Source organism: Perca flavescens, chromosome 3 (assembly GCF_004354835.1).
Source record: "Perca flavescens isolate YP-PL-M2 chromosome 3, PFLA_1.0, whole genome shotgun sequence".
Lineage (NCBI taxonomy): Eukaryota > Metazoa > Chordata > Actinopteri > Perciformes > Percidae > Perca > Perca flavescens.
This window is the reverse complement of record NC_041333.1, coordinates 13,020,476-13,073,096: the sequence shown is the minus strand read 5'-3', so window position 1 is coordinate 13,073,096 and position 52,621 is coordinate 13,020,476. Positions and strand designations below refer to the sequence as shown.

General features: G+C 39.8%; 6 protein-coding genes and 1 pseudogene across 6 annotated transcripts in view; 3 read left to right on the top strand and 4 right to left on the bottom strand.

Annotated features, from left to right (window-relative positions):
• LOC114553378 (extracellular calcium-sensing receptor) overlaps positions 1 to 1,134 on the top strand; it is a 6,184-nt gene extending 5,050 nt beyond the window's left edge. Inside the window, exon 9 of the mRNA XM_028574653.1 lies at positions 221 to 1,134. Coding sequence (XP_028430454.1) covers positions 221 to 1,134 — 914 coding nt within the window. The remainder of the gene's footprint in view (positions 1 to 220) is intronic.
• Positions 1,135 to 4,093: 2,959 nt separating this feature from the next.
• LOC114553377 (extracellular calcium-sensing receptor) lies at positions 4,094 to 8,169 on the top strand. The gene is made up of 9 exons (XM_028574652.1): positions 4,094 to 4,218; positions 4,514 to 4,808; positions 4,962 to 5,048; positions 5,293 to 5,562; positions 5,779 to 5,985; positions 6,077 to 6,352; positions 6,723 to 6,947; positions 7,053 to 7,176; positions 7,256 to 8,169. Exons 1-9 carry the CDS (start codon positions 4,109 to 4,111, stop codon positions 8,167 to 8,169), a joined length of 2,508 nt encoding a protein of 835 aa, XP_028430453.1. The 5' UTR covers positions 4,094 to 4,108.
• A 2,186-nt stretch (positions 8,170 to 10,355) lies between these two features.
• Positions 10,356 to 14,478, top strand: LOC114552258 (extracellular calcium-sensing receptor). The gene is made up of 9 exons (XM_028572924.1): positions 10,356 to 10,480; positions 10,690 to 10,984; positions 11,146 to 11,232; positions 11,480 to 11,749; positions 12,057 to 12,263; positions 12,366 to 12,641; positions 13,040 to 13,264; positions 13,364 to 13,487; positions 13,568 to 14,478. Exons 1-9 carry the CDS (start codon positions 10,371 to 10,373, stop codon positions 14,476 to 14,478), a joined length of 2,505 nt encoding a protein of 834 aa, XP_028428725.1. The 5' UTR covers positions 10,356 to 10,370.
• A 2,367-nt stretch (positions 14,479 to 16,845) lies between these two features.
• Positions 16,846 to 21,086, bottom strand: LOC114552257 (extracellular calcium-sensing receptor-like). The gene is given in 12 exon segments (XM_028572922.1): positions 16,846 to 17,268; positions 17,360 to 17,489; positions 17,491 to 17,597; positions 17,817 to 18,010; positions 18,136 to 18,259; positions 18,381 to 18,590; positions 18,730 to 19,284; positions 19,415 to 19,603; positions 19,736 to 19,915; positions 20,207 to 20,289; positions 20,434 to 20,675; positions 20,821 to 21,086. Coding segments are annotated over 12 exon segments (2,703 nt in total).
• Positions 21,087 to 23,131: 2,045 nt separating this feature from the next.
• On the bottom strand, positions 23,132 to 28,393 carry LOC114552256 (extracellular calcium-sensing receptor-like). The gene is given in 13 exon segments (XM_028572921.1): positions 23,132 to 23,178; positions 23,181 to 23,553; positions 23,640 to 23,927; positions 24,140 to 24,333; positions 24,443 to 24,566; positions 24,670 to 24,879; positions 25,024 to 25,524; positions 25,648 to 25,836; positions 25,948 to 26,127; positions 26,509 to 26,591; positions 26,737 to 26,978; positions 27,253 to 27,475; positions 28,363 to 28,393. Coding segments are annotated over 13 exon segments (2,685 nt in total).
• A 4,011-nt stretch (positions 28,394 to 32,404) lies between these two features.
• LOC114552255 (extracellular calcium-sensing receptor-like) lies at positions 32,405 to 44,352 on the bottom strand (annotated as a pseudogene).
• Positions 44,353 to 46,071: 1,719 nt separating this feature from the next.
• LOC114552253 (extracellular calcium-sensing receptor-like) lies at positions 46,072 to 52,418 on the bottom strand. The gene is made up of 12 exons (XM_028572920.1): positions 52,165 to 52,418; positions 51,496 to 51,698; positions 51,260 to 51,351; positions 50,934 to 51,113; positions 50,625 to 50,813; positions 50,300 to 50,516; positions 49,980 to 50,194; positions 47,604 to 47,813; positions 47,373 to 47,496; positions 47,093 to 47,286; positions 46,657 to 46,938; positions 46,072 to 46,494 (listed from the first exon to the last, which is right to left on the bottom strand). Exons 1-12 carry the CDS (start codon positions 52,416 to 52,418, stop codon positions 46,072 to 46,074), a joined length of 2,583 nt encoding a protein of 860 aa, XP_028428721.1.
• Positions 52,419 to 52,621: the final 203 nt, after the last annotated feature.

Sequence of the window (52,621 nt, the reverse complement as noted above, 5' to 3'; positions counted from 1 at the left end):
TGCCTAATTTAGTTTAAATAATTCTTGCACACTTTCCATAAATCATATAAACTTTATTTCACTTCTCAAATATCACTGTGTTTGTCTCCTATATGATAAATTTAACTGAAATTTCTTATCCATACAACCAATGATTTATAAAGGAAAATCATGAAACTTTACAGGGGTGCCCAAACTTTTGCATACCACTGTATGTACCTCACCTTTCCCTTTTTGTCAGACTCCATGGAGTGCATCAGTTGCCCAGAGGACTTCTGGTCCAGCCCCCAGCGTGACCACTGTGTTCCTAAGAAAACTGAGTTCCTTTCCTACTATGAGCCTCTCGGTATCTTTTTGACAACCACCTCATTGCTAGGCACATTTATCTGTGCTGTTGTCCTTGTAATCTTCACCTATCATCGTAGTACACCCATGGTACGCGCCAACAATTCAGAGCTGAGTTTCCTTCTCTTGGTGTCGCTTAAACTATGTTTCCTATGTTCACTGCTGTTTATGGGACGTCCAAGTCTGTGGACATGCCAGTTAAGACATGCAGCATTTGGGATCAGCTTTGTGCTTTGTGTCTCATGTATTTTGGTGAAAACCATGGTGGTTCTGGCTGTGTTCAAGGCCTCCAAGCCAGGAGGAAGAGCCAGTCTCAAGTGGTTTGGTGCTGTGCAGCAGAGAGGAACAGTTTTAGTTCTTACCTGCATTCAGGCAGCAATCTGCACTGCTTGGATTGTCTCTGCCTCACCAGCTCCTCATAAAAACACTCAATACCACAATGACAAGATAGTTTATGAGTGTGTAGTTGGCTCCACAGTTGGTTTTGCAGTGTTAATGGGTTATATTGGATTACTGGCTATCATTAGCTTCCTGTTAGCATTTCTGGCGAGAAATCTTCCAGATAATTTCAATGAGGCAAAACTCATCACTTTCAGCATGCTGATCTTCTGTGCTGTGTGGGTTGCCTTTGTCCCTGCTTATATCAACTCCCCAGGCAAATATGCAGATGCAGTTGAGGTATTTGCCATCCTAGCCTCCAGTTTTGGCCTCTTGGTGGCACTGTTTGGACCCAAATGTTACACAATCCTGCTGAGACCAGAGAAAAACACAAAGAAAGCAATCATGGGCCGAGGAACCACCAAGTCATAAAAAACAGCACTCAGAGTAAATGTACCAATTTTTCTGATTCACTCTGTATTTTGCTTTCAATAAATCAAAAAAGAAGCAATGAAAAAATGTTAATAAAAATGAGTCTTACAATATTATTGCAGTTTTTGCCTGATCTTTTATTTAAAAAAGTGTTTCCTTCCTCTGCTCTTTACCAACTGCATTTTCATCACATCCCTTCTTCTTTCTTGGTCCCAAAAGGTCATCCTTACCCTTACTAAAAAAAAAAAAAAACGTGAAATGAAATCTTCCACATGTGAAAAGCTTAATTTTATATGTGAAGTGAAACATTTTACATGTGAAAGAAAATGTCACCTTTGGAAATTACATGTTTATCTTAAAAAACACATGTAAAAAGAGACTGCACATTTTTAACTTTACATGTGAACGCAAGGCTTAAAGAACTCCGGGCAATTTTTACGGTAATCTTGATAACTATAAATATGCGAGACCTGTCAATAGAAAACAAAAACAAGCCGAATCGGTATACAAATAGACAAGGAACTGCTGCGTGATGATTATTACTGAAGCCTGGCTGAAGATACTCACTCATCCCAGACAGTCTAGCAGCTAACAGGGTAGGTGAATTTAAACAATGTCTGAGTTGAAAATGCATCTTGTTGTCATGGCATAAAGGGCATAAAGGCACTCTTTATCTTATGCCCCCATAACTGCCGTTTTAGCTAAGTGGGAGCTCTGGGCATTAGCTGCAGCAGCTCTGTGTTGCTAGCACCGATTTGGCTCATTTTTTGTTTTATATTGACAGGTCTCGCATATTTATAGTTATCAAGATTACCGTAAAAATTGCCCAGAGTTCTCCTTTAAAGAGCCCCTATTATACTCATTTTCAGCGTCATACTCGTCTAGAATAGGTTTACATGCTTTGATCTTCAAAAAAAATTATTATGTTTCTCATACTGCCCATTGCTGCAGCTCCTTTATCTGAAACACTCTGTCTGAGCTCTTGGCCCACCTTCCTGAAAAGCCCAGTATGCTCTGATGAGTCAACACCCTGAGTCTGTTGTGATTGGTCAACCAAATTCAAACAAGTCACTGCTTTGTCAGGCAGCACCAATGGGCAGGACATTTGAAAAACCAAGCTGGCTTTTGACAATGACATCATTAATTGAGGAATTTCAAACAGTAATGTGGGCAAGCCATTTTACAGCAGTTAAGAATAAGTGCTGTCTGTGGGAGAGAAAGCTCCATTTGGAGTGTGTTTTTTTCACATGTGAAACTAAATTTCACATTTGGAAATGATGTGTTTCTAACTAACTAACTATTAACAAACTAGTAACTATTAAACTATTAACTGACAAACTATTAACTAAGTTTTAACTAACTATTGACTATCTTTAATTTAAGTTACTATTAACTAATATCTACTTATAGAGATGCTTTGCTGATTTCAATCCAGCTCTGTGTCATGCCAGTGTGTTTAGATAAACGATATATGACACAATTGTAATGGTCTCATGAAAGCTAATGTAAAAACCAACTACATATAACATTTTAATCTAGTGTTAACAAATTAAGCTTTATGCTTTTTAAGTTTGATAATTAGTCCTGTGATGACAATATTATGTCTAGGTTAATGTCAAGTTGTCATAACAAAAGCATTGACAGATTATATTGTCTTACTCAATGTGAAGTTGTCATGACCCAGACATGTTTCTCTTAGTTAACGTAAAGTTGTCTTAATAAAAACATCTCAAACAATGCTAACTTTGCATCAAAAGTGTCATCATTTACAAAATGACATCAAATGACAACAGTCATAAGCATTCTTAAAGACTATCATATTCATTATATGTTTCATGTCATTGTTATGATGGTGCCATCTACACCCCTTCAAGTAAAGTGCTACTAATGCTTTTTTGGGTTTGGGTCTGACAGTGCCTTTGTTTGAACAGATGCAATATGTATTATGTTTTAAGAGATGCAATATTTGTGCTACATTTAAGGTAAGGGGGAATAGAACTGAGTAAATTAATCCTGCCTGGAAAATTAAGTGCATGCACTCACTATTAATGCGTTTATAAATAAGTAAATAAAGCACCATTACAGGTTTCTGCCTGTAATCATAAAAATACAGTTACCAAATCTATAACAATGAAAATGGGACAGACAAAGGTCTAACAGGGAAACCTGTCTTACACACATGTTTCTGCAGAACTGATCATATCTAATAGCTGTCAAGTTATTGTAGGTGCCAACCAGATACAATAGCCCTCCATCAAACAGACTCAATGCAAGGGAAGATGCATTATTTCTCTGTATGTCTTGGTATGCTGCCACCATCTAGTGGACATTCTCACTGTTGATTTGAGCATTTGGTGAGTTTGATTTAGTAGGATTGGCACATTCAAATTTTGGATTATACTTAGACTATGAAGTGGCTCTTTTGGTTAAATTGCAGAGTAATTTGGAAGATCACTATTTAAAAATAAGGCAAGTAGATGTTTTACTGGAAGGTTAAAGAGTCTTTATCGACAACTTAATATTAAAGTCCATTTTATGACATAAAAAAAAAAGATATAATACAATGTGACTATATGACTTATTTAAATTTCAGTAGACATCAGTCATAGTGCTTATCCTTAAATTTGGTTTGGAAAGGCTGCTTAAATGGCTTTGGTGAGATATTATTAAAAGTGCACAAATTAATAAAGTCTAAAATAAAAATCTATCTCAAATGAAATGCATATTCAGCCCTGCCCCTGCTTTTGCTTGTGCACTCATGGGTGGAGTACAAGAATAAACAATACTGTAAGTCAATAAAAGGGGTTGACACTGGGTACGAAAAGGGGTAAGCAGGAGTAAAGTCATGTGGGCATTTTTTTATGTCAACTTGCTCATGTATTTCATGTTGTTGTATTCCTACTTTTCTTCTGCTGTGCCCTCCCCTCTTTATTCCACCTCCTGCCAGTTACAGGGACAGTTTCACCTAAATGGGATGCACAAGGCTGGAGATGTGGTTCTGGGTGGGGTGTTTCAGATCCACTTCTTTTCTGTCTTTCCTGACCAGACTTTTATCTCAGAGCCACAGCAGCCTACCTGCAATGGGTGAGTATGTCAGGGAAAAAGCAAAAATCAGGAACTAAGGGAAATCAATCACATTAGTACACTGTATGTTAATATAATAGGATATTACTTTGACAGAATTACAATGGGCATTTATGCCATTTTAGACATATCACTTTTTCAGTATCCTTTATCTTTAATTCAAATAGACTATTGTAATAATTGTTGCTATTCAACTGGCTTAATTGTTTGCAAAATCAGTAACTGTGCAACATGTATATATCAGCACAGTTACTGTATCATGTTGTATTTTCCAACAGTGGTATTTTTGTGTTAGTTTTGATGTTCTAGGATTCAGGCAGGCTCAGACCATGGCCTTTGCTATTGATGAGATCAACAGAAACTCCAACCTGCTACCTAATGTGACTCTTGGATACAGTCTTTATGATAACTGCCTCAAACTAGGAATCGGATTACGTGCAGCGTTGTCATTAGCCAGTGGTCAAGAAGAGAAGGTTGTATTAGACGAGACCTGTGTAGGAACCCCTCCAATCCTAGGGATTGTGGGTGATTCTTCCTCTACGAGTTCTATTGCCATCTCCACTGTCTATGGTTTGTACAGAGTACCTCTGGTAAGTTTTCTGCCATCATTCTTTTGGATCATGTTCATTTATTTTAAAAATGTAATTTCACTTGCAAACATGGACTAATCAATCTTAAAATTTTGAAAAAGCTGATAAAAGGCTTTGAATGTTTTTAGGATGTGCAGTCTGTGTCTTTCACAGGTGAGTTATTTTGCCACATGTTCGTGCATGAGTGACCGGCAAAAGTTTCCATCCTTCTTTAGGACCATTCCAAGTGATGCTTTCCAGGTGACCATCAATCAGCAAAATAAAAAGCATGTGAACTCAAACATACCCTAGAAAGAACATAGGCTATTGCAATGAAAAAAATGCCTGTCACATTCTGTGTGCCATTGATTGATCTGTTTGTTCTCAGCTAACAAAGCTGAAATGCAATAATTAAACATGGTTGAGTATGGAACTTGTTTAGCATGTTCCCAATGAAAGACTATTCCAGCCTGTGCACTAATTCCTTTACTCTGTATTTACTTAGGTGCGTGCTATGATTCAGATTCTCATTCTCTTTGGCTGGACTTGGACAGGTCTGCTGGTCAGTGACGATGACTATGGACTCCACGCTGCCCAATCCTTCCAATCTGACCTGGTTCAGACTGGTGGAGGTTGTCTGGCCTACTTAGAGGTTTTGCCATGGGGCAACGACCAAGCTGAACTAAGGAGGATTGTGGATGTGATGAGGAAATCTACAGCTCGTGTGGTCATTGTGTTTGCACATGAGAGTCACATGATTAACCTCATGGAAGAGGTTAGGTTTGGAATACAACTTCATTAAAACTTCTTATAATTATACAACTTAATGTTTTAATTGTCAAACTGAAATATTTAAGTTATAATAATAAAATGTTGTCTTATAACAAATATATTTAATTGAATAATTACTCCTCATGACAGTATGAATTTATATATTTCATATACATTTTGCTTTAAAAAATATATATAATTTGGATAACGCAATGCACAGGTGGTGAAGCAGAATGTGACAGGCCTGCAGTGGATGGCTAGTGAAGCCTGGACATCAGCTGCTGTGCTGCAGACCCCCCAGCTAATGCCATACTTGGGTGGCACTCTGGGCATTGCCATCCGTCGAGGAGAAATACCAGGGTTCAGGGACTTCCTGTTACAAATACGTCCTGACCTACAACACAACAACAGCTATGGAAATAGCATTGTGAGTTAAACCTTGCAATCTGATCTGTTATTGGTAAGAATAATACAATATATTGTCATTATTTATAACACACCATTTGAATACATTTCAGGTAAATCAGTTTTGGGAAGACACATTTCAGTGTAGATTTGCACCACCTCCAACAGGTTGGGTGGAAGCTGGGGGAGCACTATGCACTGGAAATGAAGATCTAGAGAATGTGGAGACTGACTTGTTGGACATTTCAAATCTCAGGTCAGAGTATAACGTGTACAAGGCTGTGTATGCCCTGGCATATGCTGTTGATGACATGCTGCAGTGTGAGCCTGGGAGAGGGCCTTTCAGCGGACACAGCTGTGGCAATTTGCAAAGACTGGAGCCATGGCAGGTGTGATATCAGTTTATACTCCACCTGTTTATGTGAATATATCATATTATTTACTATTTATTGAACAGTAGCATTAAGGATATAGGATTTTAAAGCTATGGGATTACTAATCTTAAAGTGCACAGTAGAGAGCTAAAAGGATGTTTCAGCAGTGGATAGTATTATCAGTTCAGAGACAATGTCTTGTCACTGGGTATACAGTATTATCAGTGATTTGACTTTACTTTTTACTATGCTTTGTTGGAATTGTTAATATTTTCACATGTTCATACAGTAAGTGTAGTATGCAGTTTGGTTAATGAATATTAGGTGCCACTGTGTTCACCATGGTCATATAATATTTTTTGGTCTCTTATTCTGATATTCACAGCTTGTGTATTACTTGGAAAAAGTCAACTTCACGACACCATTTGGTGATCAAGTGTCATTTGACGAGAATGGTGATGCCTTACCAATATATGATATCATGAACTGGCTGTGGCTCCCTGATGGAACAACTAAAGTACAGAATGTGGGTGCAGTTAAAGAGTCATTCAAAGGTGAAGAACTCATACTTGATGAAGACAAAATCTTCTGGAACTTTGAATCCAAACAGGTTACTTCTGATTTTTCAGACACCTTTTTTTGTGTCCCAACAATAAGTCATTTTAGCAGTGGGAAGTAGTGTAAAATAAAAGATATTTGTTTTTTCTCCCTACAGCCACCCCAGTCAGTTTGCAGCAAGAGCTGTCCTCCAGGTACTCGCATGGCCAGAAAGAAGGGGGAACCAGAGTGCTGTTTCGACTGCATCCCTTGTTCTGAGGGAGAGATCAGCAATAAGACCGGTTGGTATTTATTTTTAAACATTGTACTTTGGAGACATAAAATTAAGATGTATCTCACCATCTTCCCCTTTTTTGTCAGACTCCATGGAGTGCACCAGTTGCCCAGAGGATTTCTGGTCCAGCCTCCAGCGTGACCATTGTATTCCTAAGAAAACTGAGTTCCTTTCCTACTATGAGCCTCTCGGTATCTTTTTGACAACCACCTCATTGCTAGGCACAATTATCTGTGCTGTTGTCCTGGTAATCTTTACCTATCATCGCAGTACACCTATGGTACGCGCCAACAATTCAGAGCTGAGTTTCCTGCTCTTGGTGTCACTAAAACTATGTTTCCTATGTTCACTGCTGTTTATGGGACGTCCAAGTCTGTGGACATGTCAACTAAGACATGCAGCATTTGGGATCAGCTTTGTGCTTTGTGTTTCATGTATTTTGGTGAAAACCATGGTGGTTCTGGCTGTGTTCAAGGCCTCCAAACCAGGAGGAGGAGCCAGTCTCAAGTGGTTTGGTGCTGTGCAGCAGAGAGGAACAGTTTTAGTTCTTACCTGCATTCAGGCAGCAATCTGCACTGCTTGGATTGTCTCTGCCTCACCAGCTCCTCATAAAAACACTCAATACTACAATGACAAAATATTTTATGAGTGTGTAGTTGGGTCAACAGTTGGTTTTGCAGTATTACTTGGCTATATTGGCTTGCTGGCTATCCTCAGCTTCCTGTTAGCATTTCTGGCGAGGAATCTTCCAGATAACTTCAATGAGGCCAAACTCATCACTTTCAGCATGCTGATCTTCTGTGCTGTGTGGGTTGCCTTTGTCCCTGCTTATATCAACTCCCCAGGCAAATATGCAGATGCAGTGGAGGTATTTGCCATCCTAGCCTCCAGTTTTGGCCTCTTGGTGGCACTGTTTGGACCCAAATGTTACACAATCCTGCTGAGACCAGAGAGAAACACAAAGAAAGCAATCATGGGCCGAGGAACCACCAAGTCATAAAACCAGCACTCAAAGTAAATGTAACAATTTATCTGATCCACTCTGTATTTTTCTTTCAATAATTCAAAGAAGAAGCAATGAAGAAATGTTAACAAAAAATGAGTCTTACAATATTATTGCAGTTTTTGCCTGATCTTTTATTTAAAATTCCCTATAAATTGAGAAATGAAAAAACATGTGTTTCCTTCCTCCGCTCTTTACGAATTGCATTTTCATCACATCCCTTCTTCTTTCTTCTACATGGTCCCAAAAGGTCATCCTTACCCTTACAAAAAAATGTGAAATGAAATCTTCCACATGTGAAAAGCTTAATTTTATATGTGAAGTGAAACATTTAACATGTGAAACAAAATGTCACATTTGGAAATTACATGTTTATCTTAAAATATACATGTAAAAAAAGACTGCACATTTTTAACTTTACATGTGACTGCAAAGCTTAAAGAGCCCCTATTATACTCATTGTCAGCGTTATACACAAATGAAACAAAATTTCACATTTGGAAATGATGTGTTTTTAACTAACTATTAACAAACTAGTAACTGTTAAACTATTAACTGACCAACTATTAACTAAGTTTTAACTAACTATTGACTATCTTTAATTTAAGTTACTATTAACTAATATCTACTTATAGAGATGCTTTGCTGATTTCAATCCAGCTCTGTGTCATGCCAGTGTGTTTAGATAAACGATATATGACACAATTGTAATGCTCTCATGAAAGCCAATGTAAAAACCAACTACATATAACATTTTAATGTAATGTTAACAAATAAAGCATTATGTTTTTTTTAAGTTTGATAATTAGGCCTGCGATGACATATTTATGACAGGTTATGTTGTCTAGGTTAATGTCATGTTGTCATAACAAAAGCATTGACAGATTACATTGTCTTGCTCAATGTCAAGTTGTCATGACCCAGACATGGTTCTCTTGGTTAACGTAAAGTTGTCTTAATAGAAACATCTCAAACAATGCTAACTTTGCATCAAAAGTGTCATCATTTACAAAATTACACCAAATGACAACAGTCATAAGCATTCATAAAGACTCTATCATGTTCATTATCTGTTTCATGTCATTGTTACAATGGTGCCATCTACAAACCTTCAATTAAAGTGTTACTAATGCTTTTTTGGGTTTGGGTCTGAAAGTGCCTATGTTTTAACAGATGCAATATGTATTATGTTTTAAGAGATGCAATATTTGTGCTACATTTAAGGTAAGGGGGAATAGAGCTGAGTAAATTAATCCTGCCTGGAAAATGAAGTGCATGTACTCACTATTAGTGTGTTTATAAATAAGTAAATAAAGCACCATTACAGGTTTCTGCCTGTAATCATTAAAATACAGTTACCAAATCTATAACAATGCAAATGGGACAGACTAAGGTTTAATGGGGAAACCCGTCTTACACACAAGTTGTCAAGTTACTGTAGGGGCCAGCCAGATACAATAGCCCTCCATCAAACAGACTCAATGCAAGGGAAGATGTATTATTTCTCCAAATGTCTTGGTATGCTGCCACCATCTAGTGGACATTCTCAGGGTTGATTTGAGCATTTGGTGAGTTTGATTTAGTAGGATTGGCACATACAAATTGTGGATTATACTTAGACTATGAAGTGGCTCTTTTGATTAAATTACAGAGTAATTCGGAAGAACACTTGTATTTTACAAAAAGGCAAGTAGATGTTTACTGGAAGGTAAAACAGTCTTTTTTGATAACTTAATATTAAATTCCATTTAATGACATAAAAATAAATAATAAAGATATAACACAATGTGACTATTTAAGTTATTTAAATTTCAGTAGACATCAATCATAGTGGTTATATGCAACTTAAATTTGGTTTGGAAAGGCTGCTAAAATGGCTTTGGTGAGATATTATTAAAATTGCACAAATTAATAAAGCCTCAAAAAATCAATCTCAAATGAAATGCATATTCAGCCCTGCCCCTGCTTTTGCTTGTGAACTCCTGGGTGGAGTACAAGATTAAACAATACTGCAAGTCAATAAAAGGGGTTGACACTGAGTCAGAAAAAGGGTAAGCAGGAGGAAAGTCATGTGGTCATTTTGTAATATCAACTTGCTCGTGTACTTCATGTTGTTGTATTCCTACTTTTCTTCTGCTGTGTCCTCCCCTCTTTATTCCACCTCCTGCCAGTTACAGGGACAGTTTCACCTAAATGGGATGCACAAGGCTGGAGATGTGGTTCTGGGTGGGGTGTTTGAGATCCACTTCTTTGCTGTCTTTCCTGACCAGTCTTTTATCTCAGAGCCACAAGAGCCTACCTGCCATGGGTGAGTATTTCAGGGAAACAGCAAAAAGCAGGAACTAGGGGAAATCAATCCCATTAGTACACTGTATTAATATAATAGGATATTACTCTGACAGAATTACATATAATAATAATTGTTTAAAATAAAAAATCAGTAACTGTGCAACATGTATATATCAGCACAGTTACTGTATCATGTTGTATTTTCCAACAGTGGTATTTTTGTGTTAGTTTTGATGTTCTAGGATTCAGGCAGGCTCAGACCATGGCCTTTGCTATTGATGAGATCAACAGAAACTCCAACCTGCTACCTAATGTGACTCTTGGATACAGTCTTTACGATAACTGCGTCCAACTAGGAATTGGGTTCCGTGCAGCGTTGTCATTAGCCAGTGGTCAAGAGGAGAAGGTTGTATTAGACAAGACCTGTGTAGGAACCCCTCCAATTCTAGGGATTGTGGGTGATTCTTCCTCTACCCGTTCTATTGCCATCTCCACTGTCTATGGTTTGTATAGAGTACCTCTGGTAAGTTTTCTGCCATGATTCTTTTGAATCATTTTTGATTTAAATGTCACTTGTAAATTTAAATGTCACTTGTAAACATGAACTTATCACCCTTGAAAAGTTGAAAAAACTGGAAAAAGGTTTTGAATGCTTTTAAAATGTGCAGTCTATGTTTGTTACAGGTGAGTTATTTTGCCACATGTTCGTGCCTGAGTGACCGGCATAAATTTCCATCCTTCTTTAGGACCATTCCAAGTGATGCTTTCCAGGTGACTATCAATCAGCAAAATAAAAATGGATAAAAAGCATCTGCACTCAAACATTTCTAAGAAAGAACATACTGCAATAAAAATTTTTTGTGTAATATCTGTCACATTCTGTGTGCCGTTGATGGAGCTGTTTGGCAAGCCGAAATGCAATAATTAAACATGGTCGATTGTGGAACTTGTTTAGCATGTTCCCAATGAAAGAGTATTAAAGCCTTTGCACTAATTCCTTTACTCTGTATTTACTTAGGTGCGTGCTATGATTCAGATTCTCAGCCACTTTGGCTGGACTTGGACAGGTCTGCTGGTCAGTGACGATGACTATGGACTCCACGCTGCCCGAACCTTCCAATCTGACCTGGTTCAGACTGGTGGAGGTTGTCTGGCCTACTTAGAGGTTTTGCCATGGGGCAACGACCAAGCTGAACTAAGGAGGATTGTGGATGTGATGAGGAAATCTACAGCTCGTGTGGTCATTGTGTTTGCACATGAGAGTCACATGATTAACCTCATGGAAGAGGTTGTGCTTGAAATACAACTTTATATAATCTTACAACTTAATGTTTAAGTTTCAAACTGAAAGTTAAGATATAATATTGTCCTGTAACAAATAGATTTAATTAAATAATCACACCTCTTATTTGTTAAAGGCGCTGTTAGCAGGGTTTTAGAGTGAGATTGCGAACTTAGACAAATTACACTGACCTCCAGTTATGATGACATGAATTTCTTTGTTCATAATACTGTGTAGAACACAGAAATAAGAGACGACATCAACCATGTCATGACATTACGAATTCATATTTTTTATATAATGCAATGCACAGGTGGTGAGGCAGAATGTGACAGGCCTGCAGTGGATAGCCAGTGAAGCCTGGACATCAGCTGCTGTGCTGCAGACCCCCCACCTAATGCCATACTTGGGTGGCACTCTGGGCATTGCCATCCGTCGAGGAGAAATACCAGGGTTCAGGGACTTCCTGTTACAAATACGTCCTGACCTACAACACAACAACAGCTATGGAAATAGCATTGTGAGTTAAACCTTGCAATCCAATCTGTTATTTGTAAGAGACATGAAAAATAAAACAGTATATTGTCATTATTTATAACACATCATTTTGAATACATTTCAGGTAAATCAGTTTTGGGAAGACACATTTCAGTGTAGATTTGCACCACCTCCAACAGGTTGGGTGGAAGCTGGAGGAGCACTATGCACTGGAAATGAAGATCTAGAGAATGTGGAGACTGAGTTCTTGGACATTTCCAACCTCAGGCCAGAGTATAACGTGTACAAGGCTGTGTATGCCTTGGCGTTTGCTCTTGATGACATGCTGCAGTGTGAGCCTGGGAGAGGGCCTTTCAGCGGACACAGCTGTGGCAATTTGCAAAGACTGGAGCCATGGCAGGTGTGATATCAGTTTACACTCCACCTGTTTATGTGACTATATCATATTCTCTAATATGTTTTGCAGAGTAGCATTTAGGGTATAGGATTACAAAGCTTTGTGATTACTAATCTTAATGCATAGCAGACAGCTGGAAGGATTTTCCCCAACCGCTAGGTGACCGCAGTGGATAGTATTCAGGTCAGAGACAACAATGTCTTGTCACTGGGTATACAGTATTATCAGTGATTTGACTTCACTAAAAATGCTTTGTTGGAATTGTTAATATTTTCATGCGTTTATAATTGCAGTATGCAGTCTGATTATTGAATGTGCCGCTGTGCTCACCATGGTCATGTCGATTTCTTTTTTCTCTGTCCTTATTGGTTTTCCTCTATCTCTTATTCTGATATTCACAGCTTGTGTATTACTTGGAAAAAGTCAACTTCACGACACCATTTGGTGATCAAGTGTCATTTGATGAGAATGGTGATGCCTTACCAATATATGATATTATGAACTGGCTGTGGCTCCCTGATGGAACAACTAAAGTACAGAATGTGGGTGCAGTTAAAGAGTCGGTCAAAGATGAAGAACTCATACTTGATGAAGACAAAATCTTCTGGAACTTTGAATCTAAACAGGTTACTTCTGATTTTTCAGACATTTTGTGTGCCAACGATATGTCAATATATCGGTGTAAAGTTATGTGAACTAAAAGATATTAGTTTTTCTCCCTTCAGCCACCCCAGTCAGTTTGCAGCGAGAGCTGTCTTCCAGGTACCCGCATGGCCAGAAAGAAGGGGGAACCAGAGTGCTGTTTTGAATGCATCCCTTGTTCTGAGGGAAAGATCAGCAACAGCACTGGTAGGTATTCAGTTTTAAACATTGCAGTTTGGAGATAAAATACAAGCATTAATGATAAAACATATGGCCTATTTTCATAGACTCCATGGAGTGCACCAGTTGTCCAGAGGATTTCTGGTCCAATGCCCAACGTGATCACTGTGTTCCTAAGAAAACTGAGTTCCTCTCCTATCAAGAGCCTCTGGGTATCTGCTTGACAACGATATCATTGCTGGGCACATTTATCTGTACTGTTGTCCTGGGGATCTTTATCTATTATCGCAGTACACCTATTGTACGCGCCAACAATTCAGAGTTAAGTTTCCATCTATTGTTGTCACTTAAACTATGTTTCCTGTGTTCCCTGCTGTTTATTGGCCGTCCCAGGCTGTGGACATGCCAGCTGAGACATGCAGCATTTGGGATCAGCTTTGTACTTTGTGTCTCATGCATCCTGGTAAAAACTATGGTGGTTTTGGCGGTGTTTAGGGCCTCTAAGCCAGAAGGTGGAGACAGTCTGAAGTGGTTTGGTGTTTTGCAGCAGAGAGGGACAGTTCTGGTTCTTACTTCTATTCAGGCAGCAATCTGCACTGCCTGGCTTGTCTCTGCCTCACCAGCTCCTCATAAAAACACTCAATACCACAATGACAAGATAGTTTATGAGTGTGTAGTTGGGTCCACAGTGGGGTTTGTTGTGTTACTTGGCTATATTGGCTTGCTGGCTATTCTCAGCTTCCTGTTAGCGTTTCTGGCAAGGAATCTTCCAGATAGTTTTAATGAGGCTAAACTCATCACTTTCAGCATGTTGATCTTCTGTGCTGTGTGGGTTGCCTTTGTTCCTGCTTATATCAGCTCACCAGGCAAATATGCAGATGCATTGGAGGTATTTGCCATCCTGGCCTCCAGTTTTGGCCTTTTAGTGGCACTGTTTGGACCCAAATGTTACATAATCCTGTTGAGACCTGAGAGAAACACAAAGAAAGCAATCATGGGTCGGGGCATTGGGTCATAAAACCTGCACTTATTTTCATATGACAGAATTAAAAAACAATTTGTACTAAACAAAAATACAAGTAAAAAAAATAGGTTGATAGTAATTGAGAAAACAGGGCTGATGACAAATAACTTGGATCGTATTTGTGAGAATGCTTAAGTACAACAATTTATTCTATATTTTCAAGAATGCAGTTGAAGTACAAAGTACTTGCACTTTAAATGCCTTCATTGCCCATGTCTTTTAATGGTGTAAGTTAACGTTACACCTGATTCAAATATATGTTACTTCCCAGGATAAAATATGCAGACTATGTGGGTTTATCCGACATTTTTATGTCCATGTATTTTGACCTGTTTGGAACTGATGTGGACTTAAAGACACACTTACCAGTTTGTATTGTGCCCCCAAATTCAAAAAGCTCTTCTTAGATCTTCAAAGAAGCAATAATTAATGACTCTCTGAGTATAAAGGAATTGCAGGTAACATTGATCGATTTTTACAGTAGGCCTTCCAAATAGGACTACAAGCATCTGAGATGAAAGCTGACTGTGATAGCATTTGCATATTCTGACTATGCAGAGCCTCAAACTTCCACTAAGTTAGTGACTTTAGTAATGGCACTGTTACAAGTTTAGAAGGCTCTCCTTAACACCATAGAACTAGGGTTATAATGTATGAACTTTGCTCTTTAACACCAACTATGCTGTTTCTACTAATGCTGTTATTTTATCTTTTTAATATTATCAATATTATATCTGATATCAGTTATTAGGCTTGTTATCCATATCATAGAACTTCACCATCAGTTTAAAGCATCAAAAAGCACAGAAGCGCACACATGTTGATCAACAGTGGGCGAATATTCCATAATTTCCACAAACATAGCCACTGTGCTTTTTATTTTCAAATAAGTCAATGACTGGGTGCCCAGATAGCACAGTTGGTAGAGAGGGCGCCCACATATAGAGGTTTATTCCTTGACGCAGTGGTCCTGGGTTCAACTCCGACCTACGCCCCTTTGCTGCATGTCATTCCCTGTCTCTCTCCCCTTTCGTTTCTTCAGCTGTCCTGTCAATAAAGGCCTAAAAATGCCCAAAAAGTAATCTTAAAAAATATATATAACTCAATGACTGTATTATTGCTTTGCAGATGTATAAAACAATTCTCATGCAACAACGAGTTAAGTAGCTGGGGTGATGGAACAGATGTTTCTCCCTTAGAAGGTTTATATCCTTCCACCAGCATTTGAATTTTAATGTGAACTGGCACTGCCAGCAACTTACAAAGTGTTGAAGTGGTATGAAATGAATGCACTGGGAAAGGTTAAAGACAGGAAAATTTGCATTGTTCTGGATGAAATCCCATTTTTAATTCAATGAAATATTGTGTCATCAAATGAGTTGCTCGAAAAATTCAAATAATTCAAAACTGCACTGTATTTCATTATTTTCTTTTGTTGCAGTTCATTGAGCCCACATGGCTACTGTACTACCTAGTATTTGTATTCCTGATATTGATCACATAACATGTCTGCAGGTATCAGGTACAGATACTGATACTTTACATTGATAAAAACCTGGAATGTACATCCATTGTACAATCTCAAAAATCCCAACCTAGCCCAGTACAAACAACATTTAACACAAAACAAGAGCCTGATTTCACTCTGGGATTTCTAAAATTTACAACACAGACAACAGGGGCGGGGCTAGAAAGGGGGTACGGGGGGGGGGGGGGGGGGACGGGGTGGCACCGGTCCTCCCTGAAATTTGATTCGGCCCCCCTGGTCCACCGCCCCCCCAACCCAATTTTCCCAACCCTTGTCACATGACCAATTAATGTTTCCATGATGACTATCCAAAATTCTGATAAAATGGAACCAGCCCTGGAATTGTTTTTTTAGAATAGTGGCAGAATGAGCCTATAGCAAATGTGTCTTGTATTCGGAAATACAATTTGTTTAAATTAAAACATATTAAACTAATAATGAATGTATTGTTTCATTTAGCAGAATTACATTATGTTGTTCTATCCTATCCAATATTTCCTATATTTCTAAACATATTTTCTATGCTGTATTTTATCGCTCTTGACAGACAAGAATTCAAAATAAACATTTTTTGATTCCATCAAAGGTTTAATATCTTCAGCAGTTATAGATAGGGCCTTCAGGCAATGTACAGATACAAAATTAACAACAATAGTTACTGGGCCATTATATATGTCCTATTTTTGGAAAATCAAAACTATAAAGTAACTTTTTTATTTCCATGATACAATACTGAATAAATATAATATACATGCATGCAAATTGAAAAGGAAGGAAAACTAAGAGGACCTAAACAATGGATAGTGATTAACTAAAATGTTCATTTATCTATTTTATCTGGCCATCAGGTATTTCTTAGTGTTTTTCTCAGGCCTCAAGAGAATGATGAAACATTTGGGGGCAAAAATGCAGAGCAATAAACCATAGCTAGAGGCCAGGATTGCAAAAACCTCCACAGCAACAGCGTATCTCCCAGGAGAGCTAACATAAGCAGGGACAAAGGCCACCCAGACAGCACAGAATATCAGCATGCTGAAGGTGATCAGTTTGGCCTCATTGAAGTTATCAGGGAGTTTCCGAGCAAGAAAAGCCAAGAATAGGCAGGTGCAGGCCAACAAACCAATGTAACCTAGAACCAGAGAGAAGCCCATCACAGAGGACATGGCGCACCCCAGGGTGACCTTTGACCCCTGAAAACCCAGATCACGTTGAGGCACAGGGGGGCTGAGGGACAGCCATGTGACACAGATGATAATCTGGATAAAAATAAAATGTAATTAAATTGATGGGAAATATAGTATACCATAAGTTATGTAAATATTTATGAAATGAAAAGTGCATCTGTACCTGGATACAAGTAAGAAGGAAAACACTTCCTCTCTGTTGGCCTGGACCAAACCACCTAATCAAGGCTTCAGCACCAGGCCGAGCTGAGCGGAAAGCTGCCAGAACTACTATGGTCTTCACTTGGAGGCAACCGACAAGCCCAGACTGATGGACGACCAATGAACACCAGTGAGCACAGGAAGCAGAGCTTCAGCGACAGGAGAAGCAGGAAGCTCAGTTCCGAATTGTTGGCTCGAACCTGAATATTAAAAGTTGTATGAGAAATAAAGACAAGCACATTAACAGCTATATAGGAAATTATTCAGATTAACTTAATATGTTATCCACTTGTGTTGTAGTCCATTTAAAAAAATCATGGTAGTGAATAAAATGAAACAGATTCAACCATAAACATCTGCAACTGCACAACAATGACAATGTACAGTATTGGTTTGTTGGCATTATTCTAGATTCTCACCATAGGTGTTTGACGGTAGCAGAGAAACACCACAAATACAGCTGTTGTCACCACAGTACCAGACACAGCTGCTGTAGACAGAGTAATGCCCAAAGTTTCATTAAATGAAAGGAAGTCCAGCTGGTGAGGGATGCAGGCAGTTCGTTTAGCATTGGACCAAAACTCTAATGGACAACGCTCACAGTGAAGGGAATCTGGGAGAAGAAAGGAGAGTAAAAAGAAAGGGGGCTTAAAGCAGGCAGCTTCAGGAGTCAGGGATACTGCATTGTGGTAGCTAGGGGGCATGAGTTTCAGATGTTTTAGATTGTAATTTCCTCACCAGTTTGATTGCTAATCGCCCCATCTGCACATGGAATACAATCAAAGCAGCAGAGAGGTTCTCCTTTCCTGCTGGCCTTTCGGGTGCCTGGGGGGCAGCTCTCACTGCACACTGAAGTAGGCACCTAAACAACAAGTAAAACCACTTTCTCAAGTAGATAATGTCTTGTAAATCACAGTAAATATTTAATTCAATAGATCTTTTGGCATTGGCCTGCATCAATATCCCAGTTCCTGTTCAACCACCTGATTGGATCCGGTGCTCCACATAACAGCTGACTGGTTGAGGTGGAGGTCAAACCCGTCCACACGACCAATCAAAACAAGTTTGAGTGACCCCTCAGGGGTGTTCTGCCAGTTGACAAGGTCATACTTTGCTGGAATGTCACCCTCTTGGAAATAAAACATTTCACCCTGTGGCGTTGTGAAGTTCACATTGTTCAAGTGCTGCAACAGCTGAAATCATTGAAAATGCTCACATTGTAACTGACAGAGCCTGTACAAAAAATGCTTGTGACAAATGTAGTTTCTGGAGGTTAAATTTTTAAAGCATAAATGTTAGATCTTTCAGGGGAAGGGTGATTATCATGTTTACCTCTATGGATTTGATATGTTTTGGAGAAGAGCAGATGGAGCTGTTGTTTCCGTGTGAGCTGTCTGTGTCGGGGCAGGAGAGAAGGCTGTGAAGGGCGTGGGCTGCAGCATAAACAGCAAGGTAGACATTATATGTCACCCTTAGCTGAGAGACGTCAGTGAACTGATTCTGTACTCCTTCTAGGGACTCTGTGCCTCTGCAGGGGGATAGTGAAGCTCTCTGAAGAGTTTTCGCAGGAGTTGAAGTAGAAATATTTAATGGATGGCTAGACCTTTGTGAAGGCATTACAGATGTGAAGGATGGAGAGGAATGTGAAAAGAGAGGCGCTGCCCCAAGACTGCATCCAAATTCAGCTTCCCACAATTCTCTTAAGAACTCATCATCAGGTTGATAAATTGGGTGCAAACCTCTGATATAATTTTCAAATCCAGAAACAGCTGAACTGCTAATTGCAACACCAAGAACACCTTTTGCCACTTTACTTGTGACTACATTTTGGAGAAGATCACCACTTGTGCTCCAAGCCTCACTGGCCAGAAACTGTCTGTCAGTCACCTAGTGAAATCAAGAAGACACAATCAAGTTAAAATGATTTATAAAAAGCTGTGATGTTTTTTTAATAATATGTCTCAGTTCTGTATTGGATTTACTATATTTAATACACAATTGTATTTCATTTACTCACATTTATCTTGGAGAGTTGCAGGAACAGTTCCATCACATCTGTGTACCAGGTAAAGATCAGAATCACTTTTGCAGTCGAGGCCTGAATTGTGAGGGCTGCTCGTCTGGCATCACTCACAATGTTTTCCCCTTGGAGAATCTCTACAAATGCCAGACACACTCCTGCCCCCTGAGTCTCCTCCTGAAATACCTGACATATACAGTTGAAAGGAGCAAAAATATTAGATGAATCGAAAAGTAGGCTATTCAAATATTGTATTTATGAGTACATATTTTCATGGATAATATAAATGTTCTCTAGCCACATAACAAATGAAAACACCTTTAATGCAACATGGCCATAATCTGTGTTTTCCACCACTGCCCCAATCCAGGTCCAATTAAAGCGCATGGCAAGCTGAGCAATGGCCCGGGCTTGGTAAATATCACTGGGTATGGTCCTGAAGAAGTTAGGAAATTGAAGCCTGTTACTTAGACAGGGACAGCTTGCCAGGTAGCTAATCTGAAAGACACAAAATGTTACATAATTTATTGTGTTATCCATTTCTTTCTCAACAGAGGCAGATGTGTTCATAATGATTTCCATCCCGATTTTTTCTCTTCATCCCCAAAAGTTGTTATGTTGTTTCCCTGCCCAAAGAAAAAAAAGTCTCTCCCAGAGAGCAAAACAAAAACAATGTCTTGGGTAAAACGATATTGAAGTAAAATGTGGCACCAGCTCCCTAAAAAAAAGGAGAAACAAGTTACAGTATAGTCTTTGTGATGTATTCAAAACCAAACTTACTACAGGTACAGAGAGTGGGCCCAAGATTCTGGACAGTATCTTGGCTTCTTGGGATGAAGCACCACCGATGATCAAGGGAATAGGGTGATCACCTGATGACAGCATTAAAAGATTAAATCAAGGGTTTGTTACTCCTAAAATAATGTTTCCGGAACAAAAGAAGCTTTTTTTGCTTTTTTTTTTTGCTGTCATGATTTCATGTGGTTATAAATCACATAGGACAGAGTACAAACTACCTCTTCTTTCTCCAATTCCCTCTCCATACCCAGCAGAATAGTCTGGAGGGTCTGTTGAATTACAGCTCGCGCTTTCTCCTCCAACCAGTGACAGTGCTGCCTGGAGACCCCATGGCGGTCGACCACTGCTATCAAAAATATAGTAGCCCAGCTTCACACCTGGCAGCAAGGTTGTACTGTGATTGATTTCCTCCAGCGCAAACACCATAGCGTAAATATATTGTAATGGAACATGTTCTAAACTGAGACCACAGGAGAGAAGGATTGGGAGAAATATCAGGCAAAATTGGATTATGTAAAGCCACCAGTGCTAATCTAGATTCTGATGTTTTGTCATGTAAAAGAAAAAAAAGTAAGCACAGCAATTAGTACAGTTCACAGTTTTACCCAGTGCAAGGCTTGTTGTGCGGCAGCTGAGTGAAGTCATTGTCTATAGCTGGAGTTTGGTTATGAAGATTAAAGAGCCCACCAATAACTACATCTCCATCCTGAAACAGACCCTGGTTGCTGGGTGTACCCCAACGAGAACAAGACACTGTGTGAACCACCCGTAACCCCACCCTGAGCCCCAGCTGTCTGCCCACAAGCCCCACAAGGAGCAGGGATGGGGCTGAGGAGGGCCACAGAGTGAAGAGCCAGGAGAACCAAGACATGGATGGAGCTGTTCTGGACACTTTAAATATGTACAATACACTCAGTTAGGTGTCTCAAAAGCAGTGCATTCAATAGCTATAAACAGTTGTGCAATCAAAAAGTCAAATCAGATCAAATCCCTTTGAATGTAGAAGAACAAAAGTTAATATTTCTTAAGACATCAACCTGTAGAGCAAAACAACAATTTGAAGTTCAAAATGCATATTTTCATACGCTAGATATAACTTGCATTGGCAACTGACACGGTATCTAAACTGTGACATACCCCCCTCCTTTGAACGTTTGAACTGTTGATGTAGATATTTATAATACATGTAAAGCCTTTTTGCAACCAAGTAAACAGGATGGCACACAACCCCAAATCACTCCTCCCAAGAGTGACATTAAAACAACAGCATGATTGCAAATGATTAGTGTTTGTGTATGTAGGTAGAAGTGCAAAGTGTGTGTACATGCAAGCCAATATGTTAGTTTTTCCTTTATTAAATTGAGTTTTTCAGTACTTTTTCTTACATGCAGGATCAAACTTCTTTTTTTCATATTTGGTTCAAATAGGCCGGACTGGTGTACAGCAGTTCCTGCTGACCTTAGCTTTATTGATGAGACAGGCATGATGAGACAAACATGTTGCACTAATGCACATTCCAAGCAAAACTTATAAGGATCACACAGATACCCCTTTTTGAAGGGGTACATGTAAGGCTATGCTATAAAAGCGGGCCTTATGAATATGAATAACTGTTTCATTAAATGATATTCAATTAAGGAAATACACTGTCAGTGCATAGATATAACAACTAGATATCTGTCATGACATTGGGACATTAGCTCAGTGGAAAATGACTTGCATTCAAAACTACAAATGATCAGTTTCAGCCCATATCCTTGTTTATCATCATGCCAAGTCTGTCTGAACCATTGGCACAAGCCTTTCTCCATAATCCAGATTTCTTCCCCATTGCTAAAAAAAAACTATTTGTATAATGAGGACATCCATCTAACAGGGCTTTTAGAGTTTAATATTTTAGCTCTTTTTTGGTGAAAATCATTTTTATGGCTCTCAAAAAACAGCTACTGAGTCTGTGCCAATTCCCTCAGATCAAATTAAATTCAGTTCAGTTCAATCTTTATTGTCCTGCATGGGAAATTTGAATTTCAGGGTGGCAAAAACAGTCAACTTACATTACAGGTATTACCTATTTAGGGATAAAACCTTATTAGTAAGGCCAGTTTTTCTAAAACACGAGCATGTTGTTGACCTTTAAGCAAGACTTTTACTAATAAAGATGAATAGAGATACATTTTTTTCCTGTTCCTCATTATTTATATAACTTCAAAGAACTGGATCATTTGGAAAGGAAAAAGCCAAAGCCCAGGGTTTGTTTTCTATAGCAACCGAGACATCATGTTTTAAAATGTTTGATTTATTTTGATGTGCATTTTAAATGAGAGGTTAAAGTCCTCAAAACCATCCTTCTCTTCCCGAGGTATTTCCTCTAATGTCGTAAGAAATCCAAAATTAAATGAGTCAGCAATACTACTAATAATAAAATGATAAAGTCCCATGGAATCTCTCGTGCTCTTACCACCATTTTATTACTCTCCCTATAATATACTTCACTTTGGTGATTCTAAACTGATCTCCTCAAAATGGCATTTCTGTAAATCATTTTTGAAGTGCATCAATGAAAACTCAACTCAAAATAAATGTTCATGGCACACCCTGTGATGCAAATAGTTGCATTCCCATAAACAAAACAGAAACACAACCTTGAGATGTTTTTATTTATGTTTAATAATGTTTCTGTGTACCAGGTTTGTTACATTAGTAATACTAGTTAGTTAGTTAGTTATAATTAGTTGTAAGTATTGAAGTAAAATATGTTTTCAGTTCTATTTTTAACTATTCAGTTGTTTGTGTGAATACACCTGACATTTTTGGTCAAACAAACTAATAAAATAGTAGCTAGTCTTATTTAAATTAAACAAATGCAGGCAGATTGATAAGGAAATAATGAATTAGGTGCATTCTTAATATTCTCCGCTACCTGGCCATTAGGTGTTTCCTAGTATTTTTATCTGGCCTCAAAAAATGATGAAACACTTTGGAGCAAAGATACAGAAAAGTAAACCATAGCTAGAGGCGAGAATTGCAAAAATCTCCACAGCAACAGCATATTTTCCAGGAGAGCTAACATAAGCAGGAACAAAAGCTATCCAAACAGCACAGAATATCAGCATGCTGAAGGTGATCAGTTTGGCCTCATTGAAGTTGTCAGGGAGTTTCCGAGCAAGAAAGGCCAAAAGGAGACAGGTGCAGGCCAGCAGGCCAATGTAACCCAGAACCAGAGAGAAGCCCACCACAGAGGACATGGCGCACTTGAGGGTGACCTTTAACCCTGGGATATCCAAGTCAGCTTGAGGCACAGGGGGGCTGAGCGATAGCCAAATAAGACAAATGAAAACCTTGATGAAAAAAAAACGTTAAACAATGTCAGCTTAGTGTAAGTAAATGCTGTATTAATTTTGTTATTAAAAAGTGATTCTGCAACTCTGACCTGTAAACAGGAAAAGAGGCAAACACTTCCTCTCTGTTGGCCTGGACCAAACCACTTCATCAAGGCTTCAGCACCAGGCCGAGCTGAGCGGAAAGCTGCCAGAACTACTATGGTCTTCACTTGGAGGCAGGAAACACAAAGTACAAAGCTGATCCCAAAAGCTGCCTGCTGGAACCGACAAGTCCAGACTGATGGACGACCAATGAACACCAGTGAGCACAGGAAGCAGAGCTTCAGCGACAGGAGAAGCAGGAAGCTCAGTTCTGAATTGTTGGCTCGTACCTGCAAATGAGAATTGGGATTAAATTGGTATTGAAACGACAAGCACAACAACCCAATATGGATTAATTCTGATTATTTTCAACAAATATAATTTAATATGGTCTAATGCCAGAATTCTATTTTGTCCGAGTAATTAACCTAAACAACTACAAACAAAAAATGAGTTGTAGAAAATGAACTTTAGTTTTAATTACATTACTCTGGGTTCTTACCATAGGTGTTTGACGATAGTAAAGAAAAACTACAAATACAGCTGTTGTCACCACAGTACCAGACACAGCTGCTGTAGTCAGGGCAATGCCCAAAGTTTCACTAAAGGAAAGGAAGTCCAGCTGGCGAGGGATGCAGGCAGTTCGTTTAGCATTGGACCAAAACTCTAATGGACAACGCTCACAGTGAAGGGAACCTGGGAGAGGAAGACATACCAAAAAGGGCCATAGGAAAAAACTGGGGACACTGTAGATGATATGAAAGTTATACAAGTCAGTAATATCTTATGTGGTAATTTTCCTCACCAGTTTGATTGCTAATCTCCCCATCAGCACATGGGATACAGTCAAAGCAGCAGAGAGGTTCTCCTTTCCTGCTGGCCTCTCGGGTGCCTGGGGGGCAGCTCTCACTGCACACTGAAGTAGGCACCTAAACAGCAAGTAAAACCATAATGTCTTGTGAAGCACAGTAAATATTAATTCAATAGACCTTTTGGCAATGACATGAATCAATATTGTTTCTTTTTATCCACCTGATTGGATCCGGTGCTCCACTGAATAGCTGACTCGTTTAGTTGGAGGTCAAACCCGTCCACACGACCAATCAAAACAAGTTTGAGTGACCCCTCAGGGGTGTTCTGCCAGTTGAGAAGGTCGTACTTTGCTGGAGTGTCGTCGTCTTGGAAATAAAACATTTCACCCTGTGGCGTTGTGAAGTTCACGTTGTTTAAGTGCCGCAACAGCTAAGAAGATCAACAATGTAGTAAATCTTTTTGTAAATCTAAATGTAGATTAAGCAGTTGCATTTGTCACATAAAAAATTGCACTAGTACTGTTAACGTCCCTATTAAATTGTGTGGTGTTGAACTAGACATACTGGTGTTTACCTCTATGGGTTTGATGTTTTTTGGAGAAGAGCAGGTTGAGCTGTTGTTTTCAGGTGAGCTGTTTCTTACGGGGCAGAGAAGGCTGTGAAGGGCGTGGGCTGCAGCATAAACAGCAAGGTAGACATTATATGTCACTCTGAGCTGAGAGGTATCAGTGAAGTGATTCTGCACTCCCTCCAGGGACTCTGTGCCACTGCAGGGTTGTTGAGAAGTTTTTTGAAGCAACCTGTCTGACTGAGACAGTAGTGAAGAGGCATATGTGGAGAATTGTGTGGCCCCAGGACTACAACTAAACATCTTTTCCCAGAATTCTCTTAAGAACGTATTGTCGAGATGACGAGATGGGTTCAAACTTCTGATATAATTTTCAAATCCAGGTATAGCTCTACTTCGAATGGCCACACCAAGCACACCCCTTGCCACTACAGAAGTGAGGGGATCTTGGAGAAGATCACCACTTGTGCTCCACGCCTCACTGGCCACAAACTGTTTGTCAGTCACCTAGTGATAGCAACACAACAAAATCAAAAGATAACTTTAAATAGCTATTATGTTTTTTTTTTAATAAGATCAGTTCGGTTATTATTTATAAATTAAATACCCAATTGTATTCCATTTTCTCACATTTATCTTGGAGAGTTGCAGGAACAGTTCCCTCACATCTGTGTACCAGGTAAAGATTAGAATCACTTTTGCAGTCGACGCCTGAATTGTGAGGGCTGCTCGTCTGGCATCACTCACAATGTTTTCCCTTTGGAGAGTCTCTATAAATGCCAGACATACCCCTGCCTCCTGAGTCTCCTCCTGAAATAACTGACATAAAAAGTTGAAAGGAGCAAAAAGATTAGCTGAATGAAAAATATTCAAATGTATTCATGTATATCTTGTATAGAGTGCATAGCAATGCAGCGCAAATGGAAACACCTTTATTGCCACATGGCCATAATCGTTGTTTACTACCACAGCCCCAATCCAGGTCCAATTGAATCGTATGGCAAGCTGGGCAATGGCCCAGGCTTGGTAAATATCACTGGGCATGGTCCTGAAGAAGTTAGGATACTGGCGCCGGTCACTCAGACAGGGACAGCTTGCTGTGTAACTCATCTACAGTAAAAGGCAAAAAACACATACATACTTGGATATTCTAAAATTGCATACATATTCTGAAATCTCATACACATAAAGATTGTTATAGTCTCATTTTCACCCAGTGATTGTTTTTTAAGAAGACTGTTTACTGCAGTGAACAGCAAATAGGTTCCTTTCCTTTTTACAGCAAAATGAAGGTGAGAAAACATAAATGTGCCATATGCACCAAAGTCCATCAATGGGTTAAAAAAAAAAACTAATTTTAAACCACATTATAAGTGAAAATCTGAAAGTTATTTTGAGTTTTTACTTCCCATTTTTATTTAAACATTTTTTATATATTCAAAATAAACACCAATACAATTTGGGATTTTAATGGAACCTTACTAAAGGTACAGAGAGTGGCCCCAGGGATCTGGAGAGTATCTTGGCTTCTTCGGATGAGGAACCACCAATGATCAAAGGAACAGGCTGATCACCTGATGACATTATAAGATACAATGAAATAGTCATTTGTTAGGGTTTGGTTCTGTTTCAAACACAACAATGCAGTGTGTAGGCTGTCATCAATGTATTTGCTTGGTATTAATACAGAAGTATGAACCATGCGGTTTGATATAGTACCTTTTTTTTCTCCGATTCCCTCTCCATACCCAGCAGAATAGTCTGGAGGGTCTGTTGAATTACAGCTGGCGCTGTCTCCTCCAACCAGTGACAGTGCCCCCTGCATAGCCCACAGGGATATGCCACAGCTATCACGAATATAGTAGCCCAGCTTCACCCCTGGCAGCAAGGTTGTACTGTGATTGATTTCCTCTAGCGCAAACACCATAGCATAAATATACTGTAATGGAAGATTTTCCAAACTGATACCACAGGAGAGAAGGAATGAGAAAAATATCAGTCAAAATGCTGTGAAAGTGACTGTGAAGATCTGTAATAACCCTTAAATAATATGGGTAATAATCTTTGGTCATCATTAAATAAGCAATTATAACAAAATATTTTGGACAAGAAAATGAACATGTATGTGTGAAGAAACTACCAATAGTTAACTGTCTATGGAATAGAAAAAGATACAGCTGATGAGTGCATGAATTATGCAGCATACACAGTAAAAAGTAAAATTTAGAGTTTTACCCAGTGCAAGGGTTGAAGTGAGGCAGCTGAGTGAAGTCATTGTCTATAGCTGGGGGCTTGGAATGAACATTAAAGAGCCCACCAATAACTACATCTCCATCCTGAAACAGACCCTGGTTGCTGGGTGTACCCCAACGAGAACAAGACACTGTCTGAACCACCTGTAACCCCACCCTGAGCCCCAGCTGTCTGCCCACAAGCCCAAAAAGGAGCAGGGATGGGGCTGAGGAGGGCCACAGAGTGAAGAGCCAGGAGAACCAAGACATGGATGGAGCTGTTCTGGGCACTTTAAATATGTACAATATACCCAGTTAGACGGCTTCCCATTGGCACAAAAGAGGTGTAATACAGTAAACAGTTAAAAGTAAAAGTATCTTGAATCCTTATTAATCTATCTGTAAGAAATCCACCTGTAAATCAAAATAAATTCCAGTGACAAAATGTATATTACAACAGATACAACATGCATTGACAACTGACAAGGTATGACATACTCCCCCCTCCAGCTCTGCACGACATAGATGTTGTTCTGTGTATTTATAACAGCTGTAAAGCCCATGGCGGAATGATAGTAAACAGGATGACACTGCACTAAATCACTTCTCTCAAAGGTGAGAGCAAAACAATGAGAAAATAACTGACAGCTGTGTGATACAGAAACTACAGTACTAACCTGGAGGGTAGTGACCACAGATATCCACATAGAGTTAGATTTTCTTAACATTTAACATTTAGTTGATGAAATAATACACTGTGGCTCATAAATACTAATAATAAATACTAGGCACACCTCTCAGACATTTTGAAAAAAGGTTTTTTAAAAGACTGGATTACTCATATTATAAAAGAAAGTATATATATATATATATATATATATATATATATATATTTTTTTATAGTACATATATATACAGTAAATATATATATACAGTATACAGTATATCTGGCACTGACCAAGAAAAGAGAAGTGAATGCAAAAAAAAACGTTTTTTAGTAATAATTTCACTTACCTATAGTGGTATCTAGCCATTAAGATAGTTATGATTTAATTTGTCCATGTTTGGAAATATCCAATCAACAGCAGCCTCAATCTCTTTACAAAAAGTGTACCAGTCTCTGAGACCTCACTGTGGCCTGTCATTTGGTAAACCTGTTCCAAGGAAAACTTTCCACAGCGTTCTATAATGCACGTGTTCGAGTGCCATAGAGAGAGTAAGCAATGAGGTCACAACAACCCTGTTCCAGTTTTCAAAGCACCCCACACATTTCAGGAGTACAACAACATGCACATTGGGCCTGCTGGAGCATCTTACTTTCATCTGGCCCAAACGTGGTAACTAAGACAACATGAGCAAGTCTACTGGTGCAGGCCTGTGAATTGGACAACTACAAAGAAGGAGGCCATGGCCTTGCCAGTCACCACCATTGGCCCTTCCAGCTTACAGTAGATAGAAACAAGGAAATCTGCTACATCTCAGCAAGTATAGTTCTGAGCCCTCATACACTACTTGTTTGCTAAATGTCACTGATACAAGGCTATAGGATAGTCCCTCCCCCTATATTGCCACATTGTATTCTGGTAAACTTGACATCCATCAGCCTCTGCAACACAGACCTGGAGGGCGACACCAGTGGTTCACAACCAATCATCTCTCAAACACCTAACCAGCTATGGCCTTCTGTGGTTTAACATACTGTTTAAGCACCGGCTCATCCAGAACTGTTACACCAGAAGTTAAAAGTATGTATGTGTAAAAGTAAAAGTATGTCAGAAATGAATGCAACATGGATTTAAGCACATGAACATCAGGGGGGCAGTGATTAAGGTCAGCATCAAACTCTTAGCAAACAACAACAACAATGGAAGAACGTTTGGAAAAGAGTCTAACCAAGCTTTTTGTTGCTTTTACCTTTTGTGCCCATGATCTTAAAATTCCAATAAAGTAACCTATGCGAGCGTCATCATATTCAGTTGTGTTAATGTTATGCAAAATCAGGCGTTCTCAAGGAAGATATTCAACAGCAGTCAACCAGCAATGTCTGCTCATTTGCCTTAGAGTGGATATACTTTTGAATCCTCCACACAATGTATGCAAGCAAGGATGTGAACATGCCACTTATGTCTCAGCTGCTTGTTTACTTATATACACTACTGGTCAAAAGTTTTAGAACACTCCAATTTTTCTAGTTTTTTTATTGAAATTTTATTTCATTTCAATTCCATTGAATAGCTTGAAATAGGTAAGTGGTGAACTGCCTGAGGTTAAAAAAAAGTAAGGTTACCCGAAACTGAAATGCAAACTAATGTACATTTCAGAACTTTACAAAAAGGCCTTTTTCAGGGAACAAGAAATGGGTTAACAACGTAAAGCTGTTCTGCAGTCAATGGAGGTTGATCAAGCTTTGAAAGTCGGTGCTACCAATTCCCATAGGTGTTCCAACTTGTCTGGATTACTTACAACCCCCTCTGTTTGTATAAAAGTATTGTTGGAACACACTGTGGTACCATACCCTCGTGAGCATTATTTGAACAGTATTTTACTGCAGAAAGTAGTGTGTTGCTATAAAAATGGCGGGAAAAAGGCAATTAACAATGGAAGAGAGACAGACCATCATAACACTTAAGAATGTTGGTCTTTCCTACAGAGAAATTGCGAAGAAAGTCAAGGTGTCAGTAAGTACAGTATTCTTCACCATCAAAAGGCACTTAGAAACTGAGGGAAACTCTGACAGGAAGAGGTCTGGCAGACCCAAAGCCACGACAGAATCAGAAGACAAGTTTCTAAGAGTCAACAGCTTGCGTGATAGGCGGCTCACAGGACAACAGCTTCAAGCACAGCTTAATAGTGGTCGTAATAAGCAAGTCTCAGTTTTAACTGTAAAGCAAAGACTTCGAGCTGCAGGTTTGATAGGTCGAGTTGCAGCAAGAAAGCCATTGCTAAGACGTCAGAATATGAAAAAGAGGCTTGCCTGGGCCGAGAAACATCGCCAATGGACTACTGAAGACTGGAAGAAGGTGTTATGGACTGATGAATCAAAATTCGAAATCCAAAACATAAGTCCAAGCTATGCCAGAACTACCTTTGCAAAAAAGAACAAGATGGTAAGCTTAAAAACATGGAGCGGCCAGCAAAGTCACTAGACTTAAACCCCATTGAGCTGGTTTGGGATGAACTGGACAGAAAAGTGAAAGCAAAGCAACCTACAAGTGCCACACATTTATTGGAACTTCTGCAGAGTTGCAGAGTTGGGAAGAACTTTCTGAAGACTATTTGATTTCCATTGTAGAAAGAATGCCACGAGTGTGTTCAGCTGTTATATCTGCCAAACAGGGCTACTTTGAGTTAAAAATTTAGAATACATTTTGATTCATAAATTAATTCCATTATTTCATTTTCAACTTCAATTATTTATTTGTTCTATTCTTTCATTTCAGAGTACAATAAGACATTGAACTGCATGAATTTCAATTAAAACCTGGAATAATTGGGGTGTTCTAAAACTTTTGACCAGTAGTGTATATATACAGTATAGTTTATATATATATATATATATATATATATATATAGAGAGAGAGAGAGAGAGAGAGAGAGAGAGAGAGAGAGAGAGAGAGAGAGAGAGAGAGAGAGAGAGAGAGAGAGAGAGAGGCCTGATGCCTGGTTCAAAGGCTCAAAAGGTCATCTTATCTCAGAGAACTAAATTACATCAGAATTAATTTAGAGGAGTTAAGTGAGAAGGTACTGATGAGCTGCAGGTGTGCAATTGCTCACCTCCATTATTGTTCATTTTGCAAGCAATTACTTCCAATTACACACTGACAGTGAGGAGGTACAGAGGGGAAAAATAAGTTGTTTTTCATGATTTTGTAGATCATAGCTAACACAGTGTCAAATGTATTTTTTTTATTTACAGTAGATACATGTCTTTATCTACATAGATACATTATTATACTGTAGCTACTGTATGCCGTTCAACATTTGGAATAGATTGAATAATGTAGCCATTCAAAAAACAGAATTAGGAATTTATAATTACTGGTAAATTTCCACTGTTATGAAGTATCTGCATAATAGACATCAAAAAATTAATTGCAAAGAAGGTTAAAAGAAGAAGAGAAAAAAAATGGTTGCTTCTACCTCTGCAACATAATTACCAAACCATTGTCATATTAAACTGCAACCCATGATTTCTTGACATAAATGAATCAATATGGAAGTGGAATCCTCTACGCAGAGATATGGCATTATATAATGCATGAGAATTGTATGCCAAGTAATTAACATTAAAATGGCATGTAGGTTTCATCTCCAAAACTGACACATGAAGAAGCAAGAACCTGTTCAGGAGAGAGCACACAGCCCTTTCATGCTTCTTCAGCACTGGCAATGGTAAGATATAGGCCACACTCAACACACCCTGGTTGGCATTATACACAAGTGAAGTAGGCAAGGAACTCTTCCCAACACCCATCTGGTGTATATGTGTAATACTCTAAGTGTGCAGGATGGGTCTTTGGCATTTGACTAGCATGTCCAACAAGGAACAAACCTTGTTGAGAGATGAGGAAAGAAGCATCAGAGCATCATTCCATTAGATGGTATGGTACTTCCATCTAGTGGTCTTTATTTGCTACATGCAGCAAAACTATGATATCAGTGAACTATATAAAGCTAGAACATATTGCACGATATTGGCCCACTGTGAAAGTAATACATTTATTTACTTCTATCAAGTATTGTATGAAAAGAGTTTAATAAAAATTCCACAGGATGGTACATAATCTTTCTTGAATAACCTGAATAATGAATCTATTTCAAGAATCCATGAAGGTAGTGTAATTTGAATCAAAATGTTTTTGTTTTCTGAAGGACTGGTGGAGAGTTTTATACCATTGAACAACCACATTAATTCAAAATACATCAATTCATTTTTTAGTAAGCAGCATTTTATTTAAATGTGTATTTGTCATTAATGATTGATGGTGCATTGTTATATTAACATTTAATGATCTCTAAGAACAGCAGATATATTCTTACTCAGTTACCAATGAAACCCATAACTATAATCACATTTACATTTAGCATTATTTAGATGACTTTTGGTAAAAATATGATTGACAAAACACATGAAAATTGCATTTCAGCCAGAAAAACTACCTGGCCATCAGATGTTTCTTACTGTTTTTCTTAGGCCTCAAGAGAATGATGAAACATTTGGGGGCAAAAATGCAGAGCAATAAACCATAGCTAGAGGCCAGGATTGCAAAAACCTCCACAGCAACAGTGTATTTCCCAGGAGAGCTAACATAAGCAGGGACAAAGGCCACCCAGACAGCACAGAATATCAGCATGCTGAAGGTGATCAGTTTGGCCTCATTGAAGTTGTCAGGGAGTTTCCGAGCAAGAAAGGCCAAGAGAAGGCAGGTGCAGGCCAACAAACCAATGTAACCTAGAACCAGAGAGAAGCCCACCACAGAGGCCATAGCGCACTCCAGGGTGACCTTTGACCCCTGAAAACCCAGATCACGTTGAGGCACAGGGGGGCTGAGGGACAGCCATGTGGCACAAATGATAACCTGTATAAAATGTAAACATATGTAAGGGTTATTTTTTTATAAGTGTAATAGTGTTCTCATCATTTAATCAATAAAATATATATATATATATATATATATATAAAATATTTATATAAATAAATATTCACACCTGTATAGATGTAAAGAGGCAAACACTTCCTCTCTGTTGGCCTAGACCAAACCACTTCATCAAGGCTTCAGCACCAGGCCGAGCTGAGCGGAAAGCTGCCAGAACTACTATGGTTTTGACCAGGAGACAGGAAACACAAAGTACAAAGCTGATCCCAAAAGCTGCCTGCTGGAACCGACAAGCCCAGACTGATGGACGACCAATGAACACCAGTGAGCACAGGAAGCAGAGCTTCAGCGACAGGAGGAGCAGGAAGCTCAGTTCTGAATTGTTGGCTCGTACCTTGATGTGAATCAGATTAACAGACAAAGATGTGGCCATTTAAACAATACAGTACCGTTTCGTAAACAAACCAAAAAAATTAAAGAAAAAAATAAATGTAAAGGAATTTTAAATGAATACAACAAACTCTTTGTTAAATATTTTTAGATTCTCACCATAGGTGTTTGACGGTAGTAAAGAGCTACAAATACAGCTGTTGTCACCACAGTACCAGACACAGCTGCTATAGACAGAGTAATGCCCAAAGTTTCATTAAAGGAAAGGAAGTCCAGCTGGCGAGGGATGCAGGCAGTTCGTTTAGCATTGGACCAAAACTCTAATGGACAACGCTCACAGTGAAGGGAACCTGGGAGAGGAAAAAACAGAAGAGAGGGAAGGAAAATAAAACACAAAGGGGAAAATTAAAGTTGTCTTATGGAGTAATTTCCTTACCAGTTTGATTGCTAATCTCCCCATCAGCACATGGGATACAGTCAAAGCAGCAGAGAGGTTCTCCTTTCCTGTTGGCCACTCAGGTGCCTGGGGGGCAGCTCTCACTGCACACTGAAGTAGGCACCTAAACAACAAGCCAAATAATACGACATTATCTTGTGAATCTACACAGACGTTCATTTCAACAGCAAGTTTGTTTGTAGCCTTGACACCACTTGTCGATGTGACCACCTGATTGGATCCGTTGCTCCACTGACCAGCTGACTGGTTGAGGTGGAGGTCAAACCCGTCCACACGACCAATCAAAACAAGTTTGAGTGACCCCTCAGGGGTGTTCTGCCAGTTGACAAGGTCATACTTTGCTGGAGCGTCACCACCTTGAAAGTAAAACATTTCCCCCTGTGGCGTTGTGAAATGCAGGTTGTTCAAGTGCTGCAACAGCTGAAAGCAACAAATGTTGAAGAGACCGTTGATATTTAAAAACAAATCTGTCTACAAAAAATGCACTTACACTATGAATATTACAATATTCAGTTCAAAAAATTTAAATAACTATGAGTGTTGGGGATGAGATAACACAGGCATAATTATGTTTACCTCTATTGATTTGATGTTTTTTGGAGAAGAGCAGGTGGAGCTGTTGTTTCCGGGTGAGCTGTCTGTGTCGGGGCAGGAGAGAAGGCTGTGAAGGGCGTGGGCTGCAGCATAAACAGCAAGGTAGACATTATATGTCACCCTTAACTGAGAGGTATCAGTGATGGGATTATGCAGTCCCTCCAGGGACTCTGTGCCACTGCAGGGTGATAGAGAAGCTTTCTGAAAGGACGCCTTGGCAGTAGATGAAGATGTAACATTTGACGGATGGTCAGACCTTCTTTTGAGTGGTGAAGAGAGAGGTTCAGCATCAGCTTCAGGACTGCATCCAAACTCATTTTCCCAGAATTCTTGTAAGAAGTCATCATCAGGATTACGAATTGGGTGCAAACGTCTGAGATAATTTTCAAATCCGGGTATGGTTGAACTTCGAATGGCCACACCGAGAACACCACTTGCCACTTTAGAGATGGCAAGATTTCGGAGAAGATCATTATTGGTGCTCCAAGCCTCACTTGCCAGAAACTGTCTGTCCGTCACCTACAGTAAGAGGAAATTGAAATAAATTACAACAAGAAAAAGAGATGGCATTATGTTTTTACAAACTATAGCCTATGTCTTTGTTTTATTTCTATGCCAGTTGCTCACATTTATCTTGGCCAGTTCCAGAAATATTGTCTTTACATCGATATACAGGCAAAAGATCAGAATCACCCTCGCAGTCGAAGCTTGAATTGTGAGGGCAACACGTCTGGCATCACTCTCAATAGTTTCTCTGTGGACGGTCTCTAGGAATTCCAAACATACCCCTTTCCCCTGAGTCTCTTTCTGAAATGCCTGGAGGTCAAAACAACAAAAATTTTCATGTAAATAGGATATTGTTATCTTCACTATATATGAAGGAAATATATTGAAGAGTTTTGAGGCATTTCATAGAATAATAACAAAGACATACACCTGTATTGCCAAAAGACCATAATCATTGTTGACAACCACCGCTCCCATCCAAGTCCAGCCAAAGCGTATGGCCAGCTGTGCCATGGCCCGGGCTTGGTAAATATCACTGGGGATTGTTCTGAAGACGTTAGGAAACTTAATCTTGTCACTTAGACAGGGGCAGCTTGACTAGTAGCTGATCTGAGAGAAAAACGCAGCAATATTATTTTGACACTGCTTTTACAGCAATAATACCATTTTAGTTTTTTATAAAAAAAAATAGTATCAGCTTCTTAGTGTAGACTGTATAAAAAAGGTTCATCAGAGGTTTATTTCCTGATATAATGAAACTCACAAATGGCACAGGGAGATGCCCTAGGATCCTGGACAGAAATATGGTTGTTGTTGATTGGGCATCACCAATGAGCAAAGGAACAGGTTGACTGCCTGCTGATAGCATTGGACATATAATTACATGAGGTCAATCTTTTTATACTACAAATATCAGCTGATGTTTTCATGGATATAGAAAATGTTAGTAGCATACTGAGTAATATCCAATGATACCTGCTGTCTCTCCGGCTGCAGTACGAGAAGTGGAGGCTGTTACGTTACAGCTGTGTTCGTCTCCTGCAACCAGTGACAATGCAGCTTGCAGAGCCCAGGGGTATCGGGCACAGCTATCAAATATGCGGTAGCCCAGCTTCACTCCTGGTAGCAGGGTGTTGTTACGATTGATTTCCTCCACCGCAAATGCCATGGCATACACATTTTGTAATACCTCTGGATCTAATCTGAAACCACAGAAGTAGAAAGGAATAGCATATAACATAACATAAACCACAACATGAATTAGTGACAGATGAAAAGTAATCACCATGCACATAAATATAAAAAAAGGCAAATGTCCAAAAATGTCATAAATATACCAACATAAATGTATCACAGCAGCAAAATATATTGAAATAATTAAACTAATTCAAATTTGCTTATCTCCAATATATATATATATATATATATATATATATATATATATATATAGCTTTATAACTTTAATATTTTATAATAAATATAATCAATATAAAACATGATGTGTATAAACATGCATACTGTAACTTTCTAGTTCAGAATTTGGTAGATTTAAGTTATATTTTCATCTGCATTTTAACAGAAACATATGAGCATGACAAAATTATAAAAAAACCAGATGTGCTGAACAACATAATAATCACCAGACATTCAACAACAATGTACTGATTAAGTTACCCAGTGCAAGGTTCATAATGTGGCAGCGTGTTAAAGACCTGCTCTACATATGAAGGTTTGTAATAGAGATTAAAAAGTCCACCGATTATCACATCTCCATCCTGGGAGAGGCTTTTGTTGCTCGGTGCACCCCACCAGGAGCACACTATCGCCTGAACCACCTCCAGTCCCATCTGTCTGCCCACTACACTGAGAAGCAGCAGGGAGAGAGCTGAGGAGGGCCACCGAGCGAGGAGCCACGGGAACCGAGACATGGATGCAGCTGTTCTGGACATTTAACACATATAGCTGAGTGTTATCAGAATGTCAGAATATGCGTCAGTATATTCAGTCTGTAAAACACAGCAAAACACAAGTCACATCAAACCTGAAAATAGAGTGAATAAATGGTACCTCACAAACAATGTTCAACAATTCCTGTTACCAAAGAGAAATCCCATTACATATCACATGTCCAAATGTAACATAAGAGCCTCATGTCAGTTACTGGCAAAAAGACAGGACATTATAAACAGAAACATGTTTCACTTGGTAAAACAGCTAATATCAAAAGGTTAATAGTTGGAAAAAAAAGCTGAAAATGGTATCTTGACTAAAGCATAACCACCCCCCTCTCTGCACAAGTGAATTTTTGTTGTATTTATAATAGGTGTAAAGCCTTATTCAAGGAAGAAAAACTGATGACACAATCAGCACATAAGCCCAAATTATTCCTCCCTAGAGTGATGGTGGAAAAACAATTTAATGCTTACAAGTGATTAGCATGTATGAAGTTCTGCGTGTGTGTGTGTGTGTGTGAGAGGAGGGGGGGGGGACACCACTATATGATGTCATTTGCACCCCAGGTAACTGTGATACTGAACCTGAGGATAAGCAAGTAAAAATGTTTGGGAGGCTGCTTACCTTTTATTTTAATGAGCTGCAAAGTGGACATCAAAGATGAAAGAAATCATTCAACTTTGTGTCCATTCCTCTTAGATTTCTAAGGAATATTGTACTGTGATTGATCTATAACTTAACAAAGTGGCAGTCTGTTAAACCCAGTATATGGAATTTTATGCCCAGGGCAACAGGTGTGCCGCTTGTCAGCTCTATTACATAGTAATTTAATGAGCAATTACATCCCATTATGTTTAAGGTGGCATATGGGGAAATCTCAGGCTGTTTGTGACTTACAATAATTGATTTTAAGCTAAAGCTTCATCTTTTGTATGTTGTGTGTAGCATTTTGAGTAAAACATGAAATAAACATGAGATGTGTTTACATCAAATATGTCAATATTTTATTGCATTGGTGGGAAAATGCTCACAGTCCTCCGATGAGCAACAACAGAAAGAAAAAAGAATGGTGCAACACTGAAACAATAAAAAACAAAACTGTAGCTTTGCCACCCTCCACTCCTCAGCCTGACCCTGTGCCGATGTCACTGTAATATCATTCCATTAAAGTGGCCATATTATGCTCATTTTCAGGTTCATAATTGTATTTTGAGGTTGTACGGTACAGGTTTACATGGTTTAATTATCAAAAAACACCATATTTTTGTTATACTGCACATTGCTGCAGCTCCTCTTTTCACCCTGTGTCAGGTCTCTGTTTTAGCTACAGAGTGAGACATCCCAACTTCTGTAACATCTTTGTCACCAGTCGCACATGCGCAGTAGCTAGGTAAGGCTCACAATTGCTAGCTAGCTGTTTCTCTAACTGCAGTCAGTACAAGGCAGGATTAGCTGGGAGACTTCTTCTAAACGATGGTGCACTTCCAACTTTGCGTGGAATGCCTGCAGAATAGGGACACGTAAGTAGTTCTTTTGTAGATTATAGTGAACTTGTGTGTGTTGTAGCAGTGTTTTGCCATTGAGAACGAGGGGGCTAACCGCTAGCATGCTAGCACTAGCATGGTTTAGCCCCCTTGTTTCGGCTAGTGACGTAGAAAACCCTGCAGATTTTGAACAGCTCACCCGGAGACTGAAGGCAGGTTACAATCAGAAACCCGTATCTCACTCAAAACAGAATGGATGTTTTTTTTTCCAAGTTTGTATGTGTGTGGAAGCACCAGAGACACAAAATAACACCCCAGATTTTTTCATAATATGGGCACTTTAAGTTATACAACATTTAACAACCAGTACCAGTCTGTATCAAAGCAATTACAAAAATAAAAACCTTTAAACTCCAAATCTTTCAAATTTACAATCATGTTTTCAAATTTTACAAATCATAGAAAGCAACAAGTCCAAGCACGGAAGTCGATGTACTATATTGCACCTAAACAAGCCTATGTCCTCTATTGTATTCAATGCAATTATTTGTTCGGTGCAAATGTTTTTGGGCAATGCAACATCTATTGTATAAATTGGTGCATAGTCATGCTTGACATGTTTACACAGGTAACATGCACAAACATAAATGTACAGTTAGAATTGGTTCTTAACTAAAACCTATGTTAGATTAAAAACAATGACATTTACACACAACACAAATACAGAAATACCACTGAAAAGAGAAGGAAGACTTACATTTGATCTTTGAAAAGATGAACCCCATCTATTAAAAGTATCTTTTTGATTATACTACACATTCAAATGATACAAGACATTCCCTCTCTGCTTAAAGCCCAATTATTCTTATTGCTTCATATTCAATGTATGCAGTTTGGACAGTACATTACAGGAACAAAGATAACAAGTATCTGTACAATCAGTCTAGGAAGCCATTTGGAAGGAGTTAAAATTCCCAAGTACATTTACACATTAAGTAGAATATAAAAAATACACTGCCAGTCTAGAAAGACCATTCACTATTGAATAGTAGACATTTTATACAGGAAATGAATGCTGTCAAATCCAACCATGGATTACATGTGAAGTTTCACTTACATTGTACAGACTATATCTTTCTCTAGAAATAGCCCAGATTAAAATTTATTTAACTGTTATAATGGAAACCTATGGATCTGCGAACATGGGAACAAACTATGGAAAGTATTTATTTCCTCAATCGTCTGGCTTTTGGTGTAACTGAACATCATCAAGACTCATTGCTTGATAGTTAATCTCATTTTAGGTTATGGTCAGAACTACAGTCTGAGCAGAAAGTACACCTCAGGCTCTGATGCAGAGTGGTTGGAGTCAGCAGGTGGCAGAGAGTCGTCTGTATAGGACCAATCTCCATAATGATCGATAGTTCCGTTTCGTAACTCCAGATTCTATGAATATAGGCATAGCACCCTAGGAGATGTTGCTATTGGGTTTATCCCTCGCGCATTCACAGTCATGAAGATTTCTTTTGCGCCCTTGTGCCCTGCATGGGCCTCTCTTACGTCCGCAGTTACTGTATATTACAGCTGCGAGACCAGAGATCTGCTCCCAACATCAGCCTTTTTTCTGAAGTGAAGCAGGTGGCCAATGGCGCGGGAAGAGGGATGCTGAGGGTTCTGCAGCACTTTCTGAGAGAGATTTGTGCCAGAGGCTCAAAAGGGGAACCTCCGAGCCCGGAGCACTGGGATTAAATCCCATTAAGGTGCCAAAGAACGCACAACAGGTTTCTGATCCCCTTCAACAAACGCTTCACCAAGGGATGCACAAAACCCCATCTCTCTCCATAGTCCTTGTGGCACGACGAAAAAGGCCACAACATACACTTTAGCCAAATCATTATCCAGCAGTGTCTGAGGGTAGGTTAACACGAGAGGCAGAGGACACAAGGTGGTGTCTGAGCCTTTCTCCACACACCAGCGCTCGGAAGGGGACCGCCGTCAAGCGTAACACGCTGAATTAAGGCCACTAGTCATTCTGTGACTTAAGATCCATGTATTCACATACAGCATATTGGCTCACACAGTGAGCTCTGCTGTTACAGATCAACATACCTAATGTAACCACAGGGTGGAGCTGTTGCCTAAGTAGCGCAACGAGACACCCTAACCTCTCCATGCGCTCCCGTTCAGAGGCCAGGGCAACAGCTTAGGTCAGGGCTTATCACTGCGGGGTCTCTTCCTGAATGCGAGCCAGGAGACGAGGAGTCAGTGGGACAGGGGGAAAAGCGAGCCCAGTCTCGCGCATTCATAGAGAACCACAGCGCACACTCTGCATTCTCTCCTGAGGCGAACGGATCCCTCCCAACCTGTTCCACAGCATCTGAACGAGAGTTGGATTTAATTTCTGCTCGTTGTGAGAGGGAACCCTGCAACATCAAGTCTGCCGCACGGTTTCGTAACCCCGGAGTGTGCGCCACTCTGATTAAGGGCAGGTGTCACAGTGTGACAACAGCAGCAGGCTCTTGGCTATTTCTAATAGCCGGCCTGAGTGTACCCGCCACTGTCATGTTGTCTGTTCTTATCGACACATCTACCTGACAGACTCAGAGTAAAGTGTTTCAGCACCGTGGTAAGCTCCAGGCAATGTGGCGAGATGGAGGATTTCCAATCCAATCCACTTTATTTCTATAGCACATTTTACAAACACAAAGTTTCCTAAGTGCTGCACAGAAGACTCAGAACATAAAAATATATATATAAAATATAGAAAGAAAAAAAAAAAAGAATAAACACCACAGTGGACCACATAACTGAGTTAAAAGCCAAAGAATAAAAATGTGTCTTTAGACGTGCCTTAAAACTGTAGGGGCAGTTAGGACATGGAGGGGCAGGGCATTCCAGAGTTTAGGTCCAACCACAGAAAAGGCCCTGTACCCCCGAGTCTTAAGTCTTGACTTAGGGACCACAAGCTGGTTCTGGCCCTCTGATCTCAGTGTCCGCACTGGCGTATAAATTTGGGTGAGGTCCGAAATATATATTGGGGCCAGTCCATTCACAACTTTAAAAACAAACAATAAAATCTTGAAATCATTCCTAAAACTAACAGGGAGCCAATGCAATGAGGCAAGAATTGGAGTTATATGCACACGCTTTTTGGTTCCTGTTAAAAGTCGGGCTGCAGAGTTTTGGACTAACTGTAAGCGTGAGAGTGCGTTTTGATTTATACCAATATAAAGTGCATTACAATAGTCCAAACGAGAAGAAATAAAAGCATGTATAGCTTGTTCAAAACTGCTAAAAGACAAAAACGGTTTAACTTTGGCTAAAAGGCGAAGATGATAGAAACTAGATTTCACTATTGCATTTATTTGTTTATTAAATTTAAAATCACTGTCTATTTTTACCCCAAGGTTAGTTACCAAAGGTTGCACAGAGACATTTAGGGGGCCCAAATCTATCATTGGATTAGTGGGGCTAAACTGCATAATCTCAGTTTTACTCTCATTTAGTTTTAAAAAGTTTTGGGCCAACCACTCTTTGACGTCATTCAAACAGTCAAGTAGGGATGTCAGGGGACTGCCCTCATGTTTTCCGATTGTCATATAAATTTGACAGTCATCAGCATAAAGATGATATGAGATGCCATGCTTTTTAAAGACTGTTCCTAGTGGGAGAAGGTACAATGCAAAAAGTATAGGACCAAGAATTGATCCCTGGGGGACCCCACAGTTCAAAGGCGCAGTTGATGAAGTGGAGTCCCCCATTTTAACAACAAAGCATCTCCCTGAAATATATGACTCAAACCACTTTAGGGCAGTCCCCCTGACTTCCACACAGTTTTCCAAACGGGATAAAAGAATTTTGTGGTCAACTGTGTCAAAAGCTGCAGTGAGGTCTAAAAGCACTAAAATGGCTGAATCACCAGAATCTGTCATTAAAAATAGGTCATTAAAAACCTTTAAAAGTGCAGACTCAGTGCTATGAAATACTTTAAAACCTGACTGAAAAGTATCTAAGATGCCATGTGCCTCCAGAAAAGACTGCAGCTGCACAAATACACATTTTTCCAAAATTTTCGATAAAAAAGGAAGCTTTGAAATAGGACGATAATTTGCAACATTTGCGGACTCAAGTCCTGCTTTCTTAATCAGTGGCTCAATTACTGCTTTTTTACAAAATGCAGGCACAACTCCAGAAGATAGGCTACTATTTGTAATTTCCTCAACATGAGAGCCAATCGTTTCCCATACATCCTTAAAAAAGTGTGTAGGGACAGGGTCCATATGGGATGTGGAGGATTTAATTTGATTGATAATCTTTGTAAGAAATAGCATTGAAACTGGCTCAAACTGACAAAAAGTAGCTGAACAATGCATGTTTACAGAAAGGTTCAAAGATTGGGGCAATATTTTGGCTCTAATATCTGCAACTTTCCTGTTAAAAAAGACCAAAAGGTTTTCACAAGTATCAGGTGAAGATTCAATAGAAGTGGATTGTGGAGGGTTCAACACAGACCCAATGATTTTAAAAAGAACACGTGAATTGTTGACATTTTGAGAAACTATTTCTGAAAAATATTGTATTTGTTTAATCTTGAAAAATTTTTGATAGTTTCTCCAGCTGTCCTGTAAAATCTGATAAGAGACCTGCAGCCAATCCTTTTTCCACCGGCGCTCTGCCCTTCTACACTCTTGCCTGGCTGTGCGCGGGGCTTCACATTTCCATGTCTCAGGCTTTGATCTAGGGCAAAATGCTCTTATTGGAGCTACAGTGTCCAGATCCTCAGAACAGGTGGACAAAAAAAACATTTGTTAATTGCTCTGTATCAGAGGCAGCGGAGCTACTGTTTGCTTGCACATGAGCAACAAAAGAAGAAGAAAAACACGAGGAGGTGTTGGGTTTAAGAGTGCGACCATAACGCACGAGAGCGGGTGGTTTTACTAAATCGTTAAAAACAAAATCAAACATGACAGGACAATGATCTGAAAAAATAGCATCAGACACTAATACATTATCAATAGGCAGCCCATAAGACCATACAAGATCCAATAAATGCCCATGTATTTGTGTGGATCCTGTAACATGTTGAATTAAGTTAAAACCATCAATCAAATCTAAAAATTCTTTCGCCATAGCTTTTGAAGGGCAACAAACGTGTACATTAAAATCACCAACAATTAGAATCTTATCATAATTTGTCCTTATAGCAGCAATAAAATCAGAAAAATCCTTAATAAAGTCATGATTATACTTTGGCGGCCGGTATATCACCGCGCACAAAACAGGATTCCCCAACTGCCTCCCACAACCTGGGACTCGGACTTGCCCTGCCATCCTACGAGAGATGCGTCTGTGTCTGTTACGTGTGACGTCACCCTCCCAAGGGGCCATAGAGTAGCCAAATGGCAGCCGGTCTATTGAACTCCCAGGAAGGAGAATCACAGGACTATTCTTTGTTTGGGGATTACCGGAATGTGAACGTGCACTCAGGTCAATGGAAGGGAACCAATTGCCGGGTAGCCAACATGTGAACGATTGCTCCAGGATGCACTGGTTGAACACAGACAGGTCCTGCATCAGTCTCATCCCTCCCGTTTGCGCCTGCTTGAGGAAATAACAGGAGTAAAACCCGTCGCTCTCCTCCTCTGGAGAGACGCGGGAGATTAGGCTATTGCATATTTCTCCAGCAGCTCCGCCAGCTCTGACATCAGGGCCATTATCTGATCTTGAGATAGCATGATAGTTTTTACCACACCGGTAAGAACCAGGGGAGGGCTGGTGAATTGAAGTGTATAGCCGTTTGAGATTAGCTAGAACATCCATGTGTCCACATGCTTTCCACACAGCACAGCTTTTCGAGAGTGGGCACATGCATGTCTGTGTGTTGTCTGTTTACATAGGAGTGAATATCGTGCCCTCCCCGCCGCTGTGTGAAGCAATTTGTTCATTTCTCACAAGCCGCGGTAGGCAGAGTTGAAAGTGTGGCTGCTGCCTGATATATGCTCTTTAGGAGAAACTTTGTGGCCCTTAAAAGCGTTGTTATGTTTCAGCTGGAGTGAGATATGTGTTCCCGGCACCCCGTCGCTGTCACTGCCACTGATGCCTCTGTTTGCGACTTGGTTCATGGGTGGATTGGACCAGGTGGGAGCTGCCCACAGGGCTTTATGGCGTAGGTTTGATGTTTGGCAGAGGAGTGTTTCCGCATCTCCTCCACTACCTTTAGCTCGTGGCTGTCCAAGGTGCGGTTCAACCAACCCACCAGGGGTAATGGGACCATCCAAGAGCACACGTATGCTATTGGCTGTGAGTTATGACCTGTGCAGGCAGATTTTCCGCTGTGACATGTGCAGCCAAATGTTGATATAACTCCGGCGAACAGCCAAAGGCTTAGTGGTCATAGCGGAAACAGCAGAGCGATGTTGTTCTGCGCCACGGTCACCTAGGCGGCACACAGGTGCTGGTCCCAGGAAGATGGCGGTGCGGCCTTCGGAAGTAGGATGGAGGCCAGGCTCTGCCGCAGTGACCACTGGGAACTCCGTTTCCGTGTCGCCTTGGACCCTGGTGAGCGGTGCATAGCGGGACACTGGTGCCGTCCGTCTCCCGGGTTCGGAGAATGCTTACTCAAATAGAACTCCATTTCTGTCGTCTTTAGCCAAGGGTTGCCAAAGCAAAACGAACGTCAGCCATCTTGAATCTTTGCTAAACAAGCTTCTCAGCAGAAACCTTTACAACAATTATGTGCATTCAAACTACCACACGTGTACCACCGGGATACATTGGTACAGATTGGAGAATATGCAGGGAACTTTATTACAGATGGAATACTCGACACACTACGCGAGCTTTGCCTGCTACCGGACCAGCACCTCAGCCTGTGATGCCGCCCGATGAAAATAGCTGGGGAAAGGGACCTCGACAGCGGTGAAACGTGGAACGAAGGCTGGACGGAGCTGGACTATGAGCTGGCTAGGTGGAAAGCTAACGCTAGCCGGCCACCCCTTCTTCAGCACTGGCAATGGTAAGATATAGGCCACACTCAACACACCCTGGTTGGCATTATACACAAGTGAAGTAGGCAAGGTACTCTTCCCCACACCCATCTGGTGTATATGTGTAATACTCTAAGTGTGCAGGATGGGTATTTGGCATTTGACTAGCATGTCCAACGAGGAACAAACCTTGTTGAGAGATGAGGAAAGAAGCATCAGAGCATCATTCTATTAGATGGTATGGTACTTCCATCTAGTGGTCTTTATTTGGTACATGCAGCAAAACTATGATGTCAGTGAACTATATAAAGCTAGAACATACTGCACGATATTGGCCCACTGTGAAAGTAATACATTTATTTACTTCTATCAATTATTGCATGAAAAGAGTTTAATAAAAATTCCACAGGATGGTACACAAGCTACATAATCTTTCTTAAATAAATAAATGATATCTATTTAAAAAATCCATTAATGTAGTGTAATTTTAATCAAAATATTTTTGTTTTCTGAGGGACTGGTGGAGAGTTTTATACCCTTGAGTATTTTAAACAGAAAAGGAGAACAACCACATTAATGCAAAATACATCAATTCATTTTTTAGTGAGCAGCATTTCATTTAAATGTGTATTTGTCATTAATAATTGATGGTGCATTGTTATATTAGCATTTAATGATCTCTAAGAACAGCAGAAATATTCTTACTCAGTTACCAATGAAAGCCATAACTATGGGTGGTTGAAAGATGTTTTTTTTTATTTTATATAAGTACATTTACATTTAGCATTATTTAGATGACTTCCGTTAGAAAGATGATTGACAAAACACATGAAAATTGCATTTCAGCCAGAAAAACTACCTGGCCATCAGGTGTTTTTTAGTGTTTTTCTTAGGCCTCAAGAGAATGATGAAACATTTGGGGGCAAAAATGCAGAGCAATAAACCATAGCTAGAGGCCAGGATTGCAAAAACCTCCACAGCAACAGTGTATTTCCCAGGAGAGCTAACATAAGCAGGGACAAAGGCCACCCAGACAGCACAGAATATCAGCATGCTGAAGGTGATCAGTTTGGCCTCATTGAAGTTGTCAGGGAGTTTCCGAGCAAGAAAGGCCAAGACAAGGCAGGTGCAGGCCAACAAACCAATGTAACCTAGAACAAGAGAGAAGCCCACCACAGAGGCCATAGCGCACTCCAGGGTGACCTTTGACCCCTGAAAACCCAGATCACGTTGAGGCACAGGGGGGCTGAGGGACAGCCATGTGGCACAAATGATAACCTGTATGAAATGTAAACATATGTAAGGGTTATTTTTTTATAAGTGTAATAGTGTTCTCATCATTTAATCAATAAAATATATACATATATATATATATATATATATATATATATATATATACACACATATATATAAAATATTTATATAAATAAATATTCACACCTGTATAGATGTAAAGAGGCAAACACTTCCTCTCTGTTGGCCTGGACCAAACCACTTCATCAAGGCTTCAGCACCAGGCCGAGCTGAGCGGAAAGCTGCCAGAACTACTATGGTTTTGACCAGGAGGCAGGAAACACAAAGTACAAAGCTGATCCCAAAAGCTGCCTGCTGGAGCCGACAAGCCCAGACTGATGGACGACCAATGAACACCAGTGAGCACAGGAAGCAGAGCTTCAGCGACAGGAGGAGCAGGAAGCTCAGTTCTGAATTGTTGGCTCGTACCTTGATGTGAATCAGATTAACAGACAAAGATGTGGCCATTTAAACAATACAGTACCATTTCATAAACAAACCAAAAAAATTAAAGAAAGAAATAATGTAAAGGAATTTTAAATGAATACAACAAACTCTTTGTTAAATATTTTTAGATTCTCACCATAGGTGTTTGACGGTAGTAAAGAAAAACTACAAATACAGCTGTTGTCACCACAGTACCAGACACAGCTGCTGTAGACAGAGTAATGCCCAAAGTTTCATTAAAGGAAAGGAAGTCCAGCTGGCGAGGGATGCAGGCAGTTCGTTTAGCATTGGACCAAAACTCTAACGGACAACGCTCACAGTGAAGGGAACCTGGGAGAGGAAAAAACAGAAGCGAGGGAAAGAAAATAAAACACAAAGGGGAAAATTAAAGTTGTCTTATGGAGTAATTTCCTTACCATGTTGATTGCTAATCTCCCCATCAGCACATGGGATACAGTCAAAGCAGCAGAGAGGTTCTCCTTTCCTGTTGGCCACTCGGGTGCCTGGGGGGCAGCTCTCACTGCACACTGAAGTAGGTACCTAAACAACAAGCCAAATAATACGACATTATCTTGTGAATCTACACAGACGTTCATTTCAACAGCAAGTTTGTTTGTAGCCTTGACACCACTTGTCGATGTGACCACCTGATTGGATCCGTTGCTCCACTGAACAGCTGACTGGTTGAGGTGGAGGTCAAACCCGTCCACACGACCAATCAAAACAAGTTTGAGTGACCCCTCAGGAGTGTTCTGCCAGTTGACAAGGTCATACTTTGCTGGAGCATCACCACCTTCAAAGTAAAACATTTCCCCCTGTGGCGTTGTGAAATGCAGGTTGTTCAAGTGCTGCAACAGCTGAAAGCAACAAATGTTGAAGAGACCGTTGATATTTAAAGGGGTGATAGAATGCAAAACCGATTTTACCCTGTCATAGTTGAATAACGACAGTTCGGTGGGTAAATAGGACATACATAGAAGCTCAAAATCCCATTGACACCCCTTTACTATGAAAATCTCATATTTTGAAACTGCTGCTGAAAACGGGCAAATCTCAACAAAGCTAGAAGCTGACGTAAGCAGCTCAAGACCTGTACCTTTGTCACGTCCATGGGTGTATCATGCTCCAACATTTACATAGGCTACACAACTGACCTGAGATCAGGTAGTCTTCTGAATCTAGGTCAGGCAGATCTCTGCTATTCCATTACAAAATTCACTTCTGAAACTTTTTTATGCGAGAAATCAACCATGTAAAGCCCAAATATGGGCCGTTTTACGAAAATTGATGGCTAATTGCAAATTTTGTCCGACTGTGTGTCGGAGTTCAGCGGCCGGTGCTGCCTGGGTCGCTACATCGCCGCCCTGCCTGTCCTCCGTCACAGACCCCGGCCTGCTGTGAGCTCGATTGAGGGCCAGCAGCCCGGTGCTCAGTACCCGTGCAAACGCACCCTTTTCTGGGTGACTGCACTACCAAACGCCGCTGCCCTGAGAGAGCTCCAGGGCCTGCAGCTCGCTGTTCTCCCTCCCCTCTTCCTGCTAAATGGCCGGCCGGTGAGTGACTGAGAGCGCGGTCAGTGAGCTTGTTACGCCCGCAATTTCTTACCACAGGATCCAGTTAATCTTATAATGGATATGTGTGTTGACTTATTTAAACAAACAATCGGGGAAATAAATGCCTCTTGTCCGCGAGTCTCATTGATAGAGCCGTGGTGAGCTGGAGTCCATCAATGAGAGCTAGCTAGCCTCCTCCTAACGAGACCTCTGACGTTCGCAAAAATGCATTCAATTGAAATCCAAAATCGGACAAGTGTTAGCTAAGCTTTCTAAGACCTTGGGGAACCTGTAATATACATGCCATGACGAAATTCAAACTGTAAATATATTATAGTTATGCTGAAAGTGTAGCTAGCTAGCGGCAATCGTTTCCCATTGTATTGAATGGGACATATAGCTAGCTAGCTGCTCGTCCTAACAAGACGCCTCACGTTCATAAAAATGCCTTAAAATCAAATCGGACACAACGGTTAGCTTTATAAGACATTGGGGTAGACGTTATATAAGTGGCGTGACGAAATTCAAACTGTAAATATACTATATTTATGCCGAAAGTGTAGTTAGCTAGCTGCAATTGTTTCCCATTGTATTGAATAGGACAAAAAGCTAGCTAGCTGCTCGTCCTAACAAGACGCCTGGCGTTCATACAAATGCCTTAAAATCAAATCTGACACAACGGTTAGCTTTATAAGACATTGGGGTAGATGTTATATAAGTGGCGTGACGAAATTCAAACCGTAAATATATTATAGTTATGCTGGCAGCCGGCCGCGGAGCCCCAGTAGTGCAGTATCCACAAAGGGTGACTTTGCCCTGGGTATGGAGCCCAGCAGGCTGCCGCTTTCTCGTCAGACTGTGTGGAGCTCCTAAAGTCTTACCAAATTTGCAATTAGCCATCAATTTTCGTAAAACGGCCCATATTTGAGCTTTATATAGTTGATTTCTCACATAAAAAAGTCTCAGAAGTGAATTTGGTAACAAAACATTGCAGTGTCTGGAATATGAGATTCTGTCGCGTCTCTAATGTATGTGTATTGGGGATTCGCTCAACCAATCAGCACGTGTCTCTAATGTCTGTGTATGGTGATTCGCTCAACCAAATCAGCACGCATCTCTAATATGTGTGTATGGCGATTCGCTCAACCAATCAGCGCGCAGCTCATCTAAATATTCATCAGCATAACATATTTGGAAGAAAAGCTCTTGTTACAAATAGGGCCAAAACACCGGGATGCATAAGGGCCAATAAAATATCAACCAGACCATTTTCAGCCCAACCAATATTACATACCCCATTATGAGACCATAAGGAACAGTGTGAAATACCCTATATAATCATTCTATCACCCCTTTAAAAAAAAATCTGTCTACAAAAAATGCACTTACACTATGAATATTACAATATTCAGTTCAAAAAATGTAAAGAACTATGAGTGTTGTAGATAACACAGGCATAATTATGTTTACCTCTATGGATTTTATGTTTTTTGGAGAAGAACAGGTGGGTCTGTTGTTTCCGTGTGAGCTGTCTGTGTCGGGGCAGGAGAGAAGGCTGTGAAGGGCGTGGGCTGCAGCATAAACAGCAAGGTAGACATTATATGTCACCCTTAACTGAGAGGTATCAGTGATGGGATTATGCAGTCCCTCCAGGGACTCTGTGCCACTGCAGGGTGATAGAGAAGCTTTCTGAAAGGACGCCTTGGCAGTAGATGAAGATGTAACATTTGATGGATGGTCAGACCTTGTTCTGAGTGGTGAAGAAAGAGGTTCAGCATCAGCTTCAGGACTGCATCCAAACTCATTTTCCCAGAATTCTCGTAAGAAGTCATCATCAGGATTACGAATTGGGTGCAAACGTCTGAGATAATTTTCAAATCCGGGTATGGTTGAACTTCGAATGGCCACACCGAGAACACCACTTGCCACTTTAGAGATGGCAAGATTTCGGAGAAGATCATTATTGGTGCTCCAAGCCTCACTTGCCAGAAACTGTCGGTCCGTCACCTACATTAAGAGGAAATTGAAATAAATTATGACAAGAAAAACAGATGGCATTATGTTTTTAAAAACTATAGCCTATGTCTTTGTTTTATTTCAATGCCAGTTGCTCACATTTATCTTGGCCAGTTCCAGGAATACTTTCTTTACTTCTGTATACCAACAAAAGATGAGAATCACCCTCGCAGTCGAAGCTTGAATTGTGAGGGCAACACGTCTGGCATCACTCTCAATAGTTTCTTTGCGGAGTGTCTCTATGAATTCCAAACACACCCCTTTCCCCTGAGTCCCTTCCTGAAATGCCTTGAGGTCAAAACAACAAATATGTTCATATAAATAGGATATTGTTATCTTACATATATATGAAGGAAATCTATTCAGCATTTTTCAGGCATTTTATAGAATAATGACAAAGACATAAACCTGTATTGCCAAAAGACCATAATCATTGTTGACAACCACCGCTCCCATCCAAGTCCAGCAGAAGCGAATGGCCAGCTGTGCCATGGCCCGGGCTTGGAAAATATCACTGGGGATTGTTCTGAAGATGTTAGGAAACTTAATCTTGTCACTTAGACAGGGGCAGCTTGACAAGTAGCTGATCTGAGAAAAAAATGCATTATTTTGACACTGCTTTTCCAGCAATAATACTATTTTATTTTTAATTCAAAAAATAGTATCAGCCTCTTAGTGTAGACTGTATAAAAAAGGTTCATCAGAGGTTTATTTCCTGATATAATGAAACTCACAAATGGCACAGAGAGAGGCCCTAGTATCCTGGACAGAAATATGGTTGTTGTTGATGCGGCATCACCAATGAGCAAAGGAACAGGTTGACCGCCTGCTGATAGCATTGGACATATAATTACATGAGGTCAATCTTTTTATACTACAAATATCAGCTGATGTTTTCATGGATATAGCAAATGTTAGTAGCATACAGAGTAATATCCAATGATACCTGTTGTCTCTCCGGCTGCAGTACGAGAAGTGGAGGCTGTTACGTTACAGCTGTGTTCGTCTCCTGCAACCAGTGACAATGCAGCTTGCAGAGCCCAGGGGTATCGGACACAGCTATCAAATATGCGGTAGCCCAGCTTCACTCCTGGTAGCAGGGTGTTGTTACGATTGATTTCCTCCACCGCAAATGCCATGGCATACACATTTTGTAATACCTCTGGATCTAATCTGAAACCACAGAAGTAGAAAGGAATAGCATATAACATAACATAAACCACAACATGAATTAGTGACAGATAAAAAAGTATCACCATGCACATAAATATAAAAACAGCAAATGTCCAAAAATTTCATAAATATACCAACACAAATGTATTACAGCAAAACCTATTGAAATAATTAAACTAATTCAAATTTGCTTATATATATATATATATATATATATATATATATATATATATAGCTTTATAACTTTAATATTTTATAATGAATATAATCAATATAAAACATGACATGTACCATTATAAACATGCATACTGTAACTTTCTAGTTCAACATTTGGTAGATTTAAGTTATATTTTCATCTGCATTTTAACAGAAACATATGAGCATGACAAAATTATAAAAACCCCAGATGTGCTGAACAACATAATAAACCACCAGACATTCAACAACAATGTACTGATTAAGTTACCCAGTGCAAGGTTCATAATGTGGCAGCGTGTTAAAGACCTGCTCTACATATGAAGGTTTGTAATAGAGATTAAAAAGTCCACCGATTATCACATCTCCATCCTGGGAGAGGCTTTTGTTGCTCGGTGCACCCCACCAGGAGCACACTATCGCCTGAACCACCTCCAGTCCCATCTGTCTGCCAACTACACTGAGAAGCAGCAGGGAGAGAGCTGAGGAGGGCCACCGAGCGAGGAGCCAGGGGAACCGAGACATGGATGCAGCTGTTCTGGACATTTAACACATATAGCTGAGTGTTATCAGAATGTCAGAATATGTGTCAGTATATTCAGTCTGTAAAACACAGCAAAACACAAGTCACATCAAACCTGAAAATAGAGTGAATAAAGTTCAGAATAAATGGTACCTCCCAAATAATGTTCAACAATTCCTGTTACCAAAGACAAATCCCATTACAT

Bases quoted from the DNA above. Each gene is read 5' to 3' on its own strand.
- LOC114553377 (XM_028574652.1), top strand. From the start codon at position 4,109: ATGCACAAGGCTGGAGATGTGGTTCTGGGTGGGGTGTTTCAGATCCAC. The intron at 5,986-6,076 runs GTGAGTTAAACC...AATACATTTCAG, and splicing joins ACAGCTATGGAAATAGCATT to GTAAATCAGTTTTGGGAAGA. The intron at 6,948-7,052 runs GTTACTTCTGAT...TTCTCCCTACAG, and splicing joins GGAACTTTGAATCCAAACAG to CCACCCCAGTCAGTTTGCAG.
- LOC114552258 (XM_028572924.1), top strand. From the start codon at position 10,371: ATGCACAAGGCTGGAGATGTGGTTCTGGGTGGGGTGTTTGAGATCCAC. The intron at 13,265-13,363 runs GTTACTTCTGAT...TTCTCCCTTCAG, and splicing joins GGAACTTTGAATCTAAACAG to CCACCCCAGTCAGTTTGCAG. The intron at 13,488-13,567 runs GTAGGTATTCAG...CTATTTTCATAG, and splicing joins AAAGATCAGCAACAGCACTG to ACTCCATGGAGTGCACCAGT.
- LOC114552253 (XM_028572920.1), bottom strand. From the start codon at position 52,418: ATGTCTCGGTTCCCCTGGCTCCTCGCTCGGTGGCCCTCCTCAGCTCTC. The intron at 50,517-50,624 runs GTGAGCAACTGG...CTCTTAATGTAG, and splicing joins TGGAACTGGCCAAGATAAAT to GTGACGGACCGACAGTTTCT. The intron at 47,814-49,979 runs GTAAACATAATT...TGTTGCTTTCAG, and splicing joins AAAACATAAAATCCATAGAG to CTGTTGCAGCACTTGAACAA.